This window comes from Delphinapterus leucas, chromosome 11 (assembly GCF_059928025.1).
Source record: "Delphinapterus leucas isolate spDelLeu-1000000601 "Yukka" chromosome 11, BTC_Dleu_Yukka2, whole genome shotgun sequence".
In the NCBI taxonomy this organism is placed as follows: domain Eukaryota; kingdom Metazoa; phylum Chordata; class Mammalia; order Artiodactyla; family Monodontidae; genus Delphinapterus; species Delphinapterus leucas.
Window position 1 is genome coordinate 38,937,516 of NC_143139.1, and position 67,433 is coordinate 39,004,948.

At 50.1% G+C, this 67,433-nt stretch overlaps 5 protein-coding genes and 1 non-coding gene across 9 annotated transcripts; 3 read left to right on the forward strand and 3 right to left on the reverse strand.

Annotated features, from left to right (window-relative positions):
• Positions 1–1,035: 1,035 nt before the first annotated feature.
• On the forward strand, positions 1,036–1,108 carry TRNAK-UUU (transfer RNA lysine (anticodon UUU)). The gene has a single exon. It is a non-coding gene; the product is annotated as a tRNA-Lys (tRNA).
• Positions 1,109–4,771: 3,663 nt separating this feature from the next.
• DRC2 (dynein regulatory complex subunit 2) lies at positions 4,772–13,249 on the forward strand. The gene is made up of 8 exons (XM_022572307.3): positions 4,772–5,331; positions 5,890–6,057; positions 9,267–9,436; positions 9,835–9,973; positions 11,154–11,351; positions 11,554–11,772; positions 12,143–12,295; positions 12,393–13,249. Exons 1-8 carry the CDS (start codon positions 5,200–5,202, stop codon positions 12,708–12,710), a joined length of 1,497 nt encoding a protein of 498 aa, XP_022428015.1. The 5' UTR covers positions 4,772–5,199; the 3' UTR covers positions 12,711–13,249.
• FKBP11 (FKBP prolyl isomerase 11) lies at positions 13,155–24,382 on the reverse strand. Of its 4 annotated transcripts, none has more exons than XM_089920644.1 (7): positions 24,327–24,382; positions 16,662–23,283; positions 16,411–16,476; positions 15,943–16,030; positions 15,613–15,646; positions 15,191–15,261; positions 13,155–13,389 (listed from the first exon to the last, which is right to left on the reverse strand). In XM_089920644.1, the coding sequence occupies exons 2-7, from the start codon at positions 16,797–16,799 to the stop codon at positions 13,172–13,174; spliced, it is 615 nt and encodes a 204-aa protein (XP_089776770.1). In that variant the 5' UTR covers positions 16,800–23,283; positions 24,327–24,382; the 3' UTR covers positions 13,155–13,171. The 4 variants fall into 4 exon arrangements, with proteins under 4 accessions (XP_089776770.1, XP_089776771.1, XP_022428045.1 ...); XM_089920645.1 differs by lacking the exon at positions 24,327–24,382 and having other exon boundaries at positions 16,662–22,890; positions 23,247–23,283; XM_022572337.3 differs by lacking the exon at positions 24,327–24,382 and having other exon boundaries at positions 16,662–24,285.
• Positions 24,383–43,751, reverse strand: ARF3 (ARF GTPase 3). Its single transcript, XM_022572340.2, has 5 exons — positions 43,578–43,751; positions 29,138–29,377; positions 28,211–28,321; positions 27,850–27,974; positions 24,383–27,278 (listed from the first exon to the last, which is right to left on the reverse strand). Exons 2-5 carry the CDS (start codon positions 29,283–29,285, stop codon positions 27,117–27,119), a joined length of 546 nt encoding a protein of 181 aa, XP_022428048.1. The 5' UTR covers positions 29,286–29,377; positions 43,578–43,751; the 3' UTR covers positions 24,383–27,116.
• A 5,936-nt stretch (positions 43,752–49,687) lies between these two features.
• WNT10B (Wnt family member 10B) lies at positions 49,688–54,075 on the reverse strand. Its single transcript, XM_030763106.2, has 4 exons — positions 53,958–54,075; positions 53,573–53,835; positions 51,425–51,798; positions 49,688–50,804 (listed from the first exon to the last, which is right to left on the reverse strand). The coding sequence occupies exons 1-4, from the start codon at positions 54,029–54,031 to the stop codon at positions 50,346–50,348; spliced, it is 1,170 nt and encodes a 389-aa protein (XP_030618966.1). The 5' UTR covers positions 54,032–54,075; the 3' UTR covers positions 49,688–50,345.
• An 8,442-nt stretch (positions 54,076–62,517) lies between these two features.
• Positions 62,518–66,967, forward strand: WNT1 (Wnt family member 1). The gene is made up of 4 exons (XM_022572320.3): positions 62,518–63,025; positions 63,754–64,007; positions 64,695–64,960; positions 65,446–66,967. The coding sequence occupies exons 1-4, from the start codon at positions 62,922–62,924 to the stop codon at positions 65,932–65,934; spliced, it is 1,113 nt and encodes a 370-aa protein (XP_022428028.1). The 5' UTR covers positions 62,518–62,921; the 3' UTR covers positions 65,935–66,967.
• Positions 66,968–67,433: the final 466 nt, after the last annotated feature.

Below are 67,433 nucleotides of genomic sequence, written 5' to 3' on the forward strand. Positions count from 1 at the left end.
TTACACAGATTACTACCATCCTTAAATTCTTGAAAGATGCAGCAGTGGTGATTTCCACCACATCACCATTCAACTCACCTATTTGGCCTGTGCAGAAGACAGATGGATCTTGGAGGATAAGAGTGGATTATTGTAAACTTAACCAGGTGGTGACTCCAATTGCCAGATGTGGTTTCATTGCTTGACCAAATTAACACACCCCTTGGTACCTGATATGCAGCGATTGATCTGGCAAGTGCCAATAAGGACCACCGGAAGCAGTTTGCTTTTAGCTGGCAAGGCCAGCAATACACCTTCACGGTTCTACCTCAGGAGTATATCACCTCTGCAGCCCTATGTCATCATTTAGTTCACAGGGATCTCGATCACCTTTTGTTGAAAAAGCCAGTCTCATGCTCACAATATTTCATCCCCCACTCAGCAACACAAGAATGGACCTTGGGGTTGGAACACTTTCTTACCAAGAGGTAAAGTGCCCACACAGCCTGTGCACATTGTGTGGGAATCTCTCTCTCTCTTTCATGCTCAATGTGTACTCCTTTGTTCTACTTAAGCAAATGCATCAGTGGTCCTCAGGCATGCCCCCAGCTATTTCATATTCTATGGGGGAGGGGGAGGGATCCTTTTACTTGGCACCAGAGCGGGTGCATGTAGGCCAATTGCCCAGCATCTGCTTCCAGGAGGGACCCACTGGCCTTCAGGGACCAACACCCACTATTGAAGTTGATCCTGCTCTGTCTCTTCTCTATGTGAGTAAAGCACTGTTCCAACCAGTGCTTGACTACATTGTTTTCCTTGGCAACTCTGTTACCAAGATGCAGTGGGCAGAAGTGTTTAGACTTCTATTCCTGGTGGCCAGACAGCACTGTGATGACCTCAGCTCTTCCTCCATGTAGAGGGAGTCCTCCCCTGACACTGGTCATCAATATATGATGTTCTGCTTGACACCTTTCTGATCCACAAGATATCAAACTTGCCCATTACATTGATGACATTATGTAGATTGGACCTAGTGAGCAAGAAGTAGCAACTACTGCCTGGGTAGCTCAGCTGGGAGAGCATCAGACTTTTAATCTGAGGGCCCAGGGTTCATGTCCCTGTCCAGGCGCCAAGAATAAATAAATAAACAGAAGAAGTAGCAACTACTGCAGACATTGGTTTTTATCGGTGAAACATATGTGTGTCAGAGGATGGGAAATAAATCTGGCTAAAGTTCGAGGCCTTTCCAGCTCAGGGAAATTTCAAGGGTCCAGGGGTGTGGGGCACATCAAGATATCCCTTCTAAAGTGAAGGATCAGGGAGGGAGGGAAACGCAAGAGGGAAGAGATATGGGGACCTATGTATATGTATCACTGATTCACTTTGTTATAAAGCAGAAACTAACACACCATCGTAAAGCAATTATACTCCAATAAAGATGTAAAATAAAAATAAAAATAAAATAAAGCGAAGGATCAGTTGTGGCATCTGGCCCCTTCCACAACCAAAAGAGAGGCACGACACCTTATCGGGCCTCTTTGGATTTTGGAGGCAGCATATTCCTCATTTGGGTGTGTTATTCTGGCCAATTCACCAAGTGACCTGAAAAGCCGGGCCAGAACAAAAGAAGGCTCTGCGACAGGTCAAGCTGCTGTGCAAGCTGCTCTGCCGCGGGGGCCACACAATCCAGTAGATCCAATGGTGCTTGAAGTGGCAGTGGCGTACAGGCATGCCGTTTGGAGTCTTTGGGAGCGCCTGTAGGTGAATCGCTGCACAGGCCCTAAGGACCTTGGAGCAAAGTCCTGCAGTCCTCCACAGATAACTACTCCTCTTTTGAGAAACAGCTCTTGGCCTGCTACTGGGTCTTAGAAGAGACTGAATGCTCCAAATGGACCACCAAATTACTGTGTGACCTGAGCTGCCCAACAAGCCATAAAGTTGGGTGTGCAAAGCTGCACTCCATCATCAAATTAAAGTGGTATATAAGAGATCAGGCCTGACTAGGCCCTGCAGGCACAAGTAAGTTACATGAAGAAATGGTTCAAATTCTCATGGCCTCCCACACACTTCTCTTCCAGCCTGCACCCATGGCCTCAGGGGAAGTTCCCTATGATCAGCTAATGGAAGAAGAGAAGACTCAGGCCTGGTTTGCAGTTGGTTCTGCACAATACACAGGCACCACCCACAAGAGAACAGCTGTAATACTACTGACCCTTCTGGGGACATCCTGAAGGACATTGTGAAGGGGAATGGTCCCAGGGGGCAGAACATAGAGAAGTGCACCTGGTTGTTCACTTTGTTTGAAAGAAGAAATGACCAGACATGTGATTATATTGTTATATTAGCTCCTGTGCTGTGGCCAATGGCTTGGCTGAATTGTCAGGGACTTGGAAGGAACATGATTGGAAAATTTGTGACACGGAAATTTGGGGAAGAGCTATGTGATAAAACTCTCTGAATGGGCAAAAAACATGAAGATATTTGTGTTCCAAGAAAAAGCTCACAAAGAGTGACCTCAGCAGAGGAGGATCTTAATAATCAAGTGGATAGGATGACCTGTTATGGGAATACCGTCAATCTTTTTTCCCAGCCACCCCTGTCATTGCACAATGGGCCCATGAACAAAGCAGCCATTTTGGCCAGGACAGAGGTTATGCACGGACTCAGCAACACGAGCGTTCACTCACCAAGGCCAACCTGGCTAAGGCAATCACCGAGGGCCCAATCTGGCAGCAGCAGAGACCGACACTGGGCCCCCTGCATTGTATCATCCCCCTGGGTGAACAAGTTGATTATACTGGACCACTTCCATCCTGGAAAGGGCAGCGTTTTTTTCTTAATGGAATATATATTTACTCTGGATACACATCTGCCTTCTCTGCATGCAAGTCTTCTGCCCAAATTACCATCTGGGGATTTACGAATGCCTTATCCACCATCGTGGTATCCCACAGAGCATGGCTTCTGATCATGGAAATTAATTCTCAGCAAATGAAGTGTGGCAATGGGCCCATGCTCATGGAATTCACTGGTCTTACCATGTTTTCTGCCATCCTAAAGCAGCTGGTTTGATAGAATGGTGGAATGGCCTTTTGAAGACTTGGTTACAGTACCAGCAATAGTGGCAATCCAGGCAGGACTACTAATGGCCCAGACCTTTCAGGAATGACAGTTTGGGTCACCCCACCAGGTGAAGAACCATGACCAGCCGAGGTGCTTGCTGAAGGCAAAAAGAATGCAGAATGAATAGTAGAAGAAGGTAGTTATAAATTTCCAGTACAGCAAGATGACCAGTTACAGAAACGTAATTTCTGTAATTACAGGACTGTAATAGTTATATTTCCTTCTTGTCTTGTTATGAATTTGTCTGTGTGTGTATAAAAATAAAATATCTTTGTTTTTCCCCTCTCTTATTCCTTATCATGTAACATAAAATATATTGACTTTATTTTATAATATTTCAGTACTATGACCTGGTTATTGTCTTTATTTGGAGATTAGGTATGGTTTAAGAACATGTGTATTGACGAGCGGTGGACTTGTGATGGTAAATTTTATGTGCCAGCTTGACTGAGCCACAGCGTGTCCAGATATTTGGTCAAACATTATTCTGGGTATGTCTGTGAGGGTATTTCTTTTTTCTTTTTTCTTTTTTTTTTGCAGTATGCGGGCCTCTCACTGTTGTGGCCTCTCCCATTGCGGAGCACAGGCTCCGGATGCACAGGCTCAGCGGCCATGGCTCACAGGCCCAGCCGCTCCATGGCATGTGGGATCTTCCCGGACCGGGGCACGAACCCGTGTCCCCTGCATCGGCAGGCGGACTCTCAATCACTGGGCCACCAGGGAAGCCCCTGTGAGGGTATTTCTTGATGCGATTAGCATTTTAATCAGTAGACTGAGTAAAGCAGATTGCTCTCCCTTATGTGGGTGGGTCTCATCCAATCAGCTGAAGGCCTGAACAGAATAAAAGGGCTGAGTAAGATGGAACTCCTCCTGCCTGACTGCTTGAGTTGGGACTTTGGTCTTTTCTGGCCTTTGGACTCAGACTGAAACATCAGATGGATGGAAATATATATTTTATGTTGTAAATATTTATATTTATATTTTAAATATTATATATTTAAAATATTGGTTCTGTTTCTCTGGAGGACTCTGATACAGGCATTATATCTCACATTTAAAACAACTTTATTGAGGCACATTTTGCATATCATAATTTGCCCTTTTCAAGTATATAATGCAATGATTTTTTTAACCCAAAGTCATCAAGTTGTCCAAAATAAATCAGTTTCAGAACATTTTCATCAACCCAATATGATCTCTCATGTGCATTTAGTGTTAATCTCCCCCCCTCCCTCCAAGCAATTTGTAGTTTACTTTGCATCTTTATAGCTTTGCCTTTTCTGGGTAGTTCACGTAAATGGAAACTTACAATATGTGGCCTCTTGGCTTCTGCGGTTTATCCACATTGCAGCATGCATGCATAGTCTGTTCCTTTTTTATTGTTGAATAGTATTCCACTGTGTGGAAAGAGCATATTTTGTCTCCCATTCACTTGTTTTGGGACATTTCGGCTGTTTCCAATTGGGCTATTATGAGTAATGCTGCTAGGAACATTCCTGTGTAAGTCTTTATGTGGATACACTCTCATTGCTCTTAGATTGATGTCTGAAAGTGAAATTGCTGGTTCACACTGTAAATTTATGTTTAACATTTAAGACACTGCCAAAGTGTTTTCCAAAGTGGCTGTACCATTTTGCATTCCCACCAACAGTGTATGAGGGTTCCTGTCTCTCCATATATCTCCAAAACTTGTTATTACTTGTATTTTAAAATATGGCCATTATGTGAAAAATAATCCAAAAAAGATTTTTAAATGGTCATTGGGGAAGCTAGGGATTTTGAGAAGTAAAAGACCCTCTCTCAAAAACTGACTGCGGTCCTCCAGCCGGCAGAGGGCGCTCCGAGCCAAGACCTCTTCTCCTAGCCGTTACAGCGCCGTCTTAGCGAGATCCCCGTTGCTAGGAGACGGAGATGCGTCTTTTGGTTTGGGAGCCTTGCCTCACCGCTATCCCAGGCTATCTTTTGCCTGAGGTCTGAGATCTAAGGTCCAACTACCCTCCAGGGGCAGTTCCAGAAGTCACCTTTCTGGGGACATTTTCCTCCTACCCCCTCTAGCGCTGGCCCTGGCAGGCGGAGGATCCTCGCCCAGATCCAGCTATGTCTAAGAAAGGGAAAAAGGCCAAGATGCCCCTGTCCGATGAAGAGCAGCTGCTTCTGTTTCAGCAGAAGTTGCTGGCAGAGGAGGAGATGGCCAAGAAGAAAGAGAGGCTCCTGAACCAGTTCTTGAAGGTGATGGATTTTTGCATTAACTCTCTGCCCAACCCCACACGCCCCCTGCACTGGTCCTGTTGCCTTGCTCCTGTCATTGTGGTAGCCTCATTTTCATGCTAGCCTCCGCTCCTCTGGAAATCTTAAGACCCAGATATACTTAGATTTCAGGCAATATTGTCTGGGGGAAGGGGCAGTTCTCTGTGAAGCATGGAGGGAGGAAGGTGGTGTAGAGCTTGACAATCACTCCTGAGCCCCAGAACTGGGACAGTAGGTGCTATCAGCTGTCTGAGCTGTCTGAAACCGTGATATTCTCCCTCGAGATGGGTCATTACAAATAATATCCTGCTCTGATGCTTCCACCCAGAAGGAAATTCACGCTAGCTCTCCCTAAAATGCCATTGGGCTGCTCCTGTCTTACTTCAGACCCTCCCAAAACAAGAACAGGAACTCCTGAGTGTTAGCCATGAAGAGCTTTGGTCCCTCAGAAAAGAAAAAGGGTGATCTTGTTTGTTGTACTATATCAGGGCTTTTAACCCTGACCTCTGGGAGGGGCTGGTTATTTATTCCTTCACACAGGATAAGCTGGCCAAGGAGGAGCACAACTCTGCTCTGAACCTTAATAAGATTAACACACAGTGGAGGACGGTCCTTCGGGAAGTCAAGACCAGAGAGCTTCATAAGGACATTGAGATCCTCAGCCAAACATTTGAACGAGTGGTGGACTGCAAGGACAGTGTCATCAAGGCAAGCTCTCTTCCCAAAGAAACACTTGAATATGACTGTCTTGATCTCTTAATAGAATGGGCCTAGTGAAGTAATTGATCTTAAAGCCCTCCCAAGACACATGAAATGAAAACTAGAATATTGAGCCGTCATCCTTCTCCCTCTGTTAGAGGAGCCATTCTCCTTGGTCATCTACTGCCTCAAACCAGTACTATATTAGAGTTGTAAGGCACAGTAGACATCACCTAATGACTTGAACTTAGTTCTATACCTTCATTTCAATGTGAGAAGGCTCAGTTCCAGAGGCAGGAACCAGTTTGCTCAAGGTCACACAGCTAGTCAGTGAGAGAGCTGTGACTACACACGGATTTCTTGATCCCCACTCCAGTGCTTTATTCAACCAAATTCTGTTTGGCCTCTTTGATTCAACTTCAGTGGCCCTGGATGAGGTTGAGAAGATCTCCATCGGTAAGAGCAGTTCTGTATCTCTAAGCAATTCAATCAGCCAACCTTATGTTTTGGGGAGGTTCTTGAGTTGAGTATATACCATCTTTTCTTCTAAGGGATTTCTTCTCTTGAGTTCCAAATCCCTTATTCAGGATCCCTCGATATCTGTTCCTGGCTGTGTCACTGTCCTCAAAACTGAGCTCATGAGCTCCTCCTTCTCTAGCCAGCCCCATTTCCCATCCTCCACCATCTGATCTTCCTCATACTCTCTATTTGGGTAGGACCATTCACCAGATCACCCAACCCAGGAATCTGGGAATCATCCCAGCTTTTGCTTCCATTCCTAACTTCTGTTACTAAGTCTTGTATAAATCTTCTGCTTAAATATTTTTCAAAGTCACACCCTGCTCTTCTTCCTCACTGTCCTGCTGTAGTTGAGACGGGCATTATCTATTGCAATAGTCTCTTTTTTTATTTTTTAATTTAATTATTTTGGGCTGTATTGGGTCTTCATTGCTGTGTGCGGGCTTTCTCTAGTTGTGGCGAGCGGGGGCTACTCTTTGTTGCGGTGTGCGGGCTTCTCACTGCGTGGCTTCTCTTGTTGCGGAGCACGGACTCTGGGCGCGAGGGCTTCAGTAGTTGTAGCACGAGGGCTTTGGTAGTTGTAGCACACGGGCTCAGTAGTTGTGGCTCACAGGCTCTAGAGCGCAGGCTCAGTAGGTGTGGCGCACAGGCTTAGTTGCTCCGCGGCATGTGGGATCTTCCCAGACCAGGGCTCAAACCCGTGTCCCGTGCACTTGCAGGTGTATTCCTAACCACTGCGCCACCAGGGAAGTCCTCACCAGGATTATCTTTCTAAAGCAAATATCTGATCCTGTTACTCCACTGCGTAAATCTCCTTAGTGGCTCCCCTCTTCTACAGAAAAAATCGAAACTCCTTGGAAGGAACATCAAACATCAAAGCCCTTCATGATCTGGCCTCTACCTGTACCTTTCACATAGCCAGCCTTCTTTCCTGTGCCTTTGCACATGCCATTCCCTATCTCCCCAGTTTTCCTGGGAAACTCTCACTCCTGCTTCAAGAGTGATACAAATGACATCTCTTCTATGAAGCCCTCCTCAGTGCTCTTAGTCAGATGTAGGCACTAAGTCCTTTATATCCCATTGTCACTGGGAAATCATCAACCTCATAGCATTTTTCATGCTGTAATTTCTTTTCAGAATTTACAAAATCAGAATTTAATCTGAACTTTATACCTGGGGTTTTTTTTCAGAATTTATTGTAATTTTCTACTTATATAACTTTTCCTGCTGCAAGACTTCAAGCTCCTTTGGGGGCACTGAGAATGTCTTTTGATCTCTGAATCCTCAGCATCCAGCATGGTGCTGGTACATAGCAGGTTTAGTAAACATTTCTTGAGTGACTGAATAGTCTTCCATTATCAGCACCTATTTCAGATCTTTTTCATACTAAACATGTAAGGTAAAAGCTAGCAATGTGGTAGTTTACAGTGAGTGGATCATGTGGGCATTTGGTAAATGCTTTTTTGCTTTATTCACTTTAATTTGTTTTACTTTTTTGAATAGGTAGTTCACTCACAATATTCAAAATTCAAAAGATAAAAAAGTTATATATAGAAAAGTTCCCTCCCACTGGTGCCTTTCAGCCACCCAGTGCCCCTCCCAATAATTTTAGTTTCATGAGTAAACCTTTTTTTTTTACACAAATGGTAGTATTACATAGTGTTCTGCCCCTTGCCTTTTTCACTTAATAATATATCCTGGGGATTATTCAACATTAGCCCATAAAGAGCTTCTCATTTTTTTTTTAACAACTGCATAGTATACTGTATTGTAGTTTAACATGTTACTTTGTCCTCGGTATTTCCTGTGTCTTGGTAATTCGATCTAGAAGCTTGCAGGTGTTGTGTTCTTCTATTAGGAGGCACATTTGTGATGTTAGCAGCTGTTGACTATCCATTAATTCATTGGGGGTTGCAAAATGCTGATTTTCTAATAGTATTCTTTTTTCATTTATTAGTTTGAATACTTCTATAAAGAGATACTATCATTTACCATTCAGTTACCCAGAGGTATACTTTATATAAGAAATGCTTATATACACTATAGGTTATATAAGAAATGCTCTTTCTCTTCCCTTTACAAACCAGTTTAAAAAAAAAAAAGAATCGGTTGTCTGGCATCCTCTAATGGTAACTGATTTTTTTAAAAAGTATCCTGATAAACTCATAATCGGACATATTTGATATGTTTTGATCCATTGCAGTTCTTATCCATATTGATGCTCACACGGTCCCTTTTTTTTCTAGTGGACATGTTCTCAATTTTTATTGCTACATCACAAACCACCCTAAATTAGCGACTTACAACAATTTATTTCACTCTGTCTCGTGGTTCTGCAGGTTGACTTAGCTTACCAGGGAGGTTCTTGCCTGACATCTCTCGTACGGTTTTCAGTCAGATGTCATTTGGGGCTGCAGTCATCTGAAGGCTTGACTGAGCTGGATGTGTAAGATGACTGACAGTTGATTCTGACTATCCGCTGGGAGCTCAGCTGGGCCGTTGACTGGAATGAACGCTTCCACATGGCCCCTTCACCAGCACTGGCTTCTCACATTCACAAGTGGCAGAGCCAGAGCTCCCACAGCCAAAGAATTGGCTTTAGAGACTAGGGAAAATAGGAACTAGCTAGCCGAATACATTTTTATTTTCTCACAGAGATGCCATTCAGCCAAAATGGTAACTCTGTGTTTCCTACCCAGTCGTTAGTGAAGGACCTGTCAGAAGCTGAGGAGCAGTACGCCCACGCGCTGCGCAGCCACTTGCACAACATCGACCGGCTCTTGGCCCTGCAGAGACGCCGGCTCAGCCTCCTAGAGGAAAGTTACAACGTGGAGCTGGAGGCCCTGACCAAGGAGTTTGAGACAGAAAGGTATGGGGACCTAAGGGGAGATATGGGGGGATTGAGCCCAGGGGACTATCTACAGCCTATGTCAAGATGCTGGCTGTAAGCAGCCACCCACTTTCAACTATCAAAATCCTACACATCTACCTCTCTGGGGGACAGGGATGGGAAGGAGGCTTTTCACTGCAACCTTTTGTACTTTTTGATTTTTGTATCATATGAATGTATTACCTATTCAAAAATCAAAATAATCTTATTCATTCTTTCTGGCCCTGAAAGGAATAGAACCCGCCTTCCCTCTGTCCTTCTTCAGTACCTAAGAGTTTGTACCGTTCATATAGTTTTATTACATACTGCTTTGCATTGTCATTATTGATCCCTATGCTTTATGCCTCAGAGCAGAGACAGTATCTTATCTCCTACAGGAAGACAATTATTGACCAACATGAAAAAGAGATTCACTACCTACAAGATGTCTTCATGGCCATGGAGCAGAGCTGCATAGATTCTGAGTACGAAAGCAAGCTGGAGTTCCAGAGCATGTGGGAAGATCTCAAAAACAAGGTACAGAGGGAGAGCAGAAGGGCAGGAACTGGGAGAAAGTGAGAGAAAATCGCTCAAGGCTAGTAGAGCTAGAAGAGATCCCTTTAACCAACATAGCCAATAAAATGCCTGTTGCCGCTGTAGGTACCCCTACTGCTTTTTGTAATTTTGTGAAAATTGGTGGGGAGGGGGGAACCATTCTGAAATGTCAAGGAAGTGCATTTTAGAGCTAACGCACACCAAGGAGATCGTCTGGCTTCACCTCTGTGATTTGTAGATGAAGAAATTAAGGCCCAAAGAAGTGAAATGACCTGCCAAAGTCATGCTGCTGGTCTGTGGTAGAGCCAGGGGGAGAGTCCAGTTCTCCTGTCCCTTGGCCCCAAGAGCTTCCACCACCCTGGAGGTTGCAGACTTAGCCAGCCTGCAGACCTGGATTTGGGGGGTGAGGCCCTTTGCTTCTTTTTGGCTGCGTTGGGTCTTCGTTGCTGTGCGCAGGCTTTCTCTAGTTGCGGTGAGTGGGGGCTACTCTTCGTTGTGGTGCGTGGGCTTCTCATCACGTTGGCTTCTCTTGTTGCAGAGCATGGGCTCTAGACATGGGGGCTTCAGTAGTTGTGGCCCGCAGGCTCAGTAGTTGTGGCTCGCGGGCTCTAGAGCACAGGCTCAGTAGTTGTGGCGCACGGGCATAGTTGCTCCACGGCATGTGGGATCCTCCCGGACCAGGGCTCGAACCCGTGTCCCCTGCATTGGCAGGTGGAGTCTTAACCACTGCGCCACCAGGGAAGCCCCCGCTTTGTTTTTATTTTGCCTCATAATGTTTCATTAAAAATTTTTATAAGCTCTCTACATTTAAAAATTGGAAGATTTCAAATAAAAATCCAAATTTTCAGCTTCCCTTGAAAAATGTAAAGATCTGGTAACACTGGGCCACATTCCAAATGGAGACATTCATGTGAAGCTGAGCAGCTGTGCTCCAACCCCCCCAAACACACACCAATGGAGCATTTCCTCTCTGGTTCGCCACAGACCCCAGCTAGCCCACAGCGCTTATTTATATCATCTGCCTGGTTTGTAGGCATTTTCACTGGCAACCTCTGCACCACGCTGTGCTACAAACAGTTCAAGAGGGGGAGGTTGCTGGTGGAAGTGAAAGGGTGCTAATAGGGTAATTCCAAGCACTGGCTATTTTGGGGCCACTTCCCAGAATTTAGAAGAGAAGCACTTTCTAAGACTGCAACTGGAGCATACAGTAGAAGATCTGTGGAGAAGGTTCCAGGATGCACTCAAGAATTACACTGATGCCACAGAGGATCGAAAGATCGCCTTCGAGACTCTAAAGGTAAAGGACGAGAAGAGCTCCAAAGAGATTGAAGCACAGATGAAAAAAATACAGAGACTACAGGTTAGTGCAGCCCACCTGAAAGACTCACTGCTTTAACTGTCCCATTATCCCCTGTTCTCCTTTCCCCAGTTTCTACTGGGCCTCATCACTGGTTGGGGAAAGATGGTATGCTCTGGTATCAGTCCCCAGACAGTCCTTTTACCTGCTCCCTGAAGACCCTCACCTAGTCAAGTGTTTCCTCTAACCTACCCTGTTCCTCTAGGATTCCATAATTATTTTAAAAGGCAAGATCATGGTGCACGGCCGCGAGAGTGAAGAACAGAACCGGGACATTCGTGAGGACAAGGAGTTGGTCCTTGTACAACTGCGAAAACTTAAGGCCCTAAGGACTCAGGCCCGGGGAATATCACAGGAGAACTTAGTCAAACTCACCCTGGAAAGTAATGCCACCCTCAAGGCCCTGAGGAAGATTGTCGACAAGGTAACAAAGGGGAGAAGGCAGCCAGAACAGAACCAAGGAACACGGCTCCCTGCGAAGCGAAAGGGGCTGGGGAGACATAGAGGGCTTCCCCCTGCTTCCTGCCTGAGTGCACACTTGGAATGCCTATTCTATTCCATGTCCCCTCTCCTCTCACATTTTAAGTGAAATTACTTCATGATGAATGAATTTTAGAAGAGTATAAAATACTTGGAATAGTGCTTGGCACATAGCTCTCTCTGTTGGATGTATTTATTACTTTTGTCTCCCATTTGGATAAGTAGCTCCCCTGGATTGAAGCAGGGGAACCAAATCCACTATTTCCCCTCCCCACCCCCTTTCCTAATGAAAGGTCTCTTCTTGCTTCCAATAGGGTGAAAAGGTCCTTAAACTTGCTGAAATATGTAGGAAATTTGAAACAGAGGAAGAAAAAGTGCTGCCTTTTTATTCGTCGGTATTGACTCCCGAGGAGCAGGAGGACATAGAGAAGATTGACCCAGAGGAGTTTAATGAGGAGCTTGGAAAGGTAAGCTTCCTACGGCCCGGAGGCCACCGCCCAAGGCTGGGGCTACACTTGCTAACGGGTGCTACCACACCCCTTCTCCCTTTAATTCAATTCCCAGGTGATAATGGACTACATAGGGATGGAGAATTTCTGGAAAAGGTACAACAAAGTGAAACTGGAGCAACTGAGCCTTCAACACAGACGTGCCCAGTTGTTAGAAATCAATGAGAAGCTGCGGGAGATGCTCAAGCAGTACTTGGATGGCATCTCAGTGAGTGATGAAGTGCTGAGCCAGCTCAGCCCACGCTTCATCGTCAATCAAAGCAGCAACTTACCCCAGCCCCCATCCATGCCTACAGCCCAGCCAGGTGACCAAAAACCTCCAGCCACTTACAACATCATTGAAGCAGCCCATGTGATCGCCCACATCCTGTGATACAAGGAGAAAATCTCTTTTCAACCCCCAGAGAGTGTTTTGAGAGACCTGAGGACTTTGCTATTAAAAATCTCCATGGAGTTTATGAGCTCCTTGTATCTTTGCCATGTTGGATAGAACAGTCTACTTGGAGGACACTAGGAATACAGCGGCCCTAGGGGGTAAAGAGAATAGCTAGGCAACTACCCAGAGGCTTACTTCTCAGCGATGGATTGCTCCTCAGTCGGGACGCCATGGGAGCCAAAACACATACCTTCGGGACCCAGAGATCCCATGGTCCTTGGGGTAAGACAGGAAGAGGAGGGCCAGGAGAAGAGATCCAAAGCCTCCAACCACCCCCATGCCAGGCAAGACCCAACGAAGAATGCCCTTTCTCCCCAGCCCTTTACCTTATTCCCACTTACAAAGGTAGCAGCAGAAAGTATCCGGTGAAAAATGCAAAGATTTTAAAAAATTATTTTTTATTTCTTTTTGCTCTTGTTTCTTTTCTCTTCCTTGAGCTTCTTTTTGGAGACTTTAGGTCTGCTGGCCTTTTTGTATAGGTGACACCCAATGAGGCCCAGGAGGGTTGGCACCATGGCCATGCCTACCAGAGGCAAAATGCCCTTCACCAGCTTTTGCCAGTAGTTGGCTCGGATCAGTGCAATGAGCTCCACGTCAAAATGCAGCTCTGCATCCGCTGGAGGCAGAGAGGAGGTGAAGGTTAGAATCCCTGTGCATGTTACCCAGGACTCAAATCTGAATGAAAGCGGGGAGGGCAGACCACAACCACAGCACCAACTGTAAAGCTGGCAAGATTTAAATGTGGGGCTGAGTTCTCTTACAAAGGCAGAAGCAGAGGAGGGTTATGAGCTATCTAGTTATAGTCACGTTTACCTCAAATATACAAGTGTGGCTTGTATTCACTGACAGGTCTTTGCCAGGACAGAAAAACTTTCTGTGAAAAGTACTTGTAAAGTCCATTTGTAAGTTAGAGACCTCTGTACTAACTGTATTCCGTTTCTAAACAGCCACATGGAGAGGATCTTTGCAGGGCTGAAATTAATTGGATTTAAACTAGACTTTTTAAAATTTCACCAACCAATAAGCACATCTCAATGTGACTGTTAAAAAAAAAAAAAAAGGTGTTTCAACATAAGGGCTAGAGAGGAAGAAGGATGTGGTTTAAGAAGTAAGGAGTGGGGCTTCCCTGGTGGCGCAGTGGTTGAGAGTCCGCCTGCCGATGCAGGGGACACGGGTTCGTGCCCCGGTCCGCGAAGATCGCACATGCCTAGCGGAGCGGCTGGGCCCGTGAGCCATGGCCGCTGAGCCTGTGCGTCCGGAGCCTGTGCTCCGCAACGGGAGAGGCCACAACAGTGAGAGGCCCGCGTACTGCAAAAAAAAAAAAAAAGGAGTGGAGGAATGGACAGGAATGAGTTGGGGGAGAAATGCAAACAAGAAGCACTGGAAATGAGGAGGTAACAGAACTTTGGGTAAAAGAATTTCTCTTTAGTCCCCTGACCCTCTCTATGGGTCTCTGTCTAAGCTGGAACTCGGATAAGAACTTTTATCCCAGTACTCTGAAGTACAAGTCATTTTCGCTAGTAGAACATTTCTTATAACCAAAAGCAAGAGATATGCATCTTGGGAAATCTGTCCAGTCTCAGGCCTTCAAAAATAGGTATCAGCAGTGACCTGTGAGGGCTTTTAAAGTTAGGGGGTAGGCTTGGCTTTTTTTTTTTTTTAACTTATTTTTAATTTTTATTTATTTAATTTATCTTGGTTGCACCAGGTCTTAGTTGCAGCATGTATGTGGGATCTAGTTCCCTGACCAGGGATCAAACCCGAGTTCCCTGCATTGGAGGGAAGATTCTTAACCACTGCACCACCAGGGAAGTCCCAGGCTTGGATTTTAAAAGTTGTTTTTTGTTTTATTTTGTTTTGAATTACTTGACTGTGATCATCCTGGTGGAGGCTGAAAGGAACGGTGGAGATGTGGTGAGAAGCCATGCCAACTGCACAACCAACAGTTTGGAGTTGTAGGAAAAGGGCAGGAAAGAAGTCCAGAGTTCTCGGAGAGGTGGCACAGGCAGCAGACTCATGTGGCTCAAGCAGGTGTCTCCTCCCTAAAAAGTTGCTGTCTGCCAGAGGACAAGCCAGTGGCCTTAACAGGTTATATATTCCTAGTCCCTGCTGGTGATCTGAGGAGGAAGAAGGCGACCCTGCAGAAGGAAGCCTCAGCCACTCCTGTACCTTTCAGGAAACTGGGTTTAGACCTTCTCAAGCTCCAGACAAAGTGCATAGCTCCTTGTATGTGGCTCTTAAAGACTGGGTTTTTTTGTTTGTTTTTGCTGTGCAGCACGTGGGATCTTAGCTCCCAAATCATGGATCCAACCTGCGCCCCGTGCATTGGAAGCATAGGGTCTTAACCACTGGACTGCCAGGGAAGTCCCCGGGACTGGGTACTTTGATAGCCACAGAGAGAGGCCTAGTCAGATTACCTGGGATAGATGGCGGAAATCCCCGTTTTCCATAGGCCAAGTGAGAAGGAACGATTACCCTTCGCTTCTCTCTGAGGGAAGGAATGTGAGTCATAGCCAGAGGTGGGAACAGGTGGGCCAGCCACCTCGGTCCATCTGAAGCCCCACCAACAAAACCCTCTGGATATTCACACTCAAAACGTGAACTTTCCCACCTGAGCACCAAACAGGTTGACCAGCCAAGGCGTCCATCCCCCCACATGTCTCAACTCCACCAACAAAATCCACAGCCGGGAAGCCTGAGGCTTCATCCAAAGCCTCAGTGCCCAGTGACCTTGACCTGCCCAGTGTGAAGCCAAAGCCCATTCTCCTGCCTCCTCTAGGAGCAGGGACAGCAGAGCCATGCAGAGGGGGTACCCAAGCCCACCTGCCCAGATACTCACCCCACACACATGTCTAGAAGGCTCTGCTCCAGACCTTGAGGAAGAAGACACAACTGAATAGGAAACTACCTACATTCCCCAAATCCCAGGAGAGGAGGCTCAAAGGCTCCCCATGGACCCTCAGTTGAGCTCCCCACTGCTGGAATCTCTGGCTTCCAATGCGGTATGGGGCAAGAGGAGTACCAGAAGCGGGGTTTGAACCTCAGGAGGTGGCTGGTAGAGCCCTGGGGTCTTATTCCAGGGGACATTTCCACTGTAGCTTAGGAGTTGAAGAAGCTAAGCAAGGGCTTAGGTTGGGAAGAAGTGGAATGGGAGGTACGGCTCACATACCTGGTATCACCTGCTTTTGGCCAAGTTCTATAACCAGAGGATCTCTGGTCAGAGAAGTGTCAAAGATGCGTCCATCTACCAAGCTGCCCTGGGGGGTGGGGGGTGGGGGGAAGAGCTTCTAGAGCACACACCTAGTACCTCTCCCTCCCAGCAGGGCGCGCACACACCTGGGCCTCGGTCGGCAACCCCCTAGCGACTGCTGCCTAGCATTCCCCTCGGGGCAGAAAGGGCTGGCGCTTCTCGAAGATCCCTCCACCCTTCACTTCTCAGGGCCCGGGAGGAACTGGCGGAAAAGCAGGGAGGTAAAAAGGGTAGGGAAGAGAAGCGCCCCTCCCCCGGCCACGTGCTGGAGGACCCCCAGAGCCGGAGTGACTCGCGAACCGCTTGCCACGTGTCCAAGCTAAAGCTGACGTGTTGCTGCAGGGCGCCGCCCCCCCCGGCCCCGCCCCGGCCCCCCAGACCCCTCACCGAGTAGTGTATGTGAAGCGTGTCTCCAAAGGCAGCAGGCTCAGCACACGGTTCCGGGGGCGCCACCTATGATCGCACTACAGGAGTCACGGAGGCTCCTCCAAAGATCCCGTTCTTGCCCTTAGACTCAGCACCCCCAATTCAGTGCCCGCACTGCCTCTCCTCCCCGCTCCCAGGTTCCTTGAGACCCCGGCATTCTCCTCACGAGGCCCGACCTCCAAAGAGCCCGCCCGGGACTATCTCCTCCTCACCAGAGTCTCTACTTGGAGGGTCCGGACGGGACTTTCGGTTTCGAACCCAGCCTCAGCCCGGCACACCGCCCCACTGAGCAGCAGCGGCAGCAGCAGCAGCAGCAGACGGAGCGGGAGAAGTGAGGGGCGCAGGGTCATGACTGGATGGGGGCAGGGCACGGGACACCCAGGACAGGCTGTTGGGTGGCAGCGGCTAGGACCGCAGTTCCTTCAGCGCCCAGGCCAGACTGGACGGGGCGGGTCGCGACGCGCGCCAACTCCTCCTCCCGCAGCCCTTCCTCCACCTTGTCCCCACCTCCCGGAGGGAGGAGGCCGCGGGAGCTCTCCCTGCCCTCTGAGATTCTGACCTGTCCGTTAGCCGTTCGGTCCCATAGCGAGGGGCTGGGTCACATAATGACACCCATTTACGATTACCTATTGTGTTCCAGACACTTGTCTGTAATCCTCAAAACCACCTTGAAAGGTAGGCATAATTGTTTCCATTTTACAGATGAGGAACTGGGTGTTCAGGTTAAGTAAGTTGCTCAAGGTCATCTAGCTAGGTGGTGACAGAGACAGGATTCAAACCCAGGACTACCTGAGTCCAGCCAGTTTGCGCTCTGGTCTTTCCTCTTAGAGATATATGTGTCCTCACACCTATCCTGGTAGTGTCTGGCTGGCCCACCGCAACCCAGCAGCTGCCAAAGGTCGTATCCCTCTCCCATATCCAGCCCTTCAGCTTGATTTTCTGGAGGTCATATACCCAAAAGGAGGGAGGGTGTTGTCCCATCACCCTGTCCTTCAGGTAACTGAAAAGAGCACAGGCTATTTCACCGTAAGGGTGGGATGAATCCCTGATCTTTTCCTCTGACATTACCATTTCCTTTCTCCTTTCATCAACAAAATTGTCAAAAAACCAGCTACATACACCCATTTTATGTTTGTGCAAGGACTTCGGTTTTTTTGTTTGTTTTTAGAAATTCTTTTATTTTGGCTGCATTGGGTCTTCGTTGCTGCGCGCGGACTTTCTCTAGTTGCAGCCAGCGGGGGCTGCTCTTCGTTGAGGTGGCTTCTCTTGTAGGCTTCAGTAGTTGTGGCACATGGGCTCAGTAGTTGTGGCTTGCAGGCTGTAGAGCACAGGCTCAGTAGTTGTAGCGCATGGGCTTAGTTGCTCCGCAGCATGCGGGATCTTCTCGGACCAGGGCTCAAACCCGTGTCCCCTGCATTGACAGGTGTTTTTTTTTTTTTTTTTTTGCGGTACGCGGGCCTCTCACCGCTGTGGCCTTTCCCATTGCGGAACACAGGCTCCGGACGCGCAGGCCCAGCGGCCACGGCCCACGGGCCCAGCCGCTCCGCGGCATGTGGGATCCTCCCGGACCGGGGCACGAACCCGCGTCCCCTGCATCGGCAGGCGGACTCTCAACCACTGCACCACCAGGGAAGCGCCCTGACAGGTGGATTCTTAACCACTGCGCCACCAGGGAAGTCCCAGGACTTCAGTTTTTAAAAGACTTTTTAAGTTATTTCGGGTGACCCTACCAATCCCCTTCTGCATGATTTAAGCCCTCACTGCCCACTCAGGCCTTGGGTATCTGGATTCTGCTCCCTCAAAAGTCATCAGTGAGCTCACAGTCACCATATTTTGGACCACTTCTTAGGTCTTGTCCTCTTAAGCATCTCTCTGGCCCACGATGCCATTGAGCTCTGACTGCCCTCCTAAGCTCTAGGCACCACTGGGTACTGGGGATCTCCACCTGGATGTTTGACCAGCACCTCAAATCAACACACACAATACCGTACTCATTCCTCTTTCTCCTTCCATCCCACCTGCAACAATCTAGACTTCACTTCCAACCTCCTGTTTCTGTTCCTGGTTCTGCTACCAGCACTCTCTTTGATTCTCCTCTCACCCCCACATCCAACCAGTCTGCTTTGGATTTTCCCTCCACAGCCTCTCCAGCTCTTTCTTTCCATTCCCACAGCTACCACCCTAATTAAACCTTCATTATTTCTCTTTTGGGCTTTTTCTTTTCTTTTTTTTAAAAAGCCCCCTCAGCAGGAAATTTCTGGGGGTGATGGAATGCTCCATATCTTGATAGGGATGTGGGTTACATGGGTGTATGCCTGTCAAAACTTATCAAACTGTATAAGATCTGTGCATTGCACTTTATGCAAATTATTCCTCAAATTCTTTAAAAAGGAAAAAAAATCAAACACAAACAGAACTATATTTCCACGTCTCCCTTAAATTTGTATAAGGCCACGTGACTAAGTTCTGGCCTATAAGACATAAACCAAAGTGTTTGAAATATTGTCCTGGACTTCCAGGGAGGCTGCTTAAAGGAAGTTAATTTAACTAAGCAGTGTGTCGCAGTGCCCCACCTCCTCCCCCCCAGTCTCCTTCCCTTCCTTCTTTCTGCTGCCTGGAATACAGATGAGATGAATTACACTCTAGCAGCCATATTAGACCATGAGGCGACCATGAGGATGTAAGTAGGATAGTGAACAAAAAGAAGTCATCAGAGACTGATAACTGTAGAGCCACCATACCAGTCCCGATTGCCTACCACCAGACACCTTTTAACTGAGGTAGAAATGAACTTCTAGGGACTTCCCTGGCAGTCTAGTGGTTAAGACTCCGTGCTTACACTGCAGGGGGCATGGGCTCGACCCCTGGTTGGGGAACTAAGATCCAACAAGCCGCGCGGTGTGGCAAAAAAATTAAAAAGAAACGAACTTCTATCTTGTTAAAACAAAAAACAACAAAAGAGTAATAAGCCCCTCAACCTCAGCCTCTCCCTACTCTAGCCCATTCTGTTCACTGTTGCTATCTGTTCAGCTTCAGTCACGCTACCTACCTACCCACACTAAAAAGCCTGCATGGCTCCACATTGCCCAGGGAATTCAATTCAGACTACCTGATACGCCAATTGAAAGCTTTCATCATCTGGTCTTAACCTGCCTTTCCAAACCTGGCTTTGATTCCATTAAAATGAAAGCCTTTTAAAGACAGGAACCTCGTATTTCTCATTTCTATATTCTCATTGCCTAGTATGATGTCTGACACATTTGATGCTTGATAAATGTTTATAAATTGAATCAAATCCCCTTCATGCTCATGGCATCAGATGAACCTGCGTTGTGTGTTTTCATCTCTGCGTGCAGTTCATGCTCTTCCTTCACCTGTCAAGCTCCTTCCAGGCCAAGCTTGAAGATCACCTCCGCTGTTAAGTCCTGATCCCCTTAGCTAGAAGTGACTTCTCTTATTTTGGAACTTCAGGCACACTTGGGGACTTTAATGTATTTTCCCTTGTGTTGTGGTTATTTGTGTATTCCCGCTCCTCCCTCCCCCTCTCCTCTAAAGAGCGAGCTCGCTGATGGCGAGGACAAGATATCTGGAGTCCCTTAGGTGCTAGCTGCACAATACCCTCCATATAAGAGATTCCAGACAAATATGTTTTATTTTGAATAAATATTATATACTATGCAGTACTGAGAAACCATTAAAAAGGAAAACCTAACTATACTAATATAGGAAACCTCTAAGACAAACATATATACCTTAAAGTTTAAAAAAAAAAAGGTAGAATAATAGATGTGATGAGCCCCTTTATATTTTAAGCCCTCCCCAAATGTGTGTATAGACACATATATTTAGAAAAGGAACTAGAGGATGCACACCAAAACAGCCGAGGGTGGTAACCTTTGCGGACAGTAAGCAGAGGGGAACAAGTCCTACATGCTGCTCTGAACACTTCGGTATTGTTTGGATCTTTTGCAATAAAAATTATTTTGGTTACAAAGATAAATTCAGAAATTAAAATACTGCATGAATGAACATGAGACACAGCAATCCAAGGCGATGTGTGGGAGGTGTTGAGGGAGTTGTGCTAGCGGAGCTAAAGGAGCCAGGCCAGGAGAAAAACGTCCTTGTGACTAGAGGCCATGGCAGCTTTGCATACCTTAAAGGAAAGTAGTGTTTCTAAACAAGGGAGAAAGGGTATAAAGGCAGAGGGCCAGATATTTGGGGAAAATGAACCGACCAGTTTGGCTAAAGTAAGGGATTTAGCCAGAAGACCAGACAGAGGTAACTGGAGAGAGAAGGGAGAGCTGGTTGTGGAGAGCCTTGAATGGCAGTGGGAACCCACTGAAAGTTTCTGAGCAAAGGGTGACCACGGACACCGCACTGAGGCATCGGCTGACTGGAATGGTGCCACTGAGGTGGACGGCTACTGTCTTGTCCAGCTCTGAGGCTTTGTTTGGTAGGTAATCTGAATGGGAAGGGGTGAGAGAGGATGGTAGCAGAAAAGGGCAAAACTAAGACAACGTCACCCACAGAGGGCAGCAAAGCCCTCTTGGACCCGGAAGGGACCATGGAGGAAGGAGCTTCCTCCTTGGATCAAGTTAGGAGGAACCTGAAGGACAGAGAAAAGTGAGATGGTCCTGGGAAAGGCAGGGGAGCAGGCCCAACCCTGACTCAAGGCACAAGTTAATCAGAGGGCCACTCCTGGAGAGGTTTCCACCTTCAAAGGTGTCTGTCAGCAAGTAGGAGAAACTACCACAGACCCCTGGCTTCCAAGACTCATGGGGCACCCATCATGTCCAGTCTGGTCAAGGGCAATGACGTCTGTTCATTCATCAAGGTTGAGTGACTAGCATGCGCCACATAGTAAGCAAGGCACTGCTTTTTAAATGGTTTAATATGTTTGATGGATTGTTAATAAAGAAAAAGTGTGTGAGTCAGCATATACAAACCTGGGCTCGAAATCGAATGGCATGTTTTCAGGAGCATGCCTATACCCTGGCTGACTAGATGTTTTCTTTTCAGGTATGGTTATGCACTCGTAACCAGGAATGAAGCATGACCTCCCTCGCCCACCCTGCCCTTTGGCTGTTCTAGCCAGGGATGTCTCATCCCATCAATGCAAGATCTGGCATAGGCAAGAACAGATTCTCCATCTCCTATTTACTACCTAAAGGCAGTATTCCTATATTCAGAATTCAGAAAAAAGCCAGCATACAAATCCCTGTGATTCACTGCCCCAAGCTAAGCCCTCCAACCCTTACAAGGCCTTGTACTCTGTCTTAGGACAGCTCTCAACGCTTGTGGGAGGAAGTGCCAGGTGGCCAAGTTCATTCTCAAACCTCCCGCCTGGCCCAGACCCACTGTCCAGACCTCCTCAGAGACAGCTCTCAATGCACCTGGTTTGGAGGAAGGGTCGGGGCAGGAAGGGTGCATGGGCAGAACTGGTCAGCTCTGGGAACAGAGAGCCGGAGTTCTGGCTTGCGAGGCACCCTCTCTACTCCACCGCATTCAGCTCAGAAGCCAGCTTTGCTCCTAAGCTCCAGAGCGCCCAGATACTGTCTTCTGCAGCTCATGGCCATAGTGACACAAACAAGGAGACACTTACCTTCAAGGCTTGATGGTGAACAGTCCTGGCCCAGGTTCCTCACTTCCAGACCTCCAACCACTGCCTTCAGCAGCGTTGTGCCCTTTACCACACTCAAGGCTCAGATTTCCTCAGGCCTAACCCTTTCTTCCCTTTGCTCAGGAACTCAGGGTCATCCTTACCCATCCCAGTAATCAGGGCCAGGAAACCTAATTTGAATGAAAAACCTGCAGAGGAAAAAAGGCACCTGGATCCTATGACTCCCCAGTGACCAGCCTGATACTCTAACCTCCAGTTACCAGGCTAGAAAGTAGAAAACTGGACTTTGACCCTTCTACCTCCACACCCTTCTGAACTGGGAAAGAGACTATTCTCGGTAGTATAACTGCCTGCAAAGACGCCACTCCCTGCTGCAAGCAGCAAGGGGATATCCCCCCTACACACTTACTCCCCGACTCTCACTACCCCACGTGGTACTCTACGCTTATCCCAAGGATTCCAGAGTATCTCAGAAATAGATTCCCTGGTCTCTCCCTCAGTACTGTGGTTTGACTCCATTCTTAGCACATGTCTGGAAACACAGGAGGTACAAAATAAATACCTGTCAGTTTTCTGCTTTGAAACTGGAAATGATGCAGTGACTCCCCGAAGCCTTCAGACCTTATACCTCTAGTCTGAAAAAGTCATACATACTCACACTCATTCTCCCTGTCACTGCCTCCATCCCACCTGGACCAATCCAAGTACTTCCAATGGCTTTCTCCAGGCTCATTTTAGAAGCTCCCTTGCCCAGATTATCCTGAAGTGGATCCTAGGCCCAGATCCTCTGCCAAGCCATGAATGAAGAGCTATTCGTGTTTCTGGGAAGACAAGGTCGCTGTTTGTCCTAAGAGCTGGATGCTAAACATTTACCTTCCAGGTTAAGTCTCCCTTTCCTCTCCCCATGTCCCCCCCAACTCCAAAAGATGGAAGGTTTAAGCAAAAGCCACAAGAGAGCTCCCTCCACCTCCTTCCTGGCATCCTAGACCGCCTACTGAGGGACAGAGGGACTAGGTCATCCTCTTCCCCAAGTTGTCAGGGGTCAAAAGACCCCCACCGGCCTGCCATCCAGCTAAAGTCCTCTCCATTATCATGATCTTATGCGAGGTTGTAGCTCTAGAAGTTATCTATTTATTAGTATACAAATAACGTGCTTGGGAAAGTGCTCCTAACTTACCGGTCACCTCAGTCACCAAGCAGGACTTCTGAGGAGCCTAGAAGCAGAAAAGCACCATCTGATTTTGAGCCGTAAGTGGGTAGTGTTCAAAGCTGAAGAGGTTAATAAAGTGATGTCTGGTTGGAGCAGTTTAAGGGTTTCATAAGGGCAGAAGCACTGGTCCTTGAGGGTGATGACTTACTTTAATAGCAAGAGAGGGGCTGAAAAGGAGAATTACCAGGGGAGGCAGCAGGGAGGTAACTGAATACAAATGATATACTTCACACTGGTGCTTGGGGCTCTCAGACCTATTATATGCCTGTCCCTTTCCCATATCATCAGGTTGGGAAGACCTCTGTCCTCAAAGCTTAAGAAAGTGGTAAGACTCGGGAAGGCCTGCCGGGCTCATCCAGACCTCACCCCACCCCCACCCCAAGAAAGGGTAGCACCACCCCTTTCTTTGCCTGAGTAATAGCAGGAGAGGAACACAGTAGTGGTGGGAGTGGGATGGGAGGATAGAGGCTTGTCTTTTGCCTCGAAACATTATCTCTGGATGAGGCTTGGCTTCCTGACGATGCGGAACCACACACCTAAAGCAGAGGTGACGCAGGGCCATCCGCTGTAAGGAGGATCAAGTTCATTACACTACCCAGACCTCTACCCTTCACGCTTACTCACTGCCAAAATCCAGAACTAGATGGGTGAACAGACTCCAATCTATGGATGAGGGGACCCTGTTCCAACTAGAAACACCTGATGTGCAGGCCTGGGGAGATCTGAGAGTGGAGGCAGTGTGGGGCACTCCAAATTCAGGGCCCTCTAGCTAATGAAGTCCCTAATGTCCACTAAAAGGTGATAAATATGGCTAGGTTCAGGGTTAAACCCTTTACAACTAGAAAGGCAAAGTCACGAAGCCCTCATACTCTGGGGCCCAATTCATTTTAAGTTCCCTTTTGGGGTATGACGGGAAATAGTAAGCAGTGTGGAGATGAACCTAAGTCCCTCTATAACCTCACTCTCCCCAGTCAAGGGTACGCTTTACCCTGCTGCTGAGAGAAAGAGCAGTCTGGAGAGCGGGACCAGAAGCAGAAGTACCCTCACCATTAAACACTGTCCCATGGCTGCTGCACATCAAGGATGAAGGTCTGCTCCAGAGCTGCATAAAACAAGTTTAATTTCCAACCAGGGTCACAGTCATCGCGTATCCCACATTTTGAGCAAGGAGAGAGAAGGTGAGTTATTAAACATATACAGTCTACATTCCAGAGGAGGAAAAAAGAAGAGAAAAACCAGTTCAGAACTGCAGTTACCACTGTAACACCACAAACTTTTAGGGGGGAAATTTAGGGGAAATCCCCAGGGAGAAGAAAGGCTGGAACAAAGGAAAGCAAAAAATTAAACCTACCGGAGGAGAGTGGGGGAGGGAGTGGGCAGAAATGGAATGAAACACCCAATCCCCAAAGAGCTTTTAGGTGAATGGGAATGTAGAAAGGGCCACCCCTGCCAAAGGCCTAGCAGCCTGGGATACTACCAAGATCACTTACTGCCCCCTGCTGGCCAGATCCCCAAGCAGCACTTACATAACCTCTAAGGCTGCTTCCTAACACCCTCAGCCCCACTAGTCCCTGAAGCCCCCCAAACCAAGGTGGAGGTGGGTCTAAAATGAGAAAAACCCATTTGGGACTGGCATCTACCTAGGCAGGGTCAGAGAGGGCGTGAGGCAGGAGAAGAGGCAAAGTCCTCACCAACCACAAAGGTACAGAGTGAAGAATCCTAAGTAGGAAAGAACCAAGGAAAGGGGAGACAAATAGGCAACAGCAGTGACTAAGTTGAGAAGGCAAAGGAAAGCGTTCAGGGAGGGAGAGGCAACAGGGGCAGGAGCAAAAAAAACCTGACAAAATAGAGACAGAGGCAAAGAAAAAGTGTGGAGGGAAGCATCTGTGGGGTCAGGGGAATGAGCGCATGTTAAAATGAGACAGGAGCTCCAGCACCCCCCTCCCCCCACCAAACACACATACACACGCATACACACATACAAGGCCTAGAGAGCAAGAGACCTGCATACACCCGCTGCACCTTGGGTAAGTAACACATCACTAAGGAGCTGGCACTGAGGGAGACACCCCTGGAACCTCTCTTTCACAGTTCAGTCTGGGGTGGGGTGGGGGGTATTGATCCTCCTGCTGTAGACAAAGGTGACAGGAAGCCTGGTCCCATGGGGTGGGGCTTGGGACAGCCCTTCTGGGAAGGGGTCCCCCAGCCACGCTGTGGAGGCCCTGGGCCCTGACGTTAGCAGAAAGGTTACGGGCGGCTGTCTTGGAGCTCAGGGCGCAGCCAGCACACACAGGAGCCCACAGAAAAGCCACGGCTTCACAGAAACCGCAGAAGTCAGGACCCAGGCCAGGATCTCAGGGACAAGCGCCTCCTGTAGACAGAGACATAGTAGCAGCAGCTTCTGAACAACTACATAATAATGAAGGGAGGACTCTGAAGACCGCCGCATCCCACCAGCACCAACAACCACTTCAGAGTCCTATTTCCTCCATTCCAACGCCCAGACCCATTTATGGGAGGTGGGTGAAGAGGGCAGGAAAAAGCTGTTGGGATGGAGAGGGGGGACAGCAGGATGGTCTGAGGGTCTGGAAACAAAGTTTTCACCCTTCAGCACATCCTGGACTAGAGAGAACTGGAGAACAGGGGGACTGATACTGAGGTCTGCTATGTCACCCCCACTCCCCGCTCCTCATTAAACCAGCCAGCCAGCTCTGGTCAGACCAGCACAACTACCAGGGTGAGGAAGCTTCTGACAAAGGACAGATGAACCACCCAGCCCCAAGATCAGAAGATGGGGGGATAGGAAGGCAGGAATAGGACTGATCTGTGTATCACCTTCTCCTAATAAAAGAGGATGAAGATGGAAAACCTGAGCCCCTCTCCCCAGTGCCCTGGGTCCCAAATACACTCCATGGTCTTGCTACCTATCCCCACCTCCCACCTAAAGCTCCTGAGGAACAGATTTAAGGATGAGGGGGAGGATCAGCTGAACACTCTGAGCTGGTAAGAGTGAGTGGGTTCCTCTCTCCTTCCCACTAAAAGGCAGGGCAGAATGGCATCTCCTTGGGAACAGTCATCTAGAGAGAAATGCCACCCCCCTGCCCTAAGCGGGGTGGAGAGGGATAAAGGAAGATGGTGGCAGAAAGTCCATCATCTGTCCTACCATCCAGGAAAACACCTACCTGCAGAGGAGAGGAACCAGTGCAGGACTGGGGCAGCCTTCCCTCCCCCTCCTTCCCTTTATCTCACCAACATGGGAGGGGAAGATGATAGGCGAGAGTGGGCAGTGTCCTGGCTCCAAGCCCTGAGCTGCACTCCACCCTCCACCCGCTCCTTGGCCCCCATTATATATCTCTCTATACAGGTATATACACGCGCACACATGCACGCACACAGAGAGGCCCGTGCAGTTTCCATGTAGAACAGGGGGAGAGCGGCAAAGGAAAGGAAGACGGGGAGCAGGAGAAGGGCCTATGGGGAGAGAGAAGGGACTCAGATGCCAAGAGCACACCAACCGGAGCCAAACGAAGCCAGCTGGAGAGAATACCCCATCCCACCTCCCAACCCCAGAGCCTGGGGAGGGGGGCACCCCATGAAACCATAACAACCTTGTTTTTGTTTTAAATCCGGTAAATTGGAATGATTCATCATTACGACAGCAACTGGGGACTGGTCATGGAGGGGGGAGGGGAGGGAAGGGGAGGCAGGGCTCCTGTTGGGCATGCGGACATGATACCCAGGGCCCTGGCCACACTGGCAACAGGAAGGACGGGCAGGGCTGGGGCAGGGAGACAGCAGGGGCGGGTGGGGCAGTCGGACAGGGCTGGTGTCTGGCTCTCACTTCTTGTTTTTGAGCTGATTGGCCAGCCAGTCCAGGCCTTCGTACAGCCCGTCCCCGCTGGTGGCACAGGTGGCCTGAATGTACCAGTTGCGGTGACGCAGGGAATGCAGGCCCAACTTGTCTGTGATCTCAGCAGCGTTCATAGCATTAGGCAAATCCTGGAGCACAAGGGACACACACAAAAAGGAGCTTCAGGATCTTTCGAAGGCTTCTAGAGCGACCATCTACCACAGACTTGTAGACTAGCACCCTCTCCTCCTCCTTCAGTGTAGGAACCCAGAGCAAGATCCTAAAGAACTACTTTGGATTTAATCATCCTAGAACTCCGGATCCAAGGTACTAAAGATCATTCCACTGAGGAGGTGGAAACCAAATATGGGTTGGCAGGGAAGTGGAGATGTGATTCAGACTGGGCGTACAATCAGGTCTGTCTGACCATAAGCGTGAGGGCAGTTCCACCAAAGCAGACGATAGGTAAGATAAAAGAGGGACAGGAGGTGAAGGATCTACCACACCAGTCCCCCTGGACAGAAATGTTGCTAATTAAAGCTGGGATGGGATGGGGTGGGGAGAAGATGAAGAGCATAAAGAAGCCAACTAATCATATTTCCCACACTTTCAAAATTGAGAGCATAGTCATGGGGCTTCCCACACAATGGGCCCCAAGACCCCATGATTTCCACGGCCAGGCTGCCCTCTCTCAAACCCAGGGGTAGGGAGATGTCACACCTGCTTGTTTGCAAAGACGAGGAGCACAGCATCCCGGAGCTCATCCTCTGCCAGCATCCTCATCAGCTCCTCCCGGGCCTCATTTACTCGCTCCCGATCATTGCTGTCGACCACAAATATCAACCCTAGGGAGGCAGAACACGGGCTGCACAGAGACGACAGATCAACTCCCCTCCCCCACCGCCAAAAGATAACACCCTCCTTACACCCTCCAAATACCTGCTCCCTTTTCTCCTTGTCTCTCACCCCTAGGAACTGCAGCAGGGCAAAAGCTGGTCACTGATGACCAAGAACAATACCCATACTCTCTGCTCCCACCCAACCAACCCATGCCAGTCCATGGGCAATTCACATGCCCTACCTTGGGTGTTCTGGAAGTAGTGTCTCCAGAGAGGCCGAATCTTGTCCTGGCCACCCACATCCCAAACTGTGAAGCTGATGTTCTTGTACTCCACTGTCTCCACGTTGAACCCTTTGGCAAAAACAGACAATGGTCACTTGGCCTGAAACACCAGGCCTGCAAACGATGCCCCCGTGGGTTGTTTGTTTCCCCCGGCCGTGGCCATGTCCTAGCAAGGGAAAGAAAGCTAAGGCTTCCTCAGACCTGGTGTTCCTTGACTTGGTAGTGTAAAGGCCAAAAAGAAAGCCTACAAGAAGTGGAAGAGGACGAAGAGGGCCAGTCAGGAAGTTCACAGTCACCTGGGTGAGACAACCTTCCCCATTCATTCTCTCAGCTTTTGACTCTCCCTCCTGCAAAAGAAATGACTCAGCCCCACTCCTGTACCTTGGCCACCAGAGGCTGCCTCAGCTAAGAAGTGGGGCCTGTGAGGCAGAGTGAAGAACAAGAAGTGAGCTATAGTCCTGGAGCCCCAAATACAGAACCAGCTGCTGCTGCTGATCTGGAGCCGCCTTTACAAGGCAAATGTTCTCTCTCCTGCAGACAGGTCTTAACCGGGATCAGGGCCACCAAGGATCTAAACTGAAGCAATTCCAGGCCTCTGGCAGGAACATCAAAGCCCTTCACCTGCTTCTCAAACAACAGAGAACAAACCAGCTCAGTGCCTGAGGGCCACTGTCAGGTGCCAGGCTGAAGTTCCCGCATTAGAGAGGGTCAGGGTAGATAGGCAAACAGCAGCCCCAGCACCTGCTAGTAAGCTAAATAACCATTCTTCCCTGAACCCCACAAACTGCAAGGACTTGCCTGGTGGCCAGATGGGGGATCTAGGAATAGGGCCCCTGTCTGGCTCAGCGGTTGGCATGAAAGCCTACATCCAAACTGTGCCCTTACCAATGGTGGGGATGGTGGTGACGATCTCGCCCAGTTTTAGCTTGTACAGGATGGTGGTCTTTCCTGCGGCATCCAGGCCCACCATCAGGATGCGCATCTCCTTCTTCCCAATCAGGCTCTTGAGAAGGTTTCCAAAGATATTACCCATGGTCACAGCAGCCGCTTTCTGAGGACAGTAGGGCGCAGTGAGGGCAGTGGCAGTCTGGTTTTGGCTTGGTCCCTGGTATGGAGGACTTTATCCTAGGCAAAGAAATGCAAACTTATTACCACCATCTGCTTGTCAGGATTTCACATTAATGGCACTGGCTAAAGTCATGGCTGGAGTTCTTTCATGACAAACTGAGAGCCTGAGGGTACTACAGAAGATCAAGGCCCACTCAGACACATCCTGAGCCTTTGGGAGCAGAGATAAAGCAGTGAACATTCAGGACCCCTGTTTCTGCCAGTAATCTACCCATGTGACTTTGGATGAGTTATTTCACCTGTCCTTATCTGCACCTGTAAATGGAGGGGGTTGAACTAGATGATTTCTAAAGTCCCTTCAGTCCTGAAATTCTACTCTACTCTATACCCCAAGGCATTGGGAGACCATTAATGCCTCTGCCTCCCCCAACCTTACCCTGAGACTTCTGGAAAGGGTGGGAGAGGAGGGAGTGGAATGAGGAGTGGCTCTTTGTGACTCCTAACGAGGTTCAGGCTTGCCAGGTTCCCAAGGTTTATGCTCTCAGCTCTAATCAAGACACTCTGCTTCTTCCCTTCCTATATTTCTACACCTTCCTTCTACACACCAAAATTAATGAGGAAGAAATAAGAAAGCAGCACTCCTAAGAGAGGCTGATCTTTTCCACTCTGTGAAATGCCAGCTGCTAACGTCATGCCCTGTTCATGCAACAGTGCACTGAGAGCTGGGAGATGGGGTAGCGAGAGGCTGCCCCTCATTCCTCAGCCACATAGGTCCTAGGCTCGCCGTGGCCCGTCCCAGGACAGCTGCTCCACATGGCCACCTGCAAGGAGGCAGTCAGCTCATCCTCTGCCTCTGCTCTAACCCCCTTCAGTCTATTCTCCACAGAGCAGCCAGACTGATTTTAAAGCCAAAACCAGGTCATGTTGATCCTCTATTCAAAACCCTCTCTGGGCTTCATAGCTCCTTTTCAGTAAAACCCAAAGCCATACCATGGCCTATAAAGTCCGGCACAATCTGTATTCCCGTTTCTCTCATCAGATCTCCTACTCTCCCCTGTGTACGCTCCACTTCAGTTCCCCAATACTTTCCTGCCTCAAAGCTTCTGTCCTTGCTGTTCACTCTGCCTGGAACGCTCCTCTCCCAGACAACCTTCAGGGAGCACTCCCTCACTTCCTTCGGGCATCTGTTCGACCGTCACTTTATCAAAGAGGCCTTCCATAACCACCTATAACACACATGCACCACTCTACACCATTTATCCCACTTTATTTCTCTTCACAGCATTTATCACCATCTGACACGTTACGTATTTGTTTCCTGCTGTACTGTTTTTCTCCTCCTACTGTAACGTCAGCTCCTTATCTATTTTGTTCCCTGCTGTGTTCCCTACCTTGACTAGTACCTGGCACACAGTAGCTGAATAACTGAACTAACTCCCAGGTCTCTACTGACCTGACTAGCAGTTCACTCAGGTTAGACATTTCTGCCTGCTACATGATAGGGAAAGATGAAGGGAGCAGTTGAAACACTACAAAAATACAAAATGCCTATCTGCCCACCCCATCCACTGCCCCTGACAGACAGAATCAGGGTCATTCATTCCCTCTCTTCTTCCCTCCCTTCTCTATGGCTCAGGACAGCCACAGAAACGAATCTTTGAAACAACAATGAAACGGGGGTTCAGAGTCACCCGTGCCAGCCAGTTCTCTGGGCCCGCGGGAGACATGCATCAGCGGGCAGCTTATTCGGCAATCACCATATACCAGTGGCCGGCATTCTCTACAGAGTCTAGGAACCAGAGATAAACACACGCACACCCCAAACCCAGTAGGCGAAAGAACAGGTTAAGACAGAGTGCACCCAAACCCAAGAATGTGAAAGGTGGATGGGGAGGAATCCTATTTACAAGCTAAAGCATGGCGGGGTTTGGTGGGAGTTTAGTTGTTTTTTCAAAAACAATTTCAGGTTTTTTTGTTTGTTTCCTACTCTCCTCAGTTTGCAGCGAATTCCAGACCAGTACAAAGGAGCCAGATCAACAGCTCCTGGAGACCAAAGTACTAGTTTGACCAAAAAACAGAAACAATGAGTGCTTATGGAGTGTTTCATCTTCAAAGACCTCCCCAGACATCCACTAATGAGCCAGGCGTGGTGCTCCGGGTAGGTTCCGCAGATGAGCCCTGCCCCTGACCCAGAGCGCTCACACCCCAGGGGGAGGGCCTGGCTCAACTTTGGACTCAACTTCAGTCAAGTCACCCACTACTAGCCATCCTCCCTGCTCATCCTGCCTCAACCACCCAGGCAGACAGATTCCCGAGGATTCCTGAGGCAGGAGGGGACACCTGCCCAGCTAATAAGATCAGATCCCGCCAACCTTGGTAATCTGTGGTAGACAGACTTCTGGTTCTGCTGCCATCACTTCCAGAAATTTAGACCTTCCCCAAGTCTTCCTAGTTTTTATCTTGTCTCCAGTTCAGGTGTCATTTCCTTCAGCTCCAGATGATACTCTGCTTTAAAGCTTAAGTAACAGGCTTTGGCCCAGATTCTGAACTGAATTTATACCATACATTTATCTTGCTTTCCTTCATGACTGGAACTGTTGCTGGCTAAATGATTACCAACTGTGAGTCAAGCAGTGGCTGAAAGATATCCCTTGCCCCAGAACATGCATACACTGTCCTTTGGTTTGCTCCTTTGCTAAGCTCTCATGCTAAAGTCTTGGTTCAAAATCTGATCCCAGTGTTACACTTATTTCTATTTTCTGGCATGCTACATAAAGCACCCTGAATTATCTGAACCACTCAAGTGGCACTACGTTATGGAGTTTTTTCTTCTTTTATAAGTCTGTATATTTACCGTCTTCCCAAGTTAACTGTGTACTCACCATGGGCAAGGACTATGCCTTTTATTTATTTGGGATCTTTCCTTGCTCCCAGTGCCAAGCCCACCGTAGGAGTTCAAGCAAGCACACTGGCTAATTTTAGCCTCATCTGAGGAGGTCCTTATATCATTTCTTCTGTCCTAGCAGTTATCTCCGTGTAATGCACAGATGGTTGCTTAGCTTTCCTGTCAATTCTTGGCCATTTTCCACATATACTGACCGCAAGACTGGTTTGGGAAAGCCATGAAAGGATCAGAAGACTAAAATTGGTAAAATTTTCTCTTGTCATTTAATACTCAGTGGGGCTGATAGATAACTAACAAAATATTCAAGTAGTTACCATGTGTCCCCCATGACAGCCCAAAGCCTTGAAATTAATGGACATTACAACTCTTCTTTAATATAATCAGGAGCTTGATTAACTCAGATGAACATTCCAAAGGGGGTGCTGGTTTTCTTGTCTTGGCTTTCCCTGTCCCTGCCTGTTTCCAGATAACATACTGCCCCTACCATCAGGATGGTGGCCACTTTCAGCTTTGTGCCATGAATACAAATCTACAGCTATCTAGCCAATTCTCACTTTCACCATAATGCATTCCTAGAGAAAGCTCTGGGAAGCAGGTGGCAAACAAACAAAACCTGGATTGTATCCCTATGTACTGTACTGCCTATAGTCATTCTCTTTTGCCACAGATGGCACTCCTGTGTCAAGAGGGCAAAATACCAGAGTTCTATGGGCTGGTAGAAACAGGAAGCAGTTAAAACTAAAGGTGAGTGGCTCAAGATGAAAAATGGAATATAGTAATATCTCTATTAACAAAGAGTATGTCTCAACATTCTATTTTACAGTTACAAACTTTGTTATCTCCTCCGTGTGTGCGACACTGCAGGAGTTCAACCAAGCACATTGGCCGATTTAAGCCTCACCTGAGGACGTCCTCACTGACAATCACTTCCTGCCCCCAATCCCTCTCTCCCACCCTCCAGGAGGGGCAGGCCATTGCTGTCACTGTTCAGTTATCTGGACTTGAGGCATGCCTGCTCCACCCTCCAGGGGATTCTGAGAGTCCCAGCTCAGTCTGCCACACACACTGCCCACTCCTGATGCAGGCATGTGTCCTGAGACACCCCGAGGGGACTCCTGATCCAGCACCTCCTCTTCAGGCTGCATGGGCCCAGGGAAAGGACGACCAGAGCCTCCCAAATCCTGTGCTGTCCAGGCAGGGCGCACTAAACTGCAGGGCGCAGCTTTATTCCCAAACAATCTTCCAATTGAGATATCACGAATACAATCTCTATTAGATGCTATTTTTGGCACAGCCAATGGAGCAGACCAAAAAATTTAAGAAAACCAAAGCAGGGTCTGCCTGTATTTAGTTTCTTTGGTGCAGCTGGCTTGTGACCTCTGTAAACTTTCCACATTTTTGCCTCAAGAGCACTGTAATCATGACACAAGAGCTCCCAGATAGTATCTCAGTGAGTCCTATTAGGCTCCAAGACTTCCCAAAGCCAGGAAACAGCTTCTGATGCCGGCTTCCATCCATTCATTAAACATGTATTGAGTATAATGAACCAGGGATGGACAGAGGAAGACAGCTTCTGCCTTCATGAAGCTCAGTCAATGGGAGAGAAAGACTAGGAAACAGAGGATTACTGTGGGAAGATAAGAGTGGGATAAGCACATAGTTTTACGGGGACAGAAAGCTGGAGCAGTTACTCAAGACTGGAGGATAAAGGACGATGCCCAGACATGATTCTCAGGTCACACCTGAGCTGACTCTTAAAGGAAGAATAGGAAATAATCAGACACTAAGGAATAGGGAAGGTGGGAGAGGGAACAGAGTGTGCACAGGCACAAAGACCTGAGTTAGAGAGGGCGTTTATTAGCCAAATCCAGGTGCAACTGGGAGGTCGTTTATGTGGATGCAGCCTGGTGAGTAAAAGGAAGGATGAGGCTGGAGAGAGAAGCAGGAGCTAAATCATGAAGGGCCTTAAAGGTCATACTGGGTAACATGATCAGATACGTGCTTTAGAGACCATCCTGGGCTTCCCTGGTGGCGCAGTGGTTAAGAATCCGCCTGCCAATGCGGGGGGCACGGGTTCAAGCCCTGGCCTGGGAAGATCCCACATGCCGCGGAGCAACTAAGCCCGTGTGCCACAACTACTGAGCCTGTGCTCTAGAGCCCGCGAGCCACAACTACTGAAGCCCGCGCACCTAGAGCCCGTGCTCTGCAACAAGAGAAGCCACTGCAACGAGAAGCCCACGCACCACAATGAAGAGTAGTCCCCACTCGCCACAACCAGAGAAAGCCCGCGCACAGCAACGAAGACCCAACTCAGCCAAAATTTAAAAATAAATAAATAAAGATCATTCTGGGGCTTCTCTGGTGGCGCAGTGGTTAAGAATCTGCCTGCCAATGCAGGGGACACGAGCCCTGGTCCGGGAAGATCCCACATGCCGCAGAGCAACTAAGCCCGTGCACCACAACTACTGAGCCTGAGTTATAGAGCCTGCGAGCCACAACTACTGAGCCCGCGAGCCAAAACTACTGAAGCCCGCACGGCTAGAGCCCGTGCTCCGCAACAAGAGAAGCCACTGTAATGAGAAGCCGGCACACTGCAACGAAGAATAGCCCCCCCTCGCCGCAACTAGAGAAAGCCCGCGCGCAGCAACAAAGACCCAACTCAGCCATAAATAAATAAACAAACAAACAAACAAATAAATAAATAAATAAATAAATAAAAGACCATTCTGACAGCAGTTTAGGGAATAAGTTAAAATGGGGAAAGACTGGAAGCATAGAGACCACTTGGGAGGTACAGTAATACAGATACGAAAAGTTCTGAAACAGAGGGGTGGCAATAGAGAGGACACGACAGATTTGAAACAACAAAATAGTAAAATCCACAGGATTTAATGACTAATTAAATGTAGGAAGGAAGAGGAGAAGACTCAAAGATGATTCCCAGGTTTCTGGCCTGTGTGATTCAGTGGCAATTCTTTAGGCAGAAAACATAAGAGGAACAGATCTGAGAGCGAAGATGTTTGTTCTTAGATTAACGTGAATTTTGAGGTGCTAAGGTATGAAGCTCAGGAGAAAAGTCTGGTCTGGGTATATGGAATCTACATAGATAGTAACTGAAGCCCCAAGAGGAACCAAGACGATCCAGTATGGCAACAGTTACTGGCTGCCTACCAACAGCCACCTTCCCCTTCTTTCTTCTAACAGAATCCCTACTTTGTTCAGATGTTGGCAGGGAGTGGGTATGAACTACCCCTCGCCAGCCCTAGGGTATGAAAACTGATCAGCTGAAGGGATGTGGGCATTCCATTTCTCTTGCCAGTGACTGAGTCATGAATGTTTAGGCACTACTTCTGGGCAATAAAGATGTAAGGAAAGTCTGCTGGGAGTATCTGGGAAAGTTTTCCTCAATCTTAAAAAAGAACATATGTCAAAGCTCTCTCGTCCAGCCTTTGGACGTTAATGTAGAAGGGTGAGATGCTGGAGTATCTTGGGTACATGAAGGGACAGACATAAGAACACTAGGATATCAGAGCAGAAAAACTGAGAAAACTTGGGTCCTTAATAACACTGTCAAGTTGCTGGATTAAAAAAATAAATTAAAAGTTATGTGGCAGCCTGGAAGGGAGGGGAGTTTGGAGAATGGATACATGTACATGCATGGCTGAGTCACTTTGCTGTGCACCCGAAACACAGCAACGATTAACACTGAAATTAACGATTAACCTGCAACGATTAACATTGTTAATCGGCTATACTCCGATATAAAATAAAAAGTTAAAAAAAAAAAAAGGGTTCTACCCCTGGACTACTTCTGTGTGTGGTAGAATATACATAACATACAATTTACCATTTTAACCATTTTTAAGTGTACCGTTCAGTGGCATTAAGTATACTCACACTATTGTACAACCATCACCACCATGCATCTCCAGAACTTTTTCATCTTCCCAAACTGAAACTCTGTACCTATTAGACAATAACCCCCCTCTCCAGCCCCTGGAAACAACCACTCTACTTTCTGTTTCTGAATTTGACTATTCTAGGTATCTCATAAATGTGGAATCAAACAATATTTGTCCTTTTGTGTCTGGCTTATGTCACCTAGACTTGTTGCTACATGTTTAATAAATCCTTTGATTGTTTGAGCCACAGGTGTGCTTTCTATCTTTTGCAACTGATACATCTTAATTGATATATCTAGGGAGAGCATGTACAGTGAGACAGGAGAAAAGGCCAAAGTCAGAAACCTAGGGCACATCAACATTTAAAGCAGTGGGCAAAAAAGAAGGCCAGGAAAGAAAGTGGGAAGCAACCAAAAGGGTAGAAAGGAAATCAAGAGAGTGAGACATCAGAGACACCAATGAGGAAAGAACATTAAAAAAAAAAAAAAAAAAAAGGAGGGTCAAAGGCTGTAGAAAGGTCAAATTAAGATAAGGCCTGAAAAATACCTACTGAACTTAACTACTAGGCAATGAGTGATGACCCTGTTATAAATTAGAACATATCTAACTAAAATTAGCCTCCATTTAACTCAACTAGCAGCATTTAGGCTCAAGCCAGAATCCTACGCCAGTTTCCCTTCTAGTCTGAGAGGAAGACTCCAGTACAGGATGACCTGAAGGAGGCCACAACACCAAGTGAAGAAGGATTCTAAATTGCCCTGATAAAGACCCAAACACCAAGAAAGGGTATGGCTTTTCCTACGGACAACCCTCAGCAAATGAGTCAGAGCAGAGCATTAAGTCTGTTTCAGAATACGTGACTTCGCTAGATAAAACAGTGACCGGATAAAAACTAGACTCATTTGTTTCCTTGGAACATTCTGTGGCACTACCCTCTCACCAAAGCTTTCAGCTTGCCCTATTCTTAGAATCTGACCAGTTTACAACTGCACCATCTCCTGATATTTGATGGCTGCTCCAATGCCCACATCGATAGCCTTGGATATCCAGAACACTGTACTTTCCTAATTACAAAAATCACTTAAATTCCATGAGTAATCAGCCTAAAGCCCTAGTAAATCTTTGCCCCAATCTGGTCCCACTATGCAGGTCAAGATGGAATTGCCAATCTTAAAATTTGTATGGAGACACAAAAGACCCCGAATAGCCAAAGCAGTCTTGAGGAAAAAAAACGGAGCTGGAGGAATCAGACTCCCTGACTTCAGACTATGCTACAAAGCTACAGTAATCAAGACAATATGATACTGGCACAAAAACAGAAATATAGATCAATAGAACAAGATAGAAAGCCCAGAGATAAACCCACGCACCTATGGTCAGCTAATCTATGACAAAGGAGGCAAGGATATACAATGGAGAAAAGACAGTCTCTTCAATGAGTGGTGCTGGGAAAACTGGACAGCTACATGTAAAAGAATGAAATTAGAACACTCTCTAACACCATACACAAAAATAAACTCAAAATGGATTAGAGACCTAAATGTAAGACCAGACACTATAAAACTCTTAGAGAAAAACATAGGAAGAACATTCTTTGACATAAACCACAGCAAGATCTTTTTTGATCCACCTCCTAGAGTAATGGAAATTAAAACAAAAATAAACAAGTGGGACCTAATGAAACTTCAAAGCTTTTGCACAGCAAAGGAAACCATAAACAAGACGAAAAGACAACCCTCAGAATGGGAGAAAATATCTGCAAACGAATCAACAGACAAAGGATTAATCTCCAAAATATATAAACAGCTCATGCAGCTCAATATTAAAAAAACAAACAACCCAATTCAAAAATGGGCAGAAGGCCTAAATAGACATTTCTCCAAAGAAGACATACAGATGGCCAAGAAGCACATGAAACGCTGCTCAACATCACTAAGTATTAGAGAAATGCCAATCAAAACTACAATGAGGTATCACCTCACACCAGCTAGAATGGGCATCATCAGAAAATCTACAAACAACAAATGCTGGAGAGGGTGTGGAGAAAAGGGAACCCTCCTGCACTGTTGGTGGGAATGTACATTGATACAGCCACTATGGAGAACAGTATGGAGGTTCCTTAAAAAACTAAAACTGGAATTACCATATGACCCAGCAATCCCACTACTGGGCATATACCCAGAGAAAACCATAATTCAAAAAGACACATGCACGCCAATGTTCACTGCAGCACTATTTACAATAGCCAGGTCATGGAAGCAACCTAAATGCCCATCAACAGACGAATGGATAAAGAAGATGGAATATTACTCAGCCATAAAAATGACTTAAATTGGGTCATTTGTTGAGACGTGGATGGATCTAGAGACTGTCATACAGAGTGAAGTAAGTCAGAAAGAGAAAAACAAATATCGTATATTAACGCATATATGTGGAACCTAGAAAAATGGTACAGATGAATCGGTGTGCAGGGCAGAAACTGAGACACAGATGTAGAGAACAAATGTATGGACACCAAGGGGGGAAAGTGGCGGGGTGGGCAGGGGTGGTGGTGGTGTGATGAATTGGGAGATTGGGATTGACATGTATACACTGATGGGTATAAAATGGATGACTAATAAGAACCTGCTGTATAAAAAAATAAATAAAATTAAATTTAAAAATTTTTTTAAAAAAGACGGAATTGCCAGTGCATAGATGAAAACAGGAGGCAATGATTTGGACAAAGCCACCCATCATAGAGCAGCCTAAGGATACAGAAGACAGGGGAATCACCTGCCTTGAGCGATAAGAGCCATCTGTGATCCCCTAGCACCTCAAACACACTTCTACTCTTATTCACCTTTGCGTGTTTTGCTTCCCAGAGCTGGAACTTCCCAAATAATGTGCCTTTAATGCAATACAGGTCAGCTGGAGATACTGGTCCCGTCAATACTGGACAGCTAGGCAGGGCTTAGGGTGGCTAGAGCCCATGGGCCAGTCATCTCAGGTTGCAAGCAGCTATGCCTATTTCACTATTACCATTTTCTCTGTATGCCATGGTGGGAAAAAGTTTGGGAAGTATTTCACTAGACTCTCAGTCCCTTGCCAGCAGGGACCATGCCTTATTCATGTTCCCAGCACCCAGCTCCATGACTGATCTGTAGCTAGTGACTGATATGCTTGTTGCTGAACACGGCTCTACTGATGATGGCAAATGTCTGTGAGGTTGAGGAAGACAGTACTCTTCAGGTGATCTCCAATCCTTTTCCTGTATCTGACAAACTGGAGAAGTGGCTTCCATGTTCTCAGAACCCTAGGGTTCCCTGGATGAGATTCAGAGCCTGCCTGGGGGAAAGGGAGAACTATATGAGAGGCTCTAATTATGTCCCGCCACTCTCCACCACTACCACAGCAGCAGCACTGTTATGCATTTTACGTATCAGGCTTCAAATAAGATTTTATATAAGGTAAAGTTCAATTGCTTTTTTTAAAAAAAGTGGAGGATAGGGGACAAAACCACTCCAATACAGAGCAAATGTTCTTCTGCATCCTAAATCATGTTGAAATTTAAACATTTATACTTGACACTCTTGTGTTTAAGCTCATAAAGGACAGGTTATGGGAATTCCCTGGAGGTCCAGTGGTTGGGACTCTGCGCTTTCACTGCCGAGGGCCTGGGTTCAATCCCTGGTTGTCAGGGAACTAAGATCTGCTACACCCAGGTATTTCACCTTTCTTCAGGAATATGGTGCTAATGGTGGATCCCTGAAATCTTGAGCCATTTCCCTTCTGGTCCATATGGTGCAGCAGATCCTTTGCAGAAGTCCATGACAAATCTCTAACACCTTCATAGACTCCCTACCTCAGTCAGTTCTTTCCTAGACTACAATACAAAGCCTTCAAACATTTGTAGAACTTTCTCCAAAGGCTCCCCGTGTCCTTTCATTATCAAAAAGCTTTATTAGCATTCTACCTATATTTGCAATAGATGTTGGAAAAGGTACAGTACACAGAATTACAGATATCGCAACTCTGGATCTTAATACAGTACATTCTGAAACAAAGGCAGACATTTAAAGGAGATATGACTAAGTGAAAAGAGTGGCCCAGGAAATGGAGGATGCTGAAATACTATCTGAAATCTAAAATAATGGGCACCAGGAAACTAAATGCCCAACCTAGGACAATCAGGGTGCTCTTTTATGGAAGAGTCAGCCATTACCTCAGAGTCACACATGAACACTATTTTTGAGCCCCCATATCCTCACCCTACATCCAAGTTGATAGTTCAGGGCCCTTGCCTTGCTCCAGCTTCACCTCCCACTCAGGCAACAGGAGCTGCCTCTGTGAGGCTGATGCTGAAAAAAAGATTTCATTGCTCGTAAGCCTACGACCAGCACAAAAAGTCATGGTAACAATCATCCCTCTACACAGGCGCTTCAGGCGGCAAGCTGTTCTTTTGTAAACCTCCTCTTTAAGGCAGCCCTGAGTGCTCATGTTATTATTTCTATGATGATGGTGATTATTAATAGCAGCTAACATTTACTTGAGGCTTACTATGTGTACTTTGTATAATACTAAGTGCTTTACATGTATTATCTCATTTAATTCTCATGCCAACACTATGCATAGGTACTATCATTATCATACTCTTTACAGATGAGGAAAATGAAGCTAAAAGAGGACAAATAATTTCACCAAAATCACACAACTAGTAATTAGCAGAGGCAGGATTTGAACTCAATTTTGTCTGATTCCAAGGTCCACACTCTTAATTACCATACCATTTTGCCTCTAAATTCACCTGCAACAAAAATGGTGAAGGGGGGCTTCCCTGGGGTGCAGTGGTTGAGAGTCCGGCTGCCGATGCAGGGGACACGGGTTCGTGCCCCGGTCCGGGAAGATCCCACATGCCGCAGAGTGGCTGGGCCTGTGAGCCATGGCCGCTGAGCCTGAGCATCCGGAGCCTGTTCTCCGCAACGGGAGAGGCCACAACAGTGAGAGGCCCGCGTACCGCAAAAAAAAAAAAAAAAAAAAGGTAAAGGGAACTATGCGTACACCTGAAACTAAAACAATACTGTAAATCAACCATACCTCAATTTAAAAAAAAAAAATGGTGAGGAGAGCCAAATACAGTGACATGTTTTGAGTCTCAAGCCTCTTGACATCCACTTCTAAAGGTATTCCACAGAAAGCAGATTCCATCTGTAAGCAGATTCCACAATTTCCCTCAGTTATTGATTCAACTTTAACAAACCTGGGTTTAAAGAACTTCCTCCTTCTGACCAACAAATCCCACCCACTGTCCTCTGAGTCCATTTTCTCTATTATGACTCCAGTGGAAGAGACTAGCAGAGGTAAACACACTTTATGACCCTTTGTGCACTTAAGACTTCACTTCCACTCTTTTAGCCTGCTGTCTGCTCTCCTTTACACTTGCATTCGGTTTAATAATAGCAGCTACCATTCACTGGCACCAATTCTATGCCAGACACCACATACATACACTGGCTCCCTTCTCCGTAATTACCAGGATCCCAATCTGCAGACAACACTCTGAAGGACTTAGGTCTAATGGAGAGACCCCTTTGCCCACAATGGGGAAGCAGGAGATCTGGGATTTCTGATAAATAATGACTCTGTGTTCTAATATTTTTCTTTTGGGGTCTTACTTTCATGATCCATGACTGTTTTTTGCCTCTTAGGAAGGTGGAGAGACCAAGACTTCTTAATTACAAAGGCTAAGGACCTTTACACTCTCACTCAGCTATCTTCAGGCACTCTCCTTGACAGCCAAGCCCTCTCCTCCTCTTTCCTTAAACTGTGGTCAGAAAACCTGAGCTCATTCACATCCTGTATTCATCATGAGTGCCTAGTGTGTGCACAGACAGTGTGGGAGATACAAGATGAGATCCAATTCCTGAACTCAAAAAGCTTCTTCTCTTTGGAAAAGCAAGACATACACATAAAAATTTTGACTACGCAAGGTAATAACTATGCTGGGAGGCAGGAGGCATGTGTATATGGGATACAGGAGGACCCTTCCCAGCTGAATTCCACGGTCAATGATCCATTCTGTGAAGAGGTGAGTCAGCTTCTTTCTTAGAATGAGCTTTTCTAGACGTGTTATTCAAACTCGGGTCTAAGGTACAATGACCAATTCACTGACCCATTCCAGTCATAGCAAGTGGAGACCCCCCAACAACAAGCTCAAGACAAAATGGCAGCAAAGACTGTCAACACCTGATTAGGGACACGGAAGGAAGTATGTAGAGACTAGATTCTGCCCTGTTGCACCGACCCAAGCAATCAGACTCCTTGCAGCAGATCTCCTACCAAATAAAACTTTCATGCCATAGACCAGGGGTGACCCAATCCAACCGCGGCAGAGACAGGTTTTAAGTTACATTTCTCCCTCACCCGATGACCTCACTATTTCTTCTCACTCCTGACCACATACCACACTCCTCCTGGCCTGGCCAGAGAGAGACCAGCAGTAATACAACCCAGAAAGAAGGCAACTCCCCCCAAAGAGGAGCTACCACTTTGCTAATCAAGTGGCCCGTTTTCAACAGGGAATTCCACACACCCCCGCCCCCTTCCCGCAGACATTGGTATAAGCAATGGCTCCATTTTCTGTTCCGGGAATCCTGGTACTTCCTAAAGAAAGAAAGCGGATTGGAAGACAGAAACTCTGAGCCAGTGACAAGATGCTCCCTCCTCCTGTGAGACCGCCCCCGCTTCGCCTGGGGGAGGAAGGCACCACCTCTCTTCTCCAAGCAAGATCAGATCCCCCTCCCCCTCCTCCTGCCTCCTCTCCTCTTGCTCCCCACCTGCTGCCCTCTTCCCAACGTGCGGTCCCCAAGACCCGAAAGCTCAGCCTCCACCAGAATAGTGCCCCTGGAGTGCCCCACTAGCCTGCGTTCCCCGTTAATCCCTAAACCCCCTAAACACCCCTGCGCCACGATGTGGGGAGGGGGTGTCACCATAGCAAGGCTTCTCTCTGGTCTATTACTAAGGTGGAGGGGGAGAAGGAGTAGGAAAAAGCGACATTCCCTAGCCCTTTAATAGGAAAAAGATACAAAACAGCCATCACCGCCCCCGCGTCACCTCACCTTGGACTGCTTTCCTCTCCCTCAACCCCAACCCTTCAAAAGCCCACCTCCTGCAGGCGAGGGGAACCTAACTGCAGCCCAGGTCGCCCCCTTGTGCGAGGCGGAGGACAAATTCATGTGCGCCCTCCACCCCCACCCCAGCTCCGTGTCCTTCAAATGCGGGGGCAGGCGTGTGGCTGGCCCGGCGCCCCCTCTCCAAGCTCTCTGGTGGGAAGGACCACACCGGCCCATGCCAAGCAGTGCCGGGCGGGCGAGCGAGCAAGCGGGGGTGGGGGTGGGGGTCTATCTTCTCAGCTCCCACCCCGAGTCTCTCCTCTACCGGGACCCGCCTTCCCTCCTCCCCAGCCCCTCACCTGTTCCTGCTCCCAGCTCCGCCGCTGCGGCCGCCGCCTCCGCCCCTGCAGGTTCCGCTCGGCTCTCGCTCCACTCTCTCCGGCTCCCTCCGCCGATTTCAGCGCGGCTGCTCCCCTGGCCCCGCTCCCAGCTCCCTCCTTCCTTCCCTCCACCTAGCACCGGAAACCGCGAAGGCTACAGGAGCTGTACGGCGCACCCTCACCCCCAGACCAGGATACTTCCCACCTCCCCGATCGCGCGAGAACTGCGCGGCGGCGAGCGGCAGTTCTCGCGAGATCCATCACCATGGCAGCTGCTGCAGCAGAGGCAGCGGGTGCCTGAGTGGAAGACCTGGCGGAGGCCGATGTGGGGGCTGGAAACTGCGGGCGGCGGAGGCGGGAGCTAGGAGATGGGGGTGAGACAGTGGGGAGAGAGGTGAGAATCCCAAGCCTCAGAGCCCTGTCTGTTATTTAAGGACTGGGCCGCATAGTGGGCACACTGGAGACTGGGACTCCTCGGGCAAAGTCAGGAAGGGGCAGAGTATGAGTGCACAGCCCTTGCTTTGGACCTTAGCTCTCATCTTCATTTTTTTTTAACCTTTTTTATATATACATTTATTTATTTATTTTTGGCTGCGTTGGGTCTTCGTTGCTGTGCGCGGGCTTTCTCTAGTTGCGGCAAACGGGAGCTACTGTTAGTCGTTGCGGTGCGCGGGCTTCTCATTGCGGTGGCTTCTCTTGTTGCGGAGCGCGGGCTCTAGGCGCGCGGGCTTCAGTAGTTGTGGCTCGCCGGCTCTAGAGCGCAGGCTCAGTAGTTGTGGCGCACGGGCTTAGTTGTTCCGCGGGATGTGTCCCGCGCCAGGGCTTGAACCCGTGTCCCCTGCATTGGCAGGCGGATTCTTAACCATTGCACCACCAGGGAAGTCCTCAGCTTCGTTTCTTAATCAGGGCTACGTGCACCCCCCTGAGAGCCCTCACTGCACCAGCGTTTCTACTCACTACTAAGACTAGGTTGCTTGGGGGTGAGAATCAAGAGATCCTTTCCATAGGGAAGAGGGAGAGTGATGAATTTAAGAGACTGAAGGAAACAGCTGGACACTGGGCCAGTTAGGAAGTTGGAACTTGAAAGACAAACGGTTGAAGACCAGTATTCAGAGGTATGGTTTGAGGAAGTATACCTAGATGAGTATGAATCTTAGGATTACAAGGAAAGTGAGGGATTTTGCACCCGTGTTTCTCTATTCCTGCCAACCCCCACTTTCCTCACACTCATTTCTGCAGCTGGTCTAGACATGCAAAGCTGCCTTGGAACAGTCACAGCTGTGATACAAGAAGGGCGCTAGTAATGCTAAGAATGGAAAAAGGTTCTTGAAGTGCCTTTTCTCCTCATTTACAGCAGTACAGATCCTCCTCAGCTTACAATGGGTTACATCCCAATAAACCCATCGTAAGTTAAAACATCTTAAGTCAAAAATGCGTTTGCACCTAACCTACCGAACATAATAGCTTAGCCTAGCCTGCCTTAAACATGTTCAGAACACTTACATTAGCCTACAGTTGGGCAAAATAATCTAACATAAAGCCTATTTTATAATAAAGTGTTGAATATCTTATGTAATCTACTGAATACTATACTGTACTTAAAGTGGAAAACAGAATGCTTGTATGGGCACAGAATGGTTGTAAGTGTATCAGTTGTTTACCCTTGTGATGGTGTGGCTGACTGGGAGCTGCAACTCGCTGCCACTGCCTAGCATCACAACAGAACATCATACCAAATAGCCTGGGAAAAGATCAAAATTCAAAATTAATTTACAGTTTCTACTTGAGGCAGATCACTTTTGCACCATCATAAAGTAAAAAAATCGTAAGTCAAACCATTGTAAGTTGGGACCATCTGTACAAGGGAACACATGGCTCTTCCCTAAAGCTTGAGCCAAAATTGTTGCTTTTTTAATTTGTTTTTGTTTTTACCTTGTTTCTTGTCTCCTTCCAAGAAGAACTAGACTGGTAGATAGCTACACTCTGTCTACCCCGTATCCCCATCAATCCCTGGTGTATGAATTCACCAGTCCCTTCCTCTTATTCCAGTTTGGGGTTTTTTTGTTTTAAAGTCTTTATTGACTTTGTTACAATATTGCTTTATTGACTTTGTTACAATATTGTCTTGTATTGACTCTGTTACAATATTGCTTTGTTACAACATTGTTTTTTGTTTTGTTTTTTTGGCTGGAGGCATGTGGGATCCTAGCTCCCCAACCAGGGATGGAACCCACACCCCTTGCATTGGAAGACAAAGTCTTAACCACTGGACCGCCAGGGAAGTACCCCCAGTTTGTTTTCTCTCTTATTTTAACCTGAAGAATAACACAACTCTGGAATGTGAAGTCAAGAGGCCCTTAATTTAAGATGGTGAAGGATGAGTGATAACTTACATGAGAAAAGAATCCAAAAAAGAATGCATATATGTATGTGTATAACTGAATCACTTCGCTGTACACCTGAAACTAATACAACACTGTAAATCAACTATACTCCAATAAAATTAAAATATTATTTAAAAACAGAAAAAGGATGGTGAAGGATGATTGAAAACAAACTTATGGTTACCAAAGGGGAAATATCTGGGGCGGGGGAGAGGGGAAGGAGGGATAGATCAGGAGCTTGGGATTAACATACAGACAATACTATATTTTTTTTAATAAATTTATTTATTTTATTTATTTTTGGCTGCGTTGGGTCTTCGTTGCTGCAAGCAGGCTGTCTCTAGTTGTGGTGAGCGGGGGCTACTCTTCGTTGCGGTGCGCGTGCTTCTCATTGTGGTGGCTTCTCTTGTTGCAGAGCACAAGCTCTAGGCGCGCGGGCTTCAGTAGTTGTGGCACACGGGCTCGGTAGTTGTGGCTCGCAGGCTCTAGAGCGCAGGCTCGGTAGTGGCGGTGCACGGGCTTAGCTGCTCCACAGCATGTGGGATCTTCCTGGACCAGGGATCAAACCTGTGTCCCCCGCCTTGGCAGGCGGATTCTTAACAACTGCACCACCAGGGAAGTCCCCACATTACTATATGTAAGATAGGTAACCAACAAGGACTTAATGTACAGCACAGGGAACTCTACTCAATATTCTGTGATAACCTATATGAGAAAAGAATGTGAAAAAGAATGAATATATGTATACGTATAACTGAATCACTTTGCTGTACACTTGAAACTAACACAACAGTGTAAATCAACTGTACTCCGATAAAAGAAAAGAAAAGATGGTGAAGGGTGAGATGGATAACAAGGATCATGTTTATAACAAAGAGAGTTGTATCCATCCTGGGCTATTGCCATTAAGGGCCTTTGCCCTCCTAAGCTCTCTGTTTTAAATGGCAGAAGACTCCTCTAGTGTTATTACAGACTCCTAGAGTGGGCCCTATGATACCTCCACATGATTACTCTTTTCTTTTCCTAGAATTTTCTAGGCACACCCCACCAGGTTATGCCCACACACTGATCACCAAAATTATGCTTTGCAACTGCCCTTGCTAGTGCCTCAACCATACCAACATGCCTTGTGGGACTCTGACAGGAGGTGACACCTGTCAGTGTTCCTGCCGAAGTCTTCAGATCCTCTCAAGGTTGGGCCCAGGTGTGACAGAAGGATGGAAATGGTGACAGTCTTGTATGGTTAGCAGCAAGTACCATGATATTTGAGTCAGAACTGTTGAATGGAACTGGAGAATCTCCCAGGCCTTCTATCCTTCACCGTCTGGAGTCTGGAGAGGAAAGTGTCTGTTGCAGCATTACTGGGCACTTCGCATGGAGCAAAGAGGAGCACAGACAGGAGGGGTGCTGCTCAGCTGGCAATAAGCCAGCCAGTGCCACTCCCCAGCTCCCCAGCCACTTGAAAAGCTAAGGGAAGAAGAGCTCTGTCCAGAGCTGAAGGAGGCCAAGAGGCCTGACTTACAGTTCATCAGTCTTTCTCCCTCCCTCTGGCTGCCATTGGCACTAACTAAAGCTGAAATTTTAGCCACCCGCTCTGTGGGTTGCACACTCCCCCTCCCGTCACTGACCCCAGGCCTGGGCCTGAGCCCAGAGCGTGTGCCGGGAGCAGGGGTGGGGAGGGGGGTGTTGGCCTTGCTGACAAAATCCATTTGGAATTTCTCAAGGTTGTGGTTTGGGGCTTAAGTTTGCCACAGAGTGTGTCTGACGAAAGAAGAGAGAATGCTAGAAAGAGAAAGGGAGCCAAAGAGAGCACAGAGGAAGGAAATAGGGGAAAACTGAAATATTCCTGCTGTGATTTCATTGGACCTTCTCCTCCCTCTTCCTGAGTGTGAGAAATTCCCATTCTGGATATTCCTTATCATTATTCTCTCTCATATCCTGTGTGTATTCTAGCTGCATCCCTCTCTCCCCAACTATCCCATATATACGTTAGGCTCAGTCAGTGCCTAAAGCCTACCTCCATCAAATTTCCAAATCAAGAATTCTCAGTGCACAAGCAGAAATTCAGGACATAAAGTTTTGCCATAAACTACTGCCCTAAACCAACACCCCTTGCGGTTCTTGCTACCCTGATGCTACCGTCATTTCACCTGATTTTGAGGGTAATTTGGGTAGCAGATATAGCTATTGCCTAGAGGAGCGAAAAGGACTATTTCTACATCCCCTAGCCAAGGAGATGACCTGATAGAGTCAGCATCTTGGACCTCCATAAATATTCAGTTATTTGTAAAGTTCTAAATTTGTGATGCAGATTCCTTTTCTGAATTGAAAATAATTGTTTCTTTTCTTTTCTTTTTTTTAATAAATTTATTTATTGTATATATATTTTTAAATTTTTGGCTGCGTTGGGTCTTCGTTGCTGTGCACGGGCTTTCTTTAGTTGCGGCGGTGAGCGTTGGGTCTTCGTTGTGGTGTGCGGGCTTCTCATCGTGGTGGCTTCTCTTTTTGCGGAGCAGAGCACAGGCTCTCGGCGCGCAGGCTTCAGTAGTTGTGGCACACAGGCTCAGTAGTTGTGGCTTGCGGGCTCTATAGCGCAGGCTCAGTAGCTGTGGCGCATGGGCTTAGTTGCTCCGCGGCACTGGGATCTTCCCGGACCAGGGATCGAACCCGTGTCCCCTGCATTGGCAGGCGGATTCTCAACCACTGCGCCACCAGGTAAGCCCTAATTGTTTATTTTCAATGATACTGGGCTAGGAATAGAAAGAAATCAGGATTGAAATAAAAGAAATTCTGTTTTCTCTAGTTATGGTTATCTCCTAAAAGATAAAGGCATTGTTTTATTGAGATTAAATGCAGAAGAGCTCTGAATAAGGAAAGACAAACTACATAGGCAAATAATTCAGTGGGAGAGCATGCTGGTTTTTCTGGTTTCCAAAGTAAAAAACTCCAATTTTGAGTGTAGGAATCCTTTATATATGTTTCCCATTAGTCTTGCATCTATCTCCAAGTTCTTTGATTTGGAGCCAGAGAGAAAAGAACCTGCCCTTTTGGGTCCAGGTTCAATGTCGGGACATCTTCAGGACTTGAAAACCCCAGAAAGGAGGTGACCTCATGGTGTGTAGGGTAGGGGTCAAAACAAACCACAGCCAGAGGACCAAATCTGGTCCCGCAGTCCATTTCTGTGAATTAAGTTTTATTGGACATAGCCATGCCCATTTGTTTATGTATGGTCTACGGCTGCTTTTGAGTAATTATGACAGAGTTGAGTAGGTTCAACAAAGTCCAAAAGCCTAACGTATCTACCATCAAGCCCTTTACTGGGGAAAAAAAAAAAAGCCAACCCCTGTTTTAGGGCAGTGACCAAGGCAAAATTTGGAGTTGAGGCCCAGAGAACGTAAATAGGGCCTATGTTTACATCTCTAGTCCCTCACACCTAGAAGTCCCCCCGCCCCGCCCAGGTTTTTCCACACTAAAAGTCGCCAGGTCACCTGAAGACCATCTGAAATCCTTTGTGGAACCAGGCATGATATACAAAAAGTCACTGAGTGTGGGAGGGTAGGAGAAATCACCCGGCAAAGAATCCAGGACTGGGATCCCAAGTGTGGGTAGAAATATCACCATCTGTATTCACTGGTCCAGTAACTTAATTTATTTTTGTTACAAACAAGAACCAAGAACAAGTCTCGGTACAATAAATTATCCATTCCCACCCCCACTGCTGAAGAAAGAAGAAGAGGCTCAGAGAATCTTAGGTAAAATTCTTCCTTTGGAGGGTTCCCTTTATCATCTGAATTGGGGAGACAGCTTCCCTAAGGGCCTAGACAGACAACTTTCAGGGTTTTTGAGTGCCCTGTGCTCTGTCCCTTCCCTAAGAAAAACCTCTCTGCAACCATCTCCCATTACTCGCTAAGAGGGGGCCCAGGCTGCAGTAAAGGAGTTTGGGAACAAGCAAATAGGAGTGAGTGGTCTCCTGGATACAGGTCTTATGGCTCCACACAATGCCTAGGGCTATCCCTCAAAAGAAAAGAGTGGTCAAACTATAGGGACTCCCCAGCCAAAAGGAGTGTGAATGAGAGTTAAAGGGACCCCAGGTTGGGTAGAGGGGGGCAATACAGTTCATTTCATCTTAGTCCATTCAGATGTTCAAGGAGCAGAAGAGGGTGACAGCTCCACCTCAAGGCCCTCCTACTGTGGGGGAGAAGGCCACACATCACAGACTCCACCTGACCCCTACCACCCCCAAAGCTGTTTCTAGGTAGATACTTTGAGCTTCCAGGGGCCAAGATTGACCCTGGACAGAAATCAGAGCAAAAGGCTGCAAGGGTGCCCCTCCCCTTCCCCAGCCCCTCAGTGAGGCTGACCCTCACTTACACACGTTGACCCATTCTGTGACCTTGCACTCGTCGCATAGCACGTAGCAGCACCAGTGGAAACGGCAATGACAGCGCTCAACTCGTGTCTGCCGGAGCACGTTGTGGCCGCGGCCACAGCACAGGCTGCCACAGCCATCCAGCAGGCGGCTGGTCTTGTTGCAGGCCCGGCCCCGCGTGCCTGGGGAGCCCATGGTGGGGTCTCGCTCACAGAAGTCAGGAGACTTCTCAAAGTAGACCAGTTCTCCTGAGAGGCGACGGGGACGAAGGCGGGGTTGGAAGGCTCCAGAGTTGCGGTTGTGAGTATCAATGAAGATGGCCCGGCCCAGCCGCTCCCTCAAGGCCGCCCCTACCACCCGGAACTCTGGGGCTGACCTCCAGCACGTCTTGAACTGGCAGCTGCCTGATGTGCCATGGCACTTGCATTTCCGCTTCAGGTTTTCAGTTACCACCTAGAGCATCAGCAGGGAAGAGGTGAAAGCGGAGGGCAGCAAATGGACAGAGCACAGAGGCACAGGAGAGGGGAGGGAACAGAGGGCACAGAGGGACAAATAGAGGGAAGAATGACAAGGAAATATCAGAAGAGAAAGGGCACTTCGAGGCTGGCTAATAGCCCAACTCCCTCATTTTATGGTTGCAGAACTGAAGCCGGAGCAGAGTGTAATTTGCGCATCTTCAATAACTAGCTGGCAACGGGACTCAGCTCCAGTTGTCCTGACTTCCAGTCCAGTGCTCTTTCCAGAGTGAGCACTGCTAAACCAGGGAGTCTAGCACCCCTAAATTCTGTAGGGAAGACAGCTATAATAATAGCTACCATGTAATGAGCACCTGCCAAGGACTAGGCACTATTCTGGGTGCTCTATTTGCTAGCTCAGTCTTAATGACACTGTAAGGTAGGTATCATTAGACTCTTTTTACAGACGCAAAACTGAGGTTAGTGACTTGCTCTGCTCCAGGCCACCCAGCTGGTGAGTGACAATCACCCACCACATCCTCTTACTATGCTGTGCCTCCCAAGATCTAGCCAGGCCTCGAAAGCTAGGGAGACGGAGGGCAAGTTGCACACACATACCTGACGCCCCACCCTGTTGTTGTGGATTCGCATTCGTGCCTGGATGTCCCGGGGAGCTTCCCTGGAATCCAAGAAATCCCGAGAGAACTTCTCTCCAAAGTCCATGTCATGGTTACAGCCACCCCATTCCCATGTGTCCTGGGGGCCAGGGCTGGGGCCTGAGCCAGGGCCCGGGCTGGGCAGGGAGTGGGGAAAACTCTTGCCCCGGGACAGTGCCTGCAGCTGCAGCAGTTTGGCCCTCAGCCGATCCTGCTCGCCACTGCCCTTCCAGCCGCAGCTGCAGCTCACCAGCTTGCCCAGGCTGCAGGCCGTGGCTACCGCATGCATGACCCCAGCAGCCAGCATGGAGAAGGAAAAAGCGCTCTCTCGGAAACCTGGGGATGAAAAGGTTATGACGGTAGGGGTAAGTCTGACAGGCAGCTGACAGTAAGGAGGGCAACGGAAATAAACAGCCACACTCCAATTCCAGAAACTCCTGACTCCTGATCCTGCCTTTTACCAGCTGAGTAATTTGGGAGCACGTCACACGGGAAGCAAGGGAACCGAGAGAGCACAGAGCCTCAGTTTCCTCATCTTTAAAGGGAGAGGATGGTTTGAGATCATCCCTGAGGCCCATTCTTGCTCTGTAAGTCTGGGATTTTCAGTTATGGATGAAAGAGCTAGCCTAAAGGGAAAGACCCCTGGGGTTGAGAGATGACTAAGAGAGAGTCCCTGAGGTCTTTGAAGATGTGTTCACTCAGTTCTACATCTGAAAGCCTTAGAAATTCCCCAGCCCTGCAGGTGGGGTGGAAGCAGAGTCCTTTGGTTTTGTGTGTGTGTGTGTGTGTGTGTGTGTGTGTGTGTGTGTGTAATTCAAGGTTATTTTAATCAGTCTTTTAACCAACCTACCCTCCACCACTCCAACATCCCCAAAGTATGGGAGCTGTGGGGCTGTCCTTCCTCTTTCCAGCTTCTAGTTTTATATTTGCCCATTAAGACTAGTCTTTATGTTTATCCTAACCTGCTATTACTCTATAAAACACTGGGAGAGGGAGAGAGGTGTGGGTGATTCTCCCTAAGGCCCTCTTAAAATGTTGACTTCTTTGTTATGTTTTGGGGGTCACAGAGGCTCAGGATGACAAGCCTTTCCCAGGCTTAGATAGACATGCTTCTCATTTAGGCATCAAAGCCTTCGCCTACACCAGGCCCTGTGGAAATGGAGGGGGTCCCTCACTTCCTTCTAGGCGGGGGCTCTCTGGAGCCCTGAGTGGATGAGAGACAGCACCTCTCTAGGGGCCAGGCCTCTCCCACCCCAGGATGCAGGGCTCCTGGCCCAGCCTCCTGATCCTCCAACCCCAGCCCTCCAGGGGGGAAGCTGTTTGCACAAGTCTTGGGAATTCCCCTGAAGATGGCAGCTGCCTATTAACCCTGTGGTCCCCAAAGTATTGCCCCCACCCTTGGGCTGGGCCTGAGAAAGATGTTTACTCCTCTAGGGAGTAAACTCCGGCATGGCCTGGCAAGAGACAGGGCTGCCTCTCAGACCAGGGCCCCGAGACCAGGCCCCGCAGTGACCTGTTCTCCGCCCCTCTAGCCGCTCCTCACCTGCTCAGGTGAGAGCCACCTGGGGCCCTCACAGCACAGAGGAGGGGGATGCTCCCCGGCTTCAAAGCCATCAGGGTCTTTGTTCCCACCTTCTGCTCCTGGGAACCCCAGTAATTAGGGGAGTAGGTTTAACCCTTAAACGGTTGGGGGCGTCACCCCACCCCCGCTGAGGCTCTGGGGACACCAGCCTGGGCTTGTCCCATGGAGAGGGAGGGACGGAAAACTGGGGGAGGGGAAGAAGGGGGGCATTTGAAGTTTCCAGGGCTGGGGGCATCTCTTGCTCACAGGTGCAGCCCAGATCAGCTGGGCGGAGGCAGGAAAGGGGCGGGGGCGCCTAGGGTAGGGGAGCAGGGACCCAGCTGCCTTGCCGGCAGTGCGCTGGTGGAAGTCAGAAGCTCGGGGCCCCAGACGGGTGGCCAGACCCTACTCCGCGCACGGCTCCGGGGGGAATTCCCGGAGAGGCCCCTCCCGGAGTCGTGAACTCGTCCCTTCCCGCCTCCGCTCGCCTCGGCCTGCCCCCCGCCCCCCAGCCCCGGCGGCGGCACAGACCCGCCCCGCCAGGCTCACCGCGCTTGAGGATGGCGCTGTGGTGCGGCAGGCGGCCGCCGCCCTCGAGCGCCGAGCAGTTCCAGCGCTGGTCACGCAGCTGGTGCTGACACTCGTGGACCGCGATGTGCAGGCCCTGAAGCGCGGACGCCGTCACGTCGGGGCTGCGCAGGCACAGGCCTAACTGCCGTTTGCTCAGGCCCGACAGCGTCAAGCATACGGTGTTGGCGGTCAGCGGCGGCTCGCCGGGCAGCTTCAGACCCAGAATCTCATTGCTTAGGGCCCTGGGAACCGAGAAGGCATTTGAGGGTCAGTGGTCCAGGCCTCGCGCCCCCTCTGACTCCTCCCGCCCCGCCTCTAGCCCAGGGCTTTCTCTCGTGGGCTGGGTGACAGGGGAACTGCTCACCGACTGCACAAAGCCAGGAACAGGAGACCCGCGAGGCCCGAGGGCGGAGGCCGCGGCCGCGGCTCCTCCCGCATGTCGAATCCCGGGCCCGAAGGCCCTGGTGGGCAGATCGGTCAGGTCCTGCGGGACAGGGAGACTTAAGGATGGCTCCGGAATAGGGTGGCTCGCCTAGGCAACCAAAGGATGCTCAGCTTCGGGCACCTAACTCACCAGTGCCACCCCACCGACCGTTCTCACCCCCCTCAAACAAAACAATAAAGATCACGCCTTGATTCCCAGAGTACCTGGGCCCTGGAGGAAGAGTCCCCGCCTAGAAGCTGGGACTTATGCTAGTGCTCTGGAGCCAATCTAGCCAGACACAATGCCTGGCACACAGACACACTCGCGTGCAAACAGAGGTATAGACCCACAAACAGCTCTCCACTACCTTGCCCACCGCTGCCTTTTCAAGGGCCCCAAGACTGGCTTCCCCTGCCCAACACAGCTTCACCCTCTCACTGGGCTGCTGGGCAGGACCGAGAGGGGGTTCCCCACCACCCCCAGCTGGCAGGGTGGGGGTGGGGGGCTGTCGCCTCCAGGCGCCGTCTAAGGCCAGCAGCTTCTCTGAAAAGGGTGGAGAAATGGGGTCCCCATCCCACTCTGCCCGCTTCGGCCCCAGTAGGGAGCGAGGGGAGGCTCCAGGTGCGGCCAAGTCAGGGAAGGGACTTTGGTTCCCTCCTGAAAGGGACCGTGGCGCAAGCTGAGACCTCTTCTTCATCTGCCACCTTTCCTAACTACATGTTCCCCTCCTCCTAGCATCGCCCCTCTGGTCCCCACCAGGTCCCCAGTCTCAGTCCCCACCCCTTTGCTCTCGTTCATTGCCCTCCAAATCTGGGGCCACTCCTTTATTTGCGGTGTCTTTATTTCTGGCGATATCCCTGGCTCTCTCCGCATCTCTGTGCCCCCGTGGGCGGATGCGTGTCCGTCTGTCTGACTGCCACTGTGCCCGTCTCGTCCCCGTGTGCGAGCCCCTGCCCTCCCTGCTCTCCCGGTCCCGATTACCTCCAGCTGCTCTCGTGCGGAGTCCGCCACCGGCGCGGTTGGGTAGCCTGGGCTCGGGCTGTTCAAACCGTGGGGAGACTGCGTCGGGCTCTGCCCCCTCGGCAGAGCCGCATTCTTCCAGGGCAGGGCCACTCCTCTTCGCCGCTTCCCCAGCGCCGCCGCGGCCGCCGGGAGGAAGGGAGGGAGGAAGGGAGGGAGTGATCGAGAAAGCTAGCAGGCGGGCGAGCAAAGAACTGGGGGCTCTGGCTCTACTCGCACCGAGCTCACCGGCGGCTCTGCCGCGGCTGACAGAGCTGCGGCCCCTCCCCGAGCCCGGGGCATCCCCACCCCACTCCTCGCACCCCCCGCCATGACCCGGGGAGCCCAGCCGCTCCCCCTCCTCCCAGCGCACACACACACCCTCTCCCCCGACGCCTGGGTTCAGGCTTGGCCCCGCTGAAGGGGGAGGTGGGCCAGAGTTCCGCTCACCTGCTCTGGGACTGCCCAGGCTGCAAGAAGGGTGCAGTGACCCAGTCTAGGGAGCCAGGACCCTGGTCCCAAGTGGTCATTTCTCTTTGCCTCAGTTTCCCACTGATAGCTGGATGGCTGCAAGGTGCCCTTGAGAAGATGAAGATGGAGCTGAGATCGAGCTTTTGTCGCTGGACAGTCTTGGGTAGAGCCCTCAGAGAGAGCACAGTGCAGGGCAATCGGAGCCAGCAGGAGCAGCTCCCTTCTGGGTGGCTTGGCTTCCGCCCACCTCCGAGCCCTACGCCTGCCCCTTGGGAGGGGTCAGCTCTGGCCTCAGAGTTTGGCTTTAGCAGCGGCTCGGGTAGCTCCAGAGATCTTCAGCCTGCCCCAATGTTTCCCCTTGGCTTACAGACATCCTTGCCAGCAGAGGTCTCCTGCCCTTCCTAGGATCCCGGGTCTGCACTCCACGTGGCCCATATTCCTGCTCCAGACTCTCAGACTTGCTTCACGTGGGAGGAGGAGGGCCTCGGGATCCCAAGCTGAGCCCGGCCCAAGGACAGCCAGGGAAAGAGCCTGATCCTGGGTTGCACATACGGAGGCAAACCACCTTAGGGAGCCCCAGTGGCAGCGAAGGGGTTAGGCGCCGCTGCGCTCCTGCCTGACTCACCCTCCCAGCTCTAACCACTGTGGGCTATTTTTGCCAGAGAGGGGCCCCAGGCTTCCCAGCCGCCCCCCGCCCCTGCCAGACCGCAGCCCAAGGCACCGCTGGCCCCGCGCGCCCAAGGCTGGCACGTTGACTCAGAGACAGGCCCCCCGGGGAAGCAGAGCCACGGGGCTGAAACCCACAGCCCCAGTCATCGCTTCCTTGGTACTGGCCATGGAGCTCTGCTGGGCAGCCAGCCTCCAGTCTGTGTGGCTGCAGGTCCTGCCCCGTGCTGCAGGGGGCATTGCTGCCTAGGGGGGCGAAGCTGTCTGAGGGAGATTAATGACTTTCATCTGTTGGGAAATGTATTAATCACCTTTATGTGCCAGGCCTCAGGCAGGCTAGGGAGGTGAAACCGCCATGGTCCTGACACTGGACAGCTGTGACCACAGAGGGTTGCCTGCTTCTCTCTGCTGTCCTACCTCGGGGGGAGAGGGGAGTATAGGAGAAGGAGCCCTAGAGCTCTTGCCCCTCCTTCCTGTTTAGGGGCCAATAACCAAACCGTGTGTGTGGCTTTTGAGGCCACCAGAATCTGCACCCTGACTCAGTAGCTTTTGTCCTTACACCTGGATTCGGTGATCCTCACCAGTGTCCTTGTCCTTCTCCCTGGATGTCAGCCTGGAAGTTTACCTAGGGCCCTGGAGGGGGGGGACGAGGTTTCCTATGCCCCTCTTCTCCCACAGGGGGACCTCTTGGACACTCGTATTTCTCCATGTGTCTCCAGATCTCTCTCAGGTTTCAGACTGTTCCTTCTTATTCTACCCTTGTTGGGCTGCAGTATAGCCAGGTGCCAAGGAAGGGCCAGGGTCAGAACTACTGCCACAGATTACAACTTCTTAGTGACCCCAGGGCTCCCCAAGCTGGCCTATCCCAAGTCCAAGGACCCATACTCCTGTTCCCTCTCCCTGCAGAAGCCCAGCTCTGGGACATGAGGCCACAGGCAGGCAGACTGGGTGGCCTGAGCTGGCCCCCAGTGCCCTTGGCCCGACCGGCTGGCCTGAGCACTGACCCGCAGGCGGCTGGAGGGTGGTGTGGCAGGCGGGGCCTGGAGAGGGCTGCGGGTACACACCCATTGCCTAATACCCCAAGCACGCGGCCAGCTCCAGGAAAGGAGAGGGGCGGGAACCAGAGGGACCTTGACAAGGGTTGGGGCCATGACAGCAGGGGGAAAGTGAGGGACTGTCATTGCTTCAGGGAGGGAAATGGGAGCAAGCTGGTCCCCCTTGCCCTCAATGGGAAGGGTAGGGGGCTGCCTTCCCATCATGGGGATGGACGCATCGAGAGCAATCTGAGAAGAACACTGGGGCCCTATAGGGCGGGGGTCAAAGAAAAGAGAGATTGGGGGATCGAGCAACTGAGGCGTCGGCTAAAGTTGAGTACAGTCTCGAAAGCCTCCTCCTCTTCCTCCCCCTCCTCCCCCCACCCCGTGTTTGCCTTGGCCCAGGGTCCCGGGTGACTCATCTATTGCTGAGCCGCTGATAGGGGCGGCCAGGCCCGGGGAACCCAAATTATAGGCCCTGGAGGGATGGATGCGCCCGCGGCGGCGGTGAGCTCAGCTGCGCTGCCCACCCTCCGCCTCTCACGCCTTCTGCTGCAGCACCGTAGGCCACCACCCGGAGGCACCAGAGGTTCCGCAGCCCGACTACGCTGGACTCCCGAGAACCCCCCCACACCCCCACCCAACATATCTGTGAGATTACCCTCGACAGAACTTTGCCCCCTTCTCTACCAGAGACTGATGCCTTCCCAGCCCAAGGAGATAGTGCCACCTGCTGGTGCTTCAAAGGAAGGTAGGCTCCTCTGCCAATAACTCTCAGCCCTGGCCCCCTGCTTCCTCCCCACACCCCATCTAGGTAAAGCCTCTCTCCCCTCTGACATATCTCTCTCATTTCTATTTCAAGGGGGGCGGTGGCTTGCTACTAATTTTCTACTTTAAGCCTTTAAAGTTATCCATGGTCAAAAGTGATACAAAGAAAAATAAAGCAGGGTAAAGGAGATAGGTAGTGGAATTAACATTTTATAAAGGGGGAGGAAAAGGGAAGCAACAAATTAATGGAGATAGCTGAGGAAGGGCATTCCAGAAGACAGAAAAGCAGGTGCAAAGATCTTGGGACAGACACTTACTTGGTACGTTCAAGGAATTAGCAAGGAGGCCGGTGTGGCTGGAGGGAGGAACCCACAGGGGAGAGAGTGGTAGGCAATGAAGTTAGAGGACAAGGAAGGAGCAAGGTCAGATTATATAGAGCCTTGTAGGCAAAATAAAGATTTTGCCTTTTCCTTTGAGTGAGATAGGCAATCACTGGAAAATTCTGAGCAGAGAATGAAACGATCTTACTTTGTTTTAGAAAGAATGGCTCTGTGGAAAATAGACTATGGGCCAAGGACTGGGGCAGGGAGAGCTGTTAGGAGGCTGTTGCAATAGTACAGGAGAGAGATATGATGGTGGCTCTGACCAGTGTTGTAGAAGTGGAATGGTAAGAATGGATCAGATTCTACATATATTTTGAAGACAGAAGGGCAAGACCTTTTTCTTTTCTTTTTTTTACTGATTTGACACACATTATAAGAAAACAGATGAGTCAAGGATGGCTCTAAGATTCTTGTCCTGAGCGACTGAAAGGATGGAGTTGCGATTTACTGGGATGGGGATGACTGAAAAAAGAGCAGGTGCAAGGGAAGAACTGGGAGTTCAGTTTTGGACATTGTACATGTTGAGGTGTTTATCCAAGCGTTAGATATGCAAGTCCAGAGTTCAGGGCCAGAGATAAAAGTAGGGAGCGTGAGACTGGATAGCTCACCAAAGGAGTGAGTGTAGACTGAGAAGAAGCTCCAGATTGAACTGGGGTGCAGTTCAATGAGTTATGTAGAAATTGGGTACAAAGGTGGAACCAGATAAAGAGACTGAGAAGGTGAGCAGCCAGGGAGGTAGGAACAGTGTTCCAGAAATCGAGAGAGAATATTTCAAGGAGGAAGTGATCAACTTTGTCTGCTATTCCTAAAAAGTTTGTTAGGATGAGAACTGAGATTTGACTGTAGAGCAAAAGGGAAGTCATGGATGACTTTTATAAGGAAATGTAGTGGGTTAGAAGGTGTGATTAGAGCAAAAGGGAAGTCATGGATGACTTTTATAAGGAAATGTAGTGGGTTAGAAGGTGTGATTAGGGTGGTGGAAAGACAGAATAAAGAAAAGAAACCGGCACTGGTGATTAAAGCAACGCTTTTGAGTTCTGCAGTAAAAGACAGCAGAGAGGGGCTTCCCTGGTGGCGCAGTGGTTAAGAATCTGCCTGCCAATGCAGGGGACACAGGTTCCAGCCCTGGTCCGGGAAGATCCCACATGCCGCGGAGCAACGAAGCCCGTGTGCCACAGCTACTGAGCCCACGTGCCACAACTACTGAAGCCTGTGCTCCGCAGCAAGAGAAGCCACCGCAATGAGAAGCCCGCGCACCACAATGAGGAGTAACCCCTGCTCTCCACAACTAGAGAAAGCCCTTGCACGGCAATGAAGACCCAATGCAGCCAAAAATAAATTTATATATATATATATATATATATATATATATATATATATATAAAGACAGCAGAGAAATGGGGCGACGTTGGGTGGTAATGTGAAGTCAAACAAAGTTCTGGGGTTTTTTAGATGGGAGACATTACAGCATATTTGTATGCTGATGGGTATGATCCAGTAGCTAGGTAAACTGATGACGCAGGAAAGAAGGAGAGGACGATTGATAGAGCGACGATTTGATCTAAATAGGAATTTGGGCCAGGTCATACAGAGTGTGACCAGACCTAGAGCCCTCCCACTCTTCCCCACTATTCCTGGTGGGTGGAATGGTGGAACAAAGGATACTGAATCCTTCTTTCCTCTCTTCCCACCTCTGCTTGTCACCAGTGGCCACAGACAGGACTGCCCTGTCTTCGAGCCCAGCTCCCTCCTCCATGAGGTTTTATCAACCCACCAAGCCCAAAGATGTGACCCAGGCCCCAGTGGGAAGAAACTCCTAAAGGACAAAGGACAAGCTGCCCATGGTACACTGTCTATTTACTTGAGCCATCTGTGCTGGGTGGCCTCTGCAGAGGCCACTGGCTTTTAGACCTGTGGAAGATGCTGGGCCAGTACACCTTGTCCCTCAGGGTCAAATACTTGGAGGGGACAAGCATGCTGGACTGGGCAAAGGGCCTGGAAAATACATTCCCCTCAAAAATAACCTCCATCAGGCTTCATTTGTGTTAATACGCATCTCTTTTAAAATGCAAGTGCCCCAGGAAGATTCATTAAACTTATCAAGCATTTATTTCTTAGCGTGATTTCCCTGCATTGGAGGGGAGGCCTGATCATTTCTGGGACTTGGAACAATTTAGGATCAGGCCTGGGTATATTGCTCAGTCAAAAAGCAACCGAAAGGCAGAGGAGAGGGAAAAGAGAGGATCAAAAAGGGAGGCAATCAGCTCTGTGCTTTGTGACCACCTAGAGTTGTGGGGTAGGGAGGGTGGGAGGGAGACGCAAGAGGGAGGAGATATGGGGATATAGGTATATGTATAGCTGATTCACTTGGTTATAAAGCAGAAACTAACACACCATTGTAAAGCAATTATACTCCAATAAAGATGTTAAAAAAAAAAAGGGAGCGACTGCCCTGGTGGTCCAGTGGTTAAGACTCCACGCTCCACATGCAGGGGCCCAGGTTTGATCCCTAGTCAGGGAACTAGATCCCGCAACTAAGACCTGGTGCAGCCAAACAAAAATAATTTTTTTTAATAAAAAAGGAGAGGCAGGAAGATCCTAAAGACCATTTTTCTTTATCTGCCAATTTCAGGAAGAGCTCCCAGCCTGCTATTGCCACACAGTCACGAGCAGCCAGTAAGGTGGAAAGAGCAAGGGCTTTGAGTCAAAACAGTCTGGGTTTTAACCTGGCTCTACCGTTTATTCCCTCGTTAGCTGTGTGGCCCTTGGATAACTGCCCAATGTAGTTTTTCCTCGGTAAAATGGAGAGACCTAAAGGAGGAGATCCTCCGTCTTCCAGGGGCCATCTGTGTGTGGTGGTGGGGCATGATAACCAGGCTGGCAGTGCCCCCTATGCCCCATATAGGGAACAGCTGCCACTTCTTCGATAGGAGGCAGAGGTGGCCTTGAGGCTGAGATGGAGTCCTAGGAGGAGGGGCTCCCAGGACTCGTAGAGATGGTCGCAGGTGCTCTAGGTATCCTGGCACGGTGAGAGTGAAGACAGCCAGAGTTTGGGGGGAGAAGACAGAAGCCTGGCAGAAAAATTCAGAAAGAAGCAGAAACTTGGAGACACAAGTTCCCTCTTTTGGGTTCAGTTTAGCCAGGAGCCCTTCTCTTCCCAGCCCCTCCATGTACACCCCTGACGTCTGCTCCACTGCCCTTCCTTTCTGAGCCTAGTCCTTAGAGACACTGCCACTCATCCATCTTGATACCACCTTGGTTACAGGCATAGTCGCCCCTCCCCCAGTGACATGCACAGGCTGACACATGCCACAGGGTGACACACTATAGGATGACATGAGGTACGCCGGGTGAGAGTGACACACCTATGCATATTTAATCTCCCACTCAACCGCCCACCTCCGCACACAGTTCCAGACACTCTTTGTTCCTCGGCCAACCTTCTGGGTCTCTCCTGACGTAGCTGCCACCTCCTTCCCGACACCTAGGAGAAGATGCACTGCCCCAGGTGGTGACAAGACGACTAGATGACCCTTTCTGACCTGAGCTAAGTTCCAAGATTCCTGGGAAAGGCTCCTCACATCCCTCTTCTGAACATGGATTTTCTGTGCACAAGGACATCCGTGAGTGTGCGCTCTCAGAACACACTCACACATATTCTCACCCGGAGTCTCATTTGCACTGTCCCACTTTAGCGCGCACAAACGCAGCCACTTGTGCACTCCTTCCAGCCCACCTCACAAGCACAGACTGCCGCTGCCTCAGGCCCCTCTCCATGGTGGGGCTCTGTGTGGTCAGCGCATCCCCCAACCCACCCCTGGGATTTCCCTGACCACAGCCCCAGCCCCACCCCAGTCTCCCCGCTTTTCCTTCCCTGCCCAGCCGTCGGGGGTTCCTGGGAGGGGAGGTATCTCCCCAGAGTCGCTGCCCAGAACCACAGCTTTCCTTCTTCCACTCAGGATGGGGGAGAGAGGAGACGCCGGCGGGGACCGGGGTGACGTCGAGGGGACAGCCCCACAGCAGGCGGCGAAGCGGTTGAGCTCCCGGCAGTTTGTCCCCGCAGCACACTGGTCGCCGCGCCCCCTGGCGGACGCTGGTCCCCGACGGGCTCCGGACGCGGAGAGGAGTGAGGCGGGCGCGCGTGGGAGGGCGTCCCAAGGGGAGGGGTCGGCGGCCAGTGCAGGTCCGGAGGCGGGAGCCACCGGGTAGGGGGCGGGGGTGAGCCCCGACGGCCAGCCCGTCAGCTCTCGGCTCAGACGGGCGGGAGCCACGGCCCCGCTCGCTGCCCATTGTCTGCGCCCCTGACCGGTGTGCCCTGGTGCCACAGTGCGGCCCGGCGGGGCAGCCTCCTATCGTCACTTCAGCCAGCGCCACAACTATAAGAGGCGGTGCCGCCCGCCGTGGCTGCCTCAGCCCACCAGCTGGGACCGCGAACCATGCAGCCCGTCGCCCGCCCCCGGGGCTGTTAGAGCCAGACTGCGGACTCTCGCCACAGCCGCCACTGCCGCGTCCAGTCCCACCGCCGCGGGCAGCAGCCAAAGCCGCCCCAACTGCAGCACAGAGCGGGCAAGGCCGGGCAGGCCATGGGGCACTGGGCGCTGCTGCCTGGCTGGGTTTCCGCTACGCTGTTGCTGGCGCTGGCCGCTCTGCCTGCAGCCCTGGCCGCCAACAGCAGTGGCCGATGGTGGTAAGTGAGCTGGTGCGGGGTCGCCACTTGTCTCGGGGCACAGAGCCAGGGGCCAGCCCCATCCAGCTCCCACGCTCTGGGATCCGTCCGCAGACAGGCTCTCTCCAGCGCTCTGACTTCCCTTTGAGACACCGAGGGGCGCTCTGGGGCGGAGCTGCTCCAGAGGATCCAGCTCTGCTTAAGTGGGGTGAATGGTCCGCCCGGTGGCCCACGATACTCCAGCCAGGGAGCCCACTCCCATCTAGCACCACCCTTCTTCCAAGAGCCCCAAACCGAGCCTCACGGCGGTAGTCACACCACAGGTTTCCCAGCCTCGGGAGAGAAAGGGCAGGCGTGCACTCAGAAAGAAGCCAAGTAGAGGGTGGAACTCCCAAGCATTTCACGCCTTGGGTGGGCATGGATGGCAGGCCAGGGTTTGCTCACCAGGCTGCCCGGAAGCAGGCTCTGAGAACCAAGGTGAATATCTAGTCTCCCGTTCTCCGTGCCTCTGCTGTCCAGCTCCGGGTGCAGGGCCCCCGAGCAGCCCTAAGATCCCTGGGAACACAAAACTCTGGACGCCAAGTCCTTTCAAACTAGTGAGCCTGGGAGCGCGGAACTGTTACCTTACTATTGATCCCGCCGCTCTCGCCAGCAAATAGCTCCAGGAAGAGGACAGGGTGTGCGTGACCTTTCTGGTTAGGGTGCAGGTCCCCTTCCAGAGCTTGAGCTCCTATCATGCGTCCCACCAGGGGCATCGTGAACGTAGCCTCCTCCACGAACCTGCTGACCGACTCCAAGAGCCTGCAACTGGTACTCGAGCCCAGTCTGCAGCTGCTGAGCCGCAAACAGCGGCGGCTCATCCGCCAGAACCCGGGGATCCTGCACAGTGTGAGCGGGGGGCTGCAGAGCGCTGTGCGAGAGTGCAAGTGGCAGTTCCGGAACCGCCGCTGGAACTGTCCCACAGCTTCGGGGCCCCACCTCTTCGGCAAGATCGTCAACCGAGGTGGGTACCCAGGAAGGTGACGCTTCCTGGACCAGGGGAACGCACGGTCACCCCCAGGGCAGGGGCGGGCAAGTGCAGGGAAGATGTCCGGGGCACCTGCAGGGTCACACGATCCACTCGCCAAGAGCTTCATGCCAGCACTAGCTCTGGGCCAGACTCGTTCTACCAGGGGCTTTCAAGCCGTGCACCTCGGGCACGAAGCTAACTTTTCTGAGCCACTGCCCCAGAGAAAGGGAGTTCCGAGTCGTGGACGCTGGCTGGCCACTGCTGTCCCTCAGCCCCTCTCAAAGCTGGTCTCTGCGGGCGTCTCTTACCTCCAGCCCAGCAAGTCTTGCATCGCTGACGAGGGCCGGGCCGAAAGTTTGGGCTGCGCAGAGGTCTTGGCGGTGCAGAATTCCTCCACTCCCCTCTTTCCGGCTTTTCTCTCTGGGGCTGCCCCACTTCCACCGAGAAGCCAGAATGCTCCCTGAGTCTCAGTAACGTGTGATTACAAGCGTGGCCGTGGTTGCGTGCCCACGCACTTGCTTTCTCCGTGGGACCAGCTTCCCAACACAGCCGGTCGCCGGGCTTTCAGGAATCTAAGGAAGGATTTGGGGCGTGGGCCTCAAGGGTCCCAAGCCCTCCACTGAAGGTGCCTGCTGCACCCCCGCGTGCCCCCTAGCTGATCCCCGCTCCCTTCCCCAACAGGCTGTCGGGAAACAGCATTTATCTTCGCCATCACCTCGGCCGGGGTCACCCATTCGGTGGCGCGCTCCTGCTCGGAGGGCTCCATCGAGTCCTGCACGTGCGACTACCGGCGGCGCGGTCCTGGGGGCCCCGATTGGCACTGGGGAGGCTGCAGCGACAACATCGACTTCGGCCGCCTCTTTGGCCGGGAGTTTGTGGACTCCGGGGAGAAGGGGCGGGACCTGCGCTTCCTCATGAACCTTCACAACAACGAGGCGGGCCGCACGGTGAGCGGGCTTGAGGGTCACCGCACCCGAAACGGAATGGCAGGGTTCTCGGAGTCCCTCGCAGAGGCTAACCTCGAACTTGGGAAGTAACGGTCGGTGATAAGGTCAGGGGGTAGGGTAAGGAGCCAGGCGAGGGCGTCCGGAGAGCGCGGAGGCTTGGAAGGAAGCCAGAGAGTGAAAGAGACAGTGGCTGACAACTGAGAGGTTAGAAGTCATGTAACCCATAGACTGTATTGCCTACAGCCCCTCCACTGTACAGGTTCAAAAAACCAGGTTGAGAGGCAGAGACAGATTCGCCGGGTGGAGCAGAGTTGGGCTTAGTGTCCAAATCTCTGCGGGACATTTCGCGCCTCCCTTCCTCTGTGCGCGGCTAGGCCTGGGCCTTTGCTGAGGTTCCGGCGACGTCCGGGAGGGGGCGGTATCTGGGAAGGTGGCCCTGACTCTGACAGTGCCCTGGAACACCCTTTCTTCTCCGTTTCCCCCAGACCGTGTTCTCCGAGATGCGCCAGGAGTGCAAGTGCCACGGGATGTCCGGCTCGTGCACGGTGCGCACGTGCTGGATGCGGCTACCCACGCTGCGCGCCGTGGGCGACGTGCTGCGGGACCGCTTCGACGGCGCCTCGCGCGTCCTGTACGGCAATCGCGGCAACAACCGTGCCTCGCGGGCGGAACTGCTGCGCCTCGAGCCCGAGGACCCCGCTCACAAGCCTCCCTCCCCCCACGATCTCGTCTACTTCGAGAAATCGCCCAACTTCTGCACATACAGCGGACGCCTGGGTACAGCGGGCACGGCAGGGCGCGCCTGCAACAGCTCGTCGCCCGCGCTGGACGGCTGCGAGCTGCTCTGCTGTGGCCGGGGCCACCGCACGCGCACGCAGCGCGTCACCGAGCGCTGCAACTGCACCTTCCACTGGTGCTGCCACGTCAGCTGCCGCAACTGCACGCACACTCGCGTACTGCACGAGTGCCTGTGAGGCGCTGCGCGGACTCATCCCTAGGAGCGTTCTCGTCAAGCCCACCCCCAAACAGATTCCCTGGCACCTAAGACCCCGATCCTCGCCCACCCAGCCCCTTCAGCCACACTCCGCGACTCCTACGTATCCGATCATTTCTCCCACCTGCTCCTACCTGAGGACTCCTGAAACCACTCGCCTGGGGCGGCATGAACCCTCTTGCCATCCTGACTGACCTGCCCCGGACCTACCTCCCTCCACCTCCGCGGGAGACCCCTTGTTGCACTGCCCCCTGCTTGGCCAGGAGGTGGGAGAAGGATTCGTCCCCTCCTCCATCAGCGTCAGCTCCTGACGTGTAGCTCTGTCTCCTCCACCGCGCCAGCAACCTGCCTGCCTCTCTCCCTCTCCTTTATCCTCCGTTTTTTCCAGGTCCCCACATGCCCTTCCCATTCTCCTGCCAAAGGTGCAGACCCTGAACACACACCTGAGCATCAGGGCCTTTGTCCTCCCCACCTACAGCTGAAGCGGGAGGTTGCAGGGTGAAAGGGCAGCTGTGGTGATGTGGAACATGAGGTTGGGGGACCCCGCAGAAATATCCCCATTCTTCCAGCCTCTGTCGTGGAGCCATTGAACAGCTGCCAGCCATGCCCCCCTCAGCCACCTCCTACCCCCTTCCTGTCCTGCCTCCTCATCAGTGTGTAAATAATTTGCACTGAAACGTGGATAAAAAGCCACAAGTTTGGTTGTTGTAAATAAAACTATTTATTGTGCTGGGTTCCAGCCTGGTTTGCAGAAACCACCTCCACCCAACCCAATCCTCTCCATTCTTCTCTCCTTTTGCCCTCCAGCCTTTTCTGACCCCTCTTCTCCTCTCCCCAATTTCTCAAAGATGCCTTTGCATACCGGAATCAGTATTTCCCTCCGCTGTAGCTATTAGTGGCTCCTCGCCCCCACCCCTGTAGTACCTTCCTCTGCAGAATAAAATCTCTATTTTTATCAGTGACTTGGTGGCTTTTCCTTGAATCCAGAACACACTATTGCTTACCTCCTTTAAACAAATAAGATACACTGATGGGGAACTTGTTTCCTGACCCTGGAAGAGGACTCTGAGATTCTGTCCCTTGGATGACCCTAATGAGGCCACTGGGGATCCAGATCTCCAGAAGAACCCGGTCAGGAGTCAAAAGATGCTGCAGGGTCCCTCTTCCTCTTTGAACACCAGCTGGCTCTGTGATATTAGGCAAGTCCATAACTCCCTCAGTTTCTTCCCTTGCGGAGAGGGGATGAAACAAACAAACTTGGAGCCTGCCTTTCCTATGTAGATGAGCTGTTGTGAAAATCGCTCTGAGTGATAGCTGTGATGGTGTTCTGAAAAGAAACCAAAGAAGAAAGAGGAACCCCAAACAGAAGGGGTGCTGCTGCTCCTGGTGTAGAGCTTTTGGTCCCCAAAGCCTATCTGGGCCAGCTGTGGTCAGGGTGTTGGGCAATGGGGAAGCCACTCCCCTTCCCAAGACAAGGAA

Bases quoted from the DNA above. Each gene is read 5' to 3' on its own strand.
- DRC2 (XM_022572307.3), top strand. From the start codon at position 5,200: ATGTCTAAGAAAGGGAAAAAGGCCAAGATGCCCCTGTCCGATGAAGAG. The intron at 11,352-11,553 runs GTTAGTGCAGCC...CTGTTCCTCTAG, and splicing joins AAAAAATACAGAGACTACAG to GATTCCATAATTATTTTAAA. The intron at 11,773-12,142 runs GTAACAAAGGGG...TGCTTCCAATAG, and splicing joins TGAGGAAGATTGTCGACAAG to GGTGAAAAGGTCCTTAAACT.
- ARF3 (XM_022572340.2), bottom strand. From the start codon at position 29,285: ATGGGTAATATCTTTGGAAACCTTCTCAAGAGCCTGATTGGGAAGAAG. The intron at 28,322-29,137 runs GTAAGGGCACAG...TTTTTGCCAAAG, and splicing joins CACCACCATCCCCACCATTG to GGTTCAACGTGGAGACAGTG. The intron at 27,975-28,210 runs GTAGGGCATGTG...CTGCCTCCCTAG, and splicing joins CTACTTCCAGAACACCCAAG to GGTTGATATTTGTGGTCGAC.
- FKBP11 (XM_089920644.1), bottom strand. From the start codon at position 16,799: ATGACCCTGCGCCCCTCACTTCTCCCGCTCCGTCTGCTGCTGCTGCTG. The intron at 16,477-16,661 runs GTGAGGAGGAGA...GTGCGATCATAG, and splicing joins CCCTCCAAGTAGAGACTCTG to GTGGCGCCCCCGGAACCGTG. The intron at 16,031-16,410 runs GTGAGGGGTCTG...CCCACCCCCCAG, and splicing joins CGCTTCACATACACTACTCG to GGCAGCTTGGTAGATGGACG.
- WNT10B (XM_030763106.2), bottom strand. From the start codon at position 54,031: ATGCGGGAGGAGCCGCGGCCGCGGCCTCCGCCCTCGGGCCTCGCGGGT. The intron at 53,836-53,957 runs GTGAGCAGTTCC...CTCGGTTCCCAG, and splicing joins TTCCTGGCTTTGTGCAGTCG to GGCCCTAAGCAATGAGATTC. The intron at 51,799-53,572 runs GTGAGCCTGGCG...TTTCATCCCCAG, and splicing joins CAGCGCCATCCTCAAGCGCG to GTTTCCGAGAGAGCGCTTTT.
- WNT1 (XM_022572320.3), top strand. From the start codon at position 62,922: ATGGGGCACTGGGCGCTGCTGCCTGGCTGGGTTTCCGCTACGCTGTTG. The intron at 63,026-63,753 runs GTAAGTGAGCTG...GCGTCCCACCAG, and splicing joins AACAGCAGTGGCCGATGGTG to GGGCATCGTGAACGTAGCCT. The intron at 64,961-65,445 runs GTGAGCGGGCTT...CGTTTCCCCCAG, and splicing joins ACAACGAGGCGGGCCGCACG to ACCGTGTTCTCCGAGATGCG.